Raw genomic sequence first — 72,089 nt, forward strand, 5'->3', positions numbered from 1 at the left:
ATTTTGTCAAATCCATGGATAAAGTCATTCTTTTGAGCTAAGTATGAATGGTCACACTTCAGCTGTAAGACTTTATTATTCTAGAAATGGGATTTTGATTTTGATTTAGTATCTGGATATTTGAGCATTATAACAACAACTATTAGAAAATGTGATGATATATTGGGATATAGTCATCACATTAATACTTGTTGTGTTCTATATTAACATGTTTAAGCCATGAATAATATTATTATTCTAAAGGTTCATAGTCGGTTATAATTGTGGGAGTAATTATGAAGTAAGACTAATATGAATTGGGTTGGTTGACTCTCACTAGATGAAAGTAAGGAAGTGGTTGTAACCAAGTTTTATAGGTACTTGTCAGAGAACTAGTGTTGAATTGACTCGCATCAAGATCATCTCATGGATCACTATCGTGAATTATACTTGATTAAAAGGTACTATCTTTGTCTCCTTAATACCTGAGATACATAGTGGGACTTAAGTATAAGGAGTACTATGCTTTGATAATGGTCAAATGTTGTTCCTTAACCGGGCAGTTGTAAAAGCCATTTTCAGTTATGGTGTGAACTATACAAGAGGATTATGTAGTCAAGATGTGATTTGTTCCTCTTATGTGTTGAGAGTTAGACATCTATGGCGCCTTACCAAAAGTTGAACAACTAATGAGATTGATCGTGATCTAAATCTCATGGTCAACATGATGTCTGTAGCAAAGGGATAACTGATAAAATTACCTTATACACCAATTGTAGCTTTGAGCTTTTGGGGAATTGGGCGTTGATAGAATGACACAAATAGTCGTATGGCCTTAGGGGCAGTGAAATGTTGCTAGACGTTCACCACTGTCTATATCAGTCTAATATGCGTTTTGCGCAAGTAGGAGATTGAAAGGCCTAGTATGCTCAAGATTCATATTAAAGTGATATTACTAAATAACATATGATACTAATGGGTCACACTAACAACAACTTGATACAATTGATTATTTATTAGAAATTGATTTTAATAAATATTCAATAAAACTCTTATAATTAAATTGGAAATTATTCATTTCATTGAAATAATAAATCTCATTAGCACGTAACTTAATATATATCATATGGTATGATTTATAAGTCATGTACAAACTTTTGGACTAGTTGAATCCTTTTGTCTTTTTCCTAAAAGACAAGGTTTATATTTTATAAAAGAGTTTATAAAAGTTTGACTTTCTTTCTTCTTCTTTATGCAATTTTTGAGATATGCATAAAAAGAAAAAGTGTATGACTTGTCTAATCATGTTTTAAAGGCATGGGATACATGCTTATGATAATGAGGACAAGTTTGCTTAAAGTGCTAAGGACTAATGGTTAATAACTTCATTTTATGCATATAAATAAGAGAGCTTGCACTTGGATTATTGGCTCATTCATTCTTTGATGCAAAATCCGAATCCTCTCTTCTCTCTCCCTTTCTCTCTAGTTTTGGTTAGAAAACTTGAAGAACACTTGCATCTTCAAGCCCTCTTTAAGTTCATATTGGTTATAAACTTAAAGCTTAAGGGTTTAAGAGTTTTGAACTAGCATCTACATCAAGTTGAGTCATTGTTGGTATCTCAAAGGTTCCACATTTTTCATCACCTTCCAAGTCTCCCGAGAGGACCCAAAGAGCTACAAAGGTTGTTATTTATTCACCTCTTATTTGGTTGGTGTTTTAATCTTTCTATAACTTGCAAGAAGATCATTGGTGGGTATAAAATGTTTATTTTATTTCAAAAAAATTAAAGTCTTCCGTTGTCATATTTTTCTAGTTTATAAAACTATTTTTGAACTAAAACCTAACAGTATTTTGACAGCGGAGTGTTGTTGTGAGGGAGGACTGCTACACTTTAGAGAGGGAGGAGGGAGAGAGAAGGTTATGTATGTATATTTGATGTGTTTAACAATTATTTTTATTTTTTTTAATTATAAATCATTTAAAAAACAAAAAATTCATTAAGGATATATTGGTAGTTTTACATGAACATAACCCTTACTTTTCAAGAGAGTCAAATGGACATCCAATGTAGAGATCATTGATGTGCTAAGTTTTGTTGAAAGAGACCACAGGTGTGCAAAGTTTGCTCCAAAAGGACTATCATTGCAAAAGTAAATAAATAAATAAAAATTTAAAAAAAAAATCAAAAGGACTATATTAGAGAAAATGGAAAAGAATTATGACCTTTGTGAAATTTTGTCATTAAAATATAAAAATAAGAGAAAATTACATAAATTTTCTTTGTGGTTTTCCCCTTGTAGGTATGGTCTAAGTTTTAGGAAATTAATGTCAAATATCCTTATGCTTTCAAAATAAAGCAAATTTGATCCCTATCTAATGATCGACTAACATGCTCCGTTAAAAACCTATCAAAAATAGAGTTTACCCTTGTTTTTTAATTTTATTGTTTTTTATTTTTTAAATTATTAAATAAAATGACCTCCACTACACTACCAATCACCATCCATCACAAATAATAACCTACACCATCACCATCACCATCACCATATTAAGAGAAAGTTATAATCACCCCCACCTAAAACTATCTTGTACCACCAATAAATTTAGGCATCTAACTTAAAATGAAAAGCAATCTCCATTTGCAAATTACCAGTTTCTGTGTGGTTCTCAAATGAGTTTCTTAACAAAGTCACATGGCATAAAATCAGAAATATATGGTTAGGGAATAAACCTATAAAGTAAAATAATACTTTGTAAATTTAATTGTTCACATACAAAAAGTTTTCATACATCATATCGAAAAAGAATCTTGATTGGGAAGTTTGAAGAACATATTCAGGGTTCACAACAAATTGTATATTAAAACCAATACAATATATCTATTCTAAATACTAGGGCTGGCAAAATTGTACCATGAAAAACCAACCAACATGTTACCAACCGAACCAAGAAACTTGGTAGCCAATATATTTGGTAACCAACATGTTTGGTTGGTAGTACCGTACCAATTGATCAATGTTGGTACGGTAATGGTATAAAAATTGGAATACCATGGTAATACCGTACCAACCAATTCAATTGATATATATATATATATATATATATATATATATATATATATATATATATATATTTCAACTTTAAATTGTATTTAGTGTTTACAGTTTTAATAACATTATATTAGTAATTTGGTCGTATTAGTCAATAGTTATTACTACGTTAATGCACAATATTAAAACGTTACTTTAACGTGACTTCAGTAGAATTCTTTTGTAAACTAAAAGAACTACGTAACTAATTTCTATACTACACATCAAAATCCCGATGTCTATGCTTGTCAGTATAAATTGGAGGTGGTCAATATTTCAACATAAATTTAAAATTTTCGTTTGTTGATTTAATAATAATAATAATAAAAAAAAAAAAAAAACTTGCTTTTTTATGTATGTGTCGGTACAAATTTGAGTTCGTCTTATTTTCATGTATGTTTCTTATGTATGTGTTGGGCCAGATACAATACGTTTTTAATTATTTGAACTTTTGTTTGTTAACTTAAAAATTTTACTTATTTATTTTTATGTACATGCATGTAATACAATTTTTATTATATTTGTTTAGTATGGCTTTGACCCTTGACTTTTATGGTTTGCCAATTTAACTCTTACTAAGTTCTATTTAACACGTAGCAACTTATTTTTCTACTACTTTTCAAATAAATTACTATCGCCGCAACGTGCGACGGGTAAAATCCTAGTTCAATACCAATTTCACTTGAACAAAAGAGTAAATTACATGAATGGTCCCTACGGTTTGGGGTAAATTACACGAATGGTCCTTGTGGTTTGGGGTAAATTGCACGTTTGGTCCCTAATTTTTTTTTTAACTCGGAAGGTCTCTGTAATTTGTTTTTATTGCGTGTTTGGTCATGTCTCACCTAAAAAGACTACCATGCCGTTATTGATTTCTTTTTTTAATTAATTTATTATTTATGTATTTATTTTTTAATTTATTATTTTAGATTTATGATTAATCTAAAAAATTATGCATATCCCTTCTCGTCTTCCCCATAGGTTCCTTTCCTGCCCGAGTAAAATGTCACTGAAATAAACTACCACCATCAATCATTGCCTATGCCAACTGAGCAAATAATAACATCTCTACACCAAAAAATAAAAACAACATCAAATACATTCAAAGTTCAAACCATAAACCAAATATATAATCAAAACCAAAATCAAAAGTGGAAATCAAATCCAAAAAGGATATTATATATAAAATCGAAACCACAATCAATTCATTCAAAGGAAACATCCAAACCATCAAACCAGAATCAAAAATCAAAACCAAAATCAAAAGACCTAACCATAAGTCCATCCCCAAATTCTTTGATTTCTTGCTTCAAAGCATTTGCTAGCACACGGAATAGACGTCAACGAACAAGTTGACAAAGGAAACCTAGATCTTGTATCGATTGTTATAGCTTTTCCCCTCTTTCTCTCACTCTCTCTAGTGGTGTATTTTGACGATGAACAAGTGGTTGACAAACCCAGTTGGTTTTCTCCGGTGGCGGCTCCTGTGCTGTCAGAAAAACGATCAGGGCAACACTAAGGCTCTGGGTCAGATCTAGATAGATTTACAAAACCTGATGGGGTTAACCTTTTCACAAATCAACGCCAGGGACATATTTTGTTTTTGGGTTTTGAAATGAAAATGAAACAGAAAATAACTAGCTTCGACAATGGCAACCGACATCAGAGAGACAACCATTGAAAACAAACAAACCATAGCGAGATCTTGAAACAAAACAAAAAGTAGCAAGAATTTTCGGCGAGTGGCGGGTGGCGGAGGATGTAAAACGGGAGAAGAGGTGGTATAGGGTTTTCTTGTTAAAGAAAGAGTGAAAGAGATAATATATTATTTACCGTTTACATTAGCTAGGGCTTAATTTATTTTTCTGTTTCTTTTAGCTAAAAATGATAATAAATAAATAAAATTAAAAAATATAGTAAGGGCACAATAGTCTTTTCAGGTCAGTTAGGGACCAAACGCACAAAAAAAACAAACAATAGGGACCTTCCGAGTTAAAGAAAAGGCTAGGGATCAAATGTGCAAATTGTCCCAAACCACATGGACCATTCGTGTAATTTACTCTAAACAAAATCTTTTTAATCCTTATCTATCAAAGTCAGTAGACGGGAAATTTTGATTGAATCCACAAATGGACACCCATTGGATGGATATTTTCAATAGAACATAAAATAACCATGTTATCCACCAAATACACCACAACCTCAAATTCGTATTCTTCCATCCTAATAATGATTTTTCAAGTAAAACTTGTGATGTGACAATGAATACAATCACTGACTTACAGATTGACACGATTTCTTGTTTAATGTAATAAATCCCACCGCCAAAAGCTCTAAGGAAGGAGGTGATTTAGGGGAAGTGGCATCATGGTGTAGTCGAAATTCTGACGAGTTAGAATTATCATAGACAAAGAAAATGGATCAAGAACCTCAAACCTTCTTAATGTAGCTCGACCAGCAGAGTATCCAGATGTTTGTAAGGTCATGTTTTGCCTAAGATGAAGGTTGAGGTGGAGGAAGTAGGACCGTTAAAGGTTGATTTCGGCTTCAAAAGAGAAAGGTTCGTAGTCTAGGGTCTACCTTCATTTTCATTCTTAGTGCTTGTGGGATAGTTTACACTTTATTATGATTGTTTACCTATTTACTTCCAGCAGGAGCAACTAGTATATGCTTAAAACTTATTTCCTTTATTTGTTTCCATTATTTGTGTATTTATACATGTTATACTTGTGGACCTTTATACCTTTATATGTACAAATATCTTATCCTGTTTGATGGTCGCTTCTTTCACTCCTATTTAACTTTATAATCATCACAAACTAACGATTTCTATGTATATGTATGGATAACTTCAAGTAGGGCATGATTTTTACTTTATATGAATATTTATTTATGCATTTTTAATTTCTTTTTTCGGAGGTCTCCTACGGAAGCAGGCTCTCAACCCTACGTTGGGAGTTGCTGATCAACCTACCTCATCCGTACCTATATGTTTGGGACTATGGTAATGTTGTTGATGATGGTAGGAGTGGCACTTTGGTAGCAGTATAGATATGGTGGCGGCGGAGACCGAAAGAGAAGTGTTTGCTTTCGTACTGGCCTATTGGTTATGGAGATGCTAATGATCGAGTATGCAATCAAGGATGAGAAGTTCCCTAGGTATTTATTTCCAATTTCTTTTTATTTACAAAAATAGTCCATGTACTTTAGAAAGTGACAAAAAACACAAAACATAAAACAAGTGTATATTAGTCTTTTTACACGCCCTTAATAGAAGGAAATGGATAGTAATGGTTGCATGGACCAAAAGTGTTCAATTTGGAAACCGTGGAGATACTTGACATCAATTTTCCAAGATTTAGATTATATGTGAATACTATGGAAAACCATATGGATCATTTATGTAATTTACTCTAAAAATGATAAAAGATCCATTAAGTCTAAATTGTTGTAGACAAACCGTCGTAAATGTTACTTGTGGTTTTTCAAAATAGCAAGTTTAGTCCCTAACTTTTTTCAATTTCATGAAAGGTCCTTGTGGTTTCAATTCCTATCGTAGTTGGTCCATGTCCCACCTAAAAATAAAGTGGGCTTAACCCAAGCATCCACTGCGTAACCTTAGAACACCCCCCTTCTGGACATCTTCTCTCTCTCTCTCTCTCTCTCTCTCTCTCTCTCCTCTCTCTCTCTCTCTCTCAGTAAATAAACAACACTAGAGCAGCAGCTCCACTTCCTCCCTCCTCATCCCTAACAAATCTCCATCGTCGTTTCCTTCAACTAGATCAGACATATTGTCATCGCCGATTGTAACCCTCTTTAATTTCCCCATCTTTATTGGTTTTTACCCTCCCTCATATTCTTCCCTCTTGGCATTGTCACTCATCTCCATTGTTCTCTGCCATTGACACTCTTCCAGAGTATCGTACATCTCCATTGTATTCAAATTTATCACATAGTGGTGGTCTTCTACATTGCCTCTTATCTCCAACGGATGAACCAACACTACTCCCCTCTTGAAATTGATTCAAAATCCATAAGTCACTGGAGAAATCAAGCACGAGACTGTGGTGGATGGTGGTGACCCTAATATCGATAGTTGCTAATGGAAGTGTGGATGATTTCTTGTTTTTAGGAGGTGATAGATGATTGTTAATGGCTAATTGCAGTGTTTGTTGATTGGTTAAGTACGATTTCCATGTGTATGTATGGGGGGTTGGCAAGTGTTCAACGCTGGGGTGGTGGTGGTATAATAGGTGGCCGACAGGGGTTAGATTGGTGGTTGTTGGTGGTGTTTGATAAATGTTGTGGTGGTAGTTTGTCAATGATGAATGTGTTTTTTAGTGGTGGTTTTATGATGCGGTAGTGTTGGAATGGATGGATAAGGGTGATCAATTGTTTTTTGGTAAGGATGGTGGTAGGAAGGTGGTTGATAAAAATAGAATAAGGACGGTGTTTGGTTGTTTGTGTGGTGGGTTGAAGATGCGTCCAAAGAAGCTGAAGAAAGGTGATGAAGATGGTGTTGGTGGTGGCTGGAATGGAGCATAAGGGTAATTTTGTAAGGTTAGTGGTGATAAAGGTTATGGTGGTGGATACAATCTCCAACGGTGCACTACTAGAATATAAGAATTTAATGACACACGATTTATGACACATACTGGCTTATGACACACAAAAGTGTGTGACGTAAATATAATGTCATCTATCCTAAATTTTAAAAGATTTAGGATGCACATTCTTGCATGCCCTAAAATTGAGGTTGTTTTATAAATCTTTTAAGAACGTAAGCGTCTCAACCTTAATATCTAAGAGGGAAATTAAATCCCCAAATTATTTGAAGACCACTCCTTCCTCTACTACACATTATCTCTTCTACATATCCACCTGCTATTCATTCTCTCCCTCCCTTCTCTCTACAAAGCCTAAGTCACTGCCATCAACATCGAACCCTATGATCCGAGAGTTCATAGTATGACTGATGAAATCTGATCACCAGTGACTCCATAATAGTTTTTCTCATGCTCGAACCCTAGCTCTCGCCTCTTACCTTCCTACATCTCCATGGCAACGGAGACTTAGCATAAACTTCCAAAAAAAATATTAAGGTTGGTAGGTGGCTGCTTCCTTGAACTCGGTAGTCAAAGACTGAAAATGACACAACTTTCAACCCTCCCATGGAAAATCCCTCATCGTACCGATACTTTGAATTCTACTCTCCCTCTCACACACACACAAACATACACAAATACACATTGAGTTAGACTCACCAAAACCTTAGTTGAGTTATCATAATCATAACCAGTTACATATCGACCGAATTTTCAAAAACATAATCATCTCCCTCTTCTGCCACCATCACCACCACTTCCTTTCCTTTTTTTCTTCCTTGCACGGAGCTTGCTCCTCCGACGAATTTCACAAGAGATGGGCATACTATACGAAGACGTTGTGATAATCAAGCAAACAGAGAAGGAAGATGAAGTTACTATGATCACAATTACTAGTCTTGATTGTGATCTATGTCACATTCTCCTCTTTTTCAGTTTGAGCATCGTTCGATATTCAAAAAAATTTCAACTTTTTTCTGCTGCTACTTGAATTCTTTGGTATTTATATTTTGGGTGCTTTGATTGTTTTTCGATTTCATCTGAAAGTTCCCAAAACTAAACAAACTTGATTGATGAGTTTTTTTACTTACCTTTGTTTAGTTCTTAGTCCATTAGTCATCGCCGCCACACAGGTTTCAAGTTTCTAGCTTGATTTCGTTGTCGCCGATGCCCTAAGATTCCAGACTGTTAGATTTCTTATTTAATAAATGATAACTAGCAAAGTTTTTGAACTCTAGATTCGTTTTCAACCTTTTATTGTGATTCCATTTTTTATTCCTTTAGTTAAATATTTCTTTTGATCAATATTAAAATATTAGATTATTTAAATATTTTCATCATTTCAATTCGATGAGGATTAGTGTCACACCCGTAAGTTAGGGTTAGATGTTTTAGTCATAGTTATCCGTACGTGTTACAGACTATATAGACCTTTTATCACCAAACGATAAAAAATAGCATTTTTATAAAAGATTATTTAGGATAAATAATCTTGATGAAAGTTGTAGTATATGCAATGATGATTCCGAGGGTATAAATAATGCTCAAATCTTACTTCGCATGAAGAAGTTACGATATTTAGAAGTCTCTAGTTCAACCCTATACGAAAAAGTGTGTTGTAAATATGAATCGGAGATAGGTTGTTTATTAGGCTAAGTAATCTAAATAAAATCCGTATTAATCGTAATTCTAAGAGCGTGAACATAAAGAATGTCTAAATCTGACTTCGTATGAATAAGTTCAAATTTTTTGAAGTTTCTTACAACAGTATGCGACACAGAAATTGAAAGTTCAATTGGTTGGGTGTTAGCCAAAACAATGTAAATGACAGATGAAGATCTCATAAATACCAATCTATCGACATAAAGAACATCGATAATGGAATTCATACGAGGAAGTTAGGAATTTTATACGGTATTTTGTAGTGTAATCTTCATAGATTAGTAAATTTAAAATAGGAATAAATTAGTTGACGGAGTATCAATGAAACTTGAAGTACTCATCGATAGATACGCGTGGATTTAAAGAACATCGAAAATGAAGCTCATATGCGAAATATATGATTTTTAGAAGATTCACGATTTTACCCGGCATAGGCGACGCAGACTAGCCATAATCTGACACGTGTCGACACCTGATTCATCCCTTTCCACCTACACAAAAGAGCGAAGTTCCCATTAGAAAGCACAATGCGCTTTTGGCTCCTGACATCTTATAAATAGCACTCGAACATAACCAATTTCCTCACAACTTTCACTCAATTTCTCTCTAGATCTTCCCACTTCCAAGTCCAAATTTCTTAAGCTTTTGGAGTAATTTAGTGAGGCTCTAGAGCAACAGAGATCCTGAAGAAAAGGAGTATTCAAAGTCAAAGTTCTACGTGCGAACTTTCTAAACTTTTGTTAGAAAACTCAATAAGTTAAGCTACACTTACTACACTTTAAGTATAACTTATATTTATATTCATCGTCGTTATTATGAATTTATAAATAAGATTTATCAGTGATTTCAAGTCATCATACTTGTTGATCTATTTATGGTAGGGATGTCTAGGCTAGATCTAGTGAGGTGTTTAAAATGGAATTTTTAAACAGTATACTCTGTATACCAAACGGATCCTACCTACGATATGATCTTACCTGATTGTTCTTTATTTGATAGATCTTAATGTATTCATTGGAATTGTTGAGGAATCTTGGAATAGTTATAAAACCCGTAAAAATATGAATGAATATTGAAGCATAGTAATATTCGTATTTAGGTTATTTAAAAGAGACAAGCTAATGTGTTAGGCAAGGAGTTGGCCAATCCAAGGACCTACCACCTCAATCAGGTCACTATATAGTTACTTCATGAACATGATTTGATAGAAGTATTATTAAAAAGTATTAAATATGTATTGAAAGTTTATATGTAATTTATATGTTCATTGACTGGATTATGTGTTAGATGTACATTTGATGATATACATCATGTAAACCAGATATGGTTCTAAATGTGTTAAGATGTATATATGATACTATCACATTTTAATAGTAAAAAAGTATTATTACTAAGAAGATAAAATACCTAATACTTTGTACTAAATATATACACTAAAATTAGGATAGGGTTTGCTAAACAGAGTTGGTATTGGAAGTTGATTATAAGTGTTATAGTCTTGCCTAGTGATGAGATAAGACTTATAAATGATGCTTAGTTTTGAGTTATGTTGAAAAGTGTTAGTTATACCCTGCAATGTAAAGATATTACATAGGCAGGAAATTGAGGTTGTGGTATGAGAATCATAAGACCCAGATGAGATGCTTAGTACAATTAAGTTTGGATATTGGTTTGCATCGGAGTAAGTGTATGTGTGAGATGGGAACGAAGAGTAGAACTCTATTTTTGCGATGATATCATGAGCCCTGGGTGGGTTCTGTTGGTGGGTTACACGTTACATCCATGAGTACTATATTAGTATCCACCCTCCTCAATAGCCAATCAGAAATGGAATTCTATATTGGGCAACCGATAGGTGCCTGGATGACCGGTATGTATCATACGAAATTGTGACAAGTCATCTTCCAGAGTAAGATGACGAAGGGTGACCATCGACCATTCTAGACAGTCCGATGAAGCACTAACCAACTCATTACCTGTAGGTGTTGATGAATCATACTATATGGGGTCTTTGGATTGTGAGTTCATCGATGTACTTCATTCCTCGTATTTGTTGTCTTCTTGATCCTCATTAGCTACCAGGGAATCTCCGAAGCAGTATAGTCAACTTTTTGTTTATAGTGATCCATCAGGATAGATCTTAAGATCATTGTATAGGATCATTATGTGAGGATCGGCATGATGGGGTAGATTGTTTTGAGATATATTTATGTTGTTAATAACAGTTGGTTTTGCAGGTTTGAGATATAAGATTTAATATGATTAACTCATTAGGAGACTGAAAACCCTATCTATCTCACCAATTTTCTCAACCTGATCCACTCAGTTTATATTTATCATAAGTAGCAGTGCTAAGAATTTTAAAGGCTTGAATAGGATCTAGAGTGATTGAAGAGAAAACTTGTAATAGTATTCAGTGTCGTTAGGTCTTTATGTTGTAATGCATATTGTGTATCAATTATAACATACTTAAGATTTAACATTTGAGACAATCATTTGTACTCAAAAGATTTTAATATACTGGGATTTTCTACAAATAAAGATATTATGAATTTTAAAGCGTAAAGAAATTTTTTCAGTTATGAAAAATAGTGGATGTCACAATTAGATTATATCATTATAATGCTTCTAAAACATAACTTTGAATAAAATAAATCCTAATTCTAGATTTATGTGTTTGATTATGTTCGGTGTGATGAAAAAATGTATCAACTGATGGAAAATGGTGTTACATAGTGTTTTGGGCGGCCGGAAAACCAAGCACACGGTGGAGTTTATTGAAGAAGATACTAGTTGAAGATTGCCCCTCTTGTTCTTTAGCTAACATTCTCATATATTCTCCACCTGAATTGCTCCCACCAAAGGCTCCAGATGTCTTCCTCCTCAAGTTTTAATGCATGATCGTCAATGCCTCTTACATGGTACTCAATTATCATGAGTTGATCCTTCATGTTTTGTAACATCTCGATGATAAGGTACTTAAAATTTCAACCCTATAGTTTTATTATGTGGCAATTTAGTCCCTAAGTTCAAAAGAGTGTGCAAAGGAGCCCTAATGGCATTGCTATAATTATGGCCTTTGGAGTACACCATGAGTACGTGGTGTATGTTGGGCGTACATCAGTATACGTTAGGCGTACTTGCCAGTTAAGGAAACCATAAATTTTAGGGTGTGTCTCGTAATTAAGCACACATATGGCCTCATTTTACCCACCTAAACTGCCTCTGTCCCACTCATACGTGTTTGTAACCCTAGAACCACCTTGAAAATCCTTTTTAAGCTTAGAAGTGTGTTTTTGGTGCCATAGAAGAAGAAGGTGTTGGGTTTTGAGCATTCTAACACTCCTAAGTGTACATGCAACCCTAAATACCTTGGATCTATGTTTTCTCTATTATACATACAAATATGAACATCCAAGGTATTATCCTAATCTAGCATATAAAATAATGAATATAACAAGATAGAATACATACCTCTTTCATGTAGAAAGTCTTCATGAAGCTTGAGTGCCAAGTGCCCCAAGTGTGACACCTCAAATGGTTCACACAACACCAAATACATTTGGAATAACTTGAGAGAATTCTACACTTCATGAAAATCGGCTAGCCCTCTCTAGATGATACTAGTGGCCGATTTTGTCAAGAATAAGATCTTTATATAGTGTTACAATTAGGGTAAACCCTAATTGTCATGACTTTCCATTTCCTTGGATCCATGGGTTCAAATACACCATGGAGCATCCATGGACCATCCTATGGGTTTTAGCCCAACTTGATTATCCATGGAGCATTAGCCCACTATACAAGTATGGATGATTTACACAATCAACCCATATATTTAATTAGTCTTCTTTTGATCACTTAATTAATCCTAGATTAATTCTTGATCAATACTAATTAAATAATCTTATTATTCTTATTATTAATATACTAGAACTTATAATATATTAATAATCATAAGTGTCTTATTTTTCTCATTATAGTCTATCCAAGTGCATGATGCCATGCAACCCAAATGGACCATGCCGGGTCAGGTCAAGTCTTACCAATTATAGTTATGGACTTAGACATTAATCCAACAGTCTCCCACTTGAATAAGTCTAAAAATAATATTGCGTATGACTTCAGGAACCGACTGGCAATCATAGCTCTCAAAAGCTTCTGTCGAACTCTGACCTTGTCGATGAACTCTGACCTTTGTCAATGACTTGTCCATTAGATAAGGGATCATATATTCCTCCATTCTAGATATCATATGAACTGAGACATGGATTATAATCATTCTCTCTGTCCATTTGTTGTTTCCCGATTTCCGATTTATGATGACTGACTAATTGAACAAATCAAATCAGTCCTGCCCCGGCCGAGCACTTCCATTTGTCATCATCAAATCATCGAGGGGCCCACAGATATCGCTTTTATCCCGAAGGTAAAAGGAATGGATAAACTTTAACTCATATGGCTTGTTCTACTACTTGTTGAATCATACACAAAGACACGTTTTATAGCACCGAGTTACCAAATGCGTTTTCGTGCAATCAATGTACTATCAACTCATAGTAACAACTCATATCTCTAGGTTTGAAGAATATAAGATATTATCGTCTCATGATCACTCGTGATAAAATCCATGAAGTGATTCCAATGATTACGGGTTGAATCCAATACTCAGAACTTATGAGCACTCATGAGTGTTGTAGCCCTTTGTGCAACACCTTAGACCTTTACAAGCCAACCCATGACAGTCTTAATTCATATCTACTTCCAACATATGACCGACTGTGGATGGTTTGAATAACTTAGTCATTCCGGAAGAATAACCTAGTTTATTCTGGAAGTCAAAACATGCAAAGTGAGGCACAATAATAATTGAATCCAATATGGTATTAAAACCTATGAACATAAATAAAACACCTTTTATTTATCACCATATGATTACACATTCTTCATTGTATACTGTTTCAGCTATCAACTTTATTCTTGAATTTAAAACAATAGTCGTCCCATGCTCCAAGCATGTACACTATGTTTTCTAAACACTAGTCATGCCATATACCAAGTATGCATACTATGTTTGTCTATGATCTTCACTTTGTGAACTAGATCAATTGAACATCACTCCAATGATCCTCTTTTCACAGTCCCAAATCCTTACTGCAAATGCAAGAATTCCAAATTCATGTCATTTACTGAAATCTGTTAGATTCTAAACTTATATGCATTGATCTTCTTGTAATGATTATGTACAGAGTCAGAAAGACTTGACAACCGTCATTACAGAGCATTCCAAAGGAGATCAGCTCCTTGGAATCATCCTTCTTGCATTAAGTTTCCTTAATCTTACACAGATTGAAAATTCTAACTTTGAAACATTTCCAGATTCCATTTTTGACTATCACTTCTGAACAAGAGTTGCCTCCTTGCAGATTATGTCAATATGGTCCTTCCAGAATTATCACTATACTTCCAACTATCCTTGAGCAACCAACCTTTGGTAAACCTTAGATTGTCCTCGACAATTGTTTAATCCTTTTAGTCATATCCAGTTCTAAACCTTTTCCCTTCTTAATGCCCCAGGCATTTGGAAAATTTTAGAAAGGATGAATATAGCACATGTAATCGATCCTATATCCGAAGCATTTGGGACACGATTCATGATGTCTCACATAAAGACTAAACCAGTCTTTTGTTATAATATTTCCACTTCTATTTGCCAAGTTCTCATAATTCAGGTTATGAAAAGGGATGCCGTAATCATAATCGAATTTTAGAACGCAAATAATGGACCCATAGACATAATTTCCTTATGTTGAGCCATTCCAACATGAAATTCACATATATATATATATATATATATATATATATATATATATATATATATATATATATATATATATATATATATCCTTGACTAAATGATTAAAACCTCAGGATCTAAGCTTATAGATTTGAGATGAAGTATAATTTCCTCTCCCTTAATTATAGCAAAACAACTTTTTCCCAATTGAAACCTTTTGTTTTCTATAATTAACATTGCTAACTTGCAATACTTATCATAATTATCATGCTCCCACTAACATGATGATTATTAGCATAACACTTATGCTCCCACTAGCTTTGACATGTACTCAGAAATCAGCTGGACTTCTAGAAATCAATACTTCATTGACTTTCTTACCAAAGTTTAGATTTCTGATGCTAGATTGTTTTGATAAAACTTTATCAAAATCATACACCTTCCCTTAGATAGCACACTTGTGTATCTAAACAATTATGAAGAGGGATGCCGTAATCATAATAGTTAGACCTTTTTGCCAATTCTCACAAGTCCAAGTTAGTGTGCCGGTAAACCACACACGCTCCACTAACGACTTTGAGAATTCAAACATCACAATTGCTATCTAGCTAAAATCTACTTAGTGAAAGGGTTTCCTCACCATCATTTTCATGAATCGGAGAGAAACCTTATGACACTTAGATTTAATGGTGTATGTCTTCTTATCCATGTGAATTGTCAAAACCTTATTCACAGGACAAGGGTAATGACAAATCCAATCTCATATGGACTTAACTCAATCTTAACTTCTTGCCACCTGGCAGCTTAAGGGCCTGCCATTGCTTCCAAGTTGTTGTGCAAAAAATTGAGAACTCTAAGAACTCATATGCAAAGCCAACTTTAACTGGAATGGGCACATAATATGTCAACACGAAAGGTTATAAACCTCAAGTCGTGTGCTAGTGAAGAACTTCAGGTTTTACTCTTGATTAGTTCTTTAGACTTTCAAGACCTTTAAGACTCCCACTGTCCTCTTGACCTATAATACTCCCTTGTCAAACATCCAAGAGATAGTGTGGATTCTAACCAAGACAAACACTTCACACAATTGGCCTAAGTTGATCTTTGTTTTATCCAAAACATCACAACTTACCAATTTCAACTGTACAAGAGTAGAAAACTTTTACTCTTACATTTGACAAGTGTTTTAAACCTTCTTTAAGACATGTCACTCAAGTTACAATCTTGGAATATGACTCTAAGACTTGTATTGGAACGAAGTATGACTCATCTTCTTGATTTAACCACTTCAACAATTCAAGTTCCTCTTCTTAGTCATAAGAATGCACTAAGATTTCCTTAGAGAACTAATTGTGCTATGGTTTCTTAATCATTAAGATGATCACAAAACTGATACTAAAGTACTCTCCCATCTTTTCAGATTTGAGAAACTTTTATCCTTCTGCCTAATTTGATTCTTCTTATTCGCTCTGTCATACAATGGAACCTTTTTCCAATGTCTTAGAGTTACACTTAAGCTTGTAAGTATAATCATATTTACTAAGCTTTTGTAAACTATGACGAATAGTTTTATCAATCTTTTGTGGTGGACTTGACCAGTGCACAAGAATGTGTATTTGATCCCTTAGTCGTTTACTTGAATCACACATCCATGTGACCGAGTAATTAGTCTTAATTTTTCCAATACTTGAAAGTTCTCATTCATCATGCGATACAACTTGCATGATTCCAAGTTCCGGTCCAATTGAAACTTGGGTGACGAGAATCTTTCCTTATTTGGTAAATTTAGACATTACCACAAATGAAAGAATCAATTTCATACTTCCACTCTTGCTATTAATGGAATCATATAAGCAACAATTTTTCCTCAAATGCCATTGTAAGGATATTTTAAAATAAATAAAATCTAAAATTTTCTTTTATTTTAAAACTTTGCGGAAAAACTTATCCTTACAATCCATATGAAAACTTGTTGTTATCTATTCCTAATAAATATCTCATAACTCCTAAGAACTAGCTCAAGAATCCGATCTTCAAACTACGCGATAGAAATCCATCTACGCGATCAGATTCAACATATTCTTTTTTTAAGTTCCTTTACTTTTTCTTCGATTCTTAAAAGATCAACATGTGACCCAGTCACATCATGTAATAAGAATCTCAGAATAGAAACTTAGCAGAGTTAGATAGTGGACTTCACCTGGAGTAGAGTCAAACTTATTGACTTTAACACCCTTAGGTAAATTGGCAGCTTCGCAACCAATGCCCCTTCCTTTGGCAATTCAACATATGGACGCTTTGGTAATGGAACATGGGACTATCACAGACCTAGCTTTTCTCTTTACCATTTGGTCAACCCAATTGACTATGGCCGATACCTTTCCACTGGGAAGAGAGAGCTTTACTAGATATCCAATGTCATCATTGTCAATGTCCATAAAGTTTTAGGAAGTTGATCTTATCAAATAGATAAGATCATTAAGGGTCTTTTCATAGTCTGTTTCATAGGTGTTCCAAAAGAACTCACTATGTGACTTAGAAAGTAGTTGAACCACCAACTTTCTCAAGACTTTGACACCCAACTCTCCCGGCTTGTCAATATGTGACTACATCTCCAAGATGTGACCACACCTAGACCTTGCCTTGCCAATGGGGCCTGAGTGACCTTAAACTTTTCAAGAACTTGTGGGTTAGGGAGAATAATTTGAAGAGGTGAAGAAGTATGTTATCCATGGGACATCATCTTCATTAGGAAATCTTGTTTCAAGAGATTTGGGAAGATCATAAATGTCTAAACCAGACATCTTTTGGGAGATATTCAAGATAGTTGATCTTAAAGTCCTTAATATGACACCCAATATGAAATATTAAGGCTAGGACCCAACAAACTATTTTATAACTTAGAAGAGGGATGTCGTAATCCAAGCTATAAAATATTTGAAGGTAGGTGAATGACGATTCACCAATTTCCACCAAGATAAACGAAATGTATTATTAGGTTTTAGTTGGTTTTGAAACTCCTAGATCTTTTGAGATTCATTGAACTGTTCAATGGCATGTTTCAATCTCGAGTGTGCCCTTCAGGTTTTGTGACTGGGATGCCGAGGATCACAAAACAAGGTGTGAAGTAACCATGAAAATTACTTGGTACCCTTAAGTGTTTACCCCTCAATCGATGTGTCGGTTAACCACACACGCTCCATCGATACTATGATAAACATTAAGTTACCCTTTACCTACCTTGTTAAATACGAGTTAGTGTGCCGGTTAACCACACACGCTCCACTAACCGACTTAAACAAAGTGCAAAGTGTAATTTCATGGATTAGCACCTTATTCACATTTTCCTAAGTAACTAAGATTGTGTATTATTAAGAGTTTAGTTACTTAGTATTTATCATTAATACTTTTAATGAAGGGAGAATTCTAGTCCTGTCAAACCCATTCGGCTAACGACCCTCCACCAGTCAACCAAGCGGTGGGTGAGAGTGGACACCCATTAAGTTGCCATTTTATAGGCAACAACCTTATACCCACCTTATAGACCGGCTTCGTGAATGAGGCGTAGTAGCGGTAAGACTGACTTTACTCTTATACATATATATATATATATATATATATTATTAACTTATAATATTATAAAGTATAAGGGTTGAATTTTAACTCTTTAAAATTCTAAGGGCTAACTTGGAATTAAAGTATTCATAAGTGAAAACTTTTCAAATTCCAAAACTTGAGGGCAAGTTTTGAAACAATTCAAAACTAATTAATTCCATGACTTATGTGTTTAAAGTAGTTTTAATCCAAAAACTCTTCAATTTCCATAACTTGAGGACAAGTTATGGAAGACTTTAAACTAATAAAAGAATTAACTTTTCTTTATTTTATAACTTATGGAATTAATTAAGGTTACACACTTTTTATTATTATTATTTAATGAAGAGACTCTTGGTCCTCCATAACTTGAGGACAAGTTATGGAGTCATAAAACCATTTAATTAGAACTAGACTCTTCATTTTTGTAACCTTTGCCAACTATTATGAGTTTTATGAAACTTAAATGTGACTTTTCATATAACTTGAGGACAAGTTACAAAAACACATTTTAGAACCAACTCTTAGATTAATTTGGATTGAAAACAACTATTTCACTCAACTTTCTATTAATCTAAGCAACTCATAAGAACAAGATAATTCAAATCAAACTTTTTCATGTAATTAGTCTAAACCTTAAACTAATACAAAACATGAATCTATTGACAATTATCTTTGAAATTGTATTAGCATGAACATTACCACATCAAAAATAAGTTTATAAGTCAAAAAAACATATTAAGGGTAATGTTCCTAGTCCAATTCCAGCCAAAAAAGTCGAATTTATGGTGTCTGGGGTTCCAACTCGTCGAGTGCACGAACCAACTCGACGAGTTGGATGCTTTTTGCCTTGGACTCGGCGAGTCTGCTGGGCAGAAAGCATCAAAACTCGATTTTCCAGCTTCTTTTGCAAGTATAACAAGAAAACAAGCCTAGGCTCTGATACCACTGTTGCGTTTTGAGCATTCTAACACTCCTAAGTGTACATGCAACCCTAAATACCTTGGATCTATGTTTTCTCTATTATACATACAAATATGAACATCCAAGGTATTATCCTAATCTAGCATATAAAATAATGGATATAACAAGATAGAATACATACCTCTTTCATGTAGAAAGTCTTCATGAAGCTTGAGTGCCAAGTGCCCCAAGTGTGACACCTCAAATGGTTTACACAACACCAAATACAATTGGAATAACTTGAGAGAATTCTACACTTCATGAAAATCGGCTAGCCCTCTCTAGATGATACTAGTGGCCGATTTTGTCTAGAATAAGATCTTTATATAGTGTTACAATTAGGGTAAACCCTAATTGTCATGACTTTCCATTTCCTTGGATCCATGGGTTCAAATACACCATGGAGCATCCATGGACCATCCTATGGATTTTAGCCCAACTTGATTATCCATGGAGCATTAGCCCACTATACAAGTATGGATGATTTACACAATCAACCCATATATTTAATTAGTCTACTTTTGATCACTTAATTAATCCTAGATTAATTCTTGATCAATACTAATTAAATAATCTTATTATTCTTATTATTAATATACTAGAACTTATAATATATTAATAACCATAAGTGTCTTATTTTTCTCATTATAGTCTATCCAAGTGCATGATGCCATGCAACCCAAATGGACCATGTTGGGTCGGGTCAAGTCTTACCAATTATAGTTATGGACTTAGACATTAATCCAACAGAAGGAAGGAAGCCAAGCTCATCTTGAAGGAGTGGAACACTTGGATTTGGATTTCTACTTCATTTGCAACCATTCTAAGGTAAAAAGCTTGCAACTTTATCCCTCTAGCTCATAGATCTAGTTTTTGGTGTATTTATGGAGCTTTTTGGTCCCAAAATGTTAGATTTTGAATATGGCATGTTCTTGATCTTTGAGTTGTCCTTTCAGACCCTAGGAGGGTTCTTAAGTCATAAAAATGGGTTCCAAGTGGTTAGTTTTGTTCGATTAATGTCTAAGTCCAAAACTATAATTGATAAGACTTGACCCGACCCGGCATGGTCCATTTGGGTTGCATGGCATCATGCATTTGGATAGACTATAATGAGAGAAATAACACTTAAGGTTTATTAATATATTATAAGTTCTAATATATTAATAAGATTATTTAATTAGTATTGATCAAGACTTAATCTAGGATTAATTAAGTGATCAAAAGAAGACTAATTAAATATATGGGTTGATTGTGTAAATCATCCATACTTGTATAGTGGGCTAAGACTCCATGGATTATCAAGTTGGGCTAAAACCCATAAGATGCTCCATGGATGCTCCATGGTGTATTTGAACTCATGGATCCAAGGAAATGGAAAGCCATGAAAATTAGGGTTTACCCTAATTGTCACTAACTATATAAGCATCTTATTGTTGACAAAATCGACCACTATGTGTGATAGAAAGGGCTAGCCGATTTTCATGAAGTGTGATTTTCTCTCAAGTCATTCCATGTGTATTTGGTGTTGTGTGAACCATTTGAGGTGTCACAATTGGAGCACTAGGCACTCAAGCTTCATGAAGACATTCTACATCAAAGAGCTATGTTATTCTAACTTGATATATTCATATGAATCAATGTTATTATGCTAGTTAGGATGAATACCTTGGAAAGTTCATTTTTGCATGTATAACAGAGAAAACATAGATCCAAGGTATTTAGGGTTGCATGTACACTTAGGAGTGTTAGAATGCTCAAAACCCATCAGTGGTATCAGAGCCTAGGCTTGTTTTCTTATTATACTTGCAAAATTGGCTTAAAAATCGAATTTTGATGTTGTCTGCTCAGCAGACTCGCCGAGTCCACTGATGGACTCATCGAGTCCAAGGAAAAAAACATCCAACTCGCCGAGTTGGTTCGTGCACTCGACGAGTTGGACCCCCAGACAGCATATATTTGATTGTTTTGGCTAGAATTGGACTAGGAACATTACCTTAAGATGTTTTTGGACTTATAAACTTGTTTTTGATGTGGTAATGTTCATGCTAATCCAATTTCAAAGATAATTGTCAATAGATTCATGCTTTGTATTAGTTTAAGGTTTAGACTAATTACATGAAAAAGTTTGATTTGAATTATCTTGTTCTTATGAGTTGGATAGATTAATAGAAAAGTTAATTGATTATGTGTTTTCAATCCATTTTAATCTAAGTGTTGATTCTAAAATGTGTTTTTGTAACTTGTCCTCAAGTTATATGAAAAGTCACATTTAAGTTTCATAAAACTCATAAAAGTTGGAAATGGTTACAAAAATTGAAGAGTCTTGTCCTCAAGTTATGGAGGTTCAAGAGTCACGTCATTAGGTAATAAAATGTGTAACCTTAATTAATTCCATAAGTTACAAAATAAAGAAAAGTTACATTCTTTTATTAGTTTAAAGTCTTACATAACTTGTCCTCAAGTTTTGGAACTTGAAGAGTCTTTTAATTAAAACTACTTTAAACACATAAGTTATGGAATTAATTAGTTTTGAAGAGTTTCAAAACTTGCCCTCAAGTTTTGGAATTTGAAAAGTGTTCACTTATGAATACTTTAATTCCAAGTTAGCCCTTAGAATTTTAAAAGCTAAAATTCAACCCTTATACTTTATAATATTATAAGTTAATAATATTTATATATATGTATAAGAGTAAAGTCAGTCTTACCGTTAGTTGGCCTCATTCACGAAGCCCGTCTATAAGGGGGTATAAGGTTACTGCCTATAAAATGGTAGTTTAATGGGTGTCCACTCTCACCCACCGCTTCCTTGACTGGTGGAGGGTCGTTAGCCGAACAGGTATGACAAGGACTAGAATTCTCCCTTCATAAAAATTATTAATGATAAATACTAAGTAATTAAACCTTTTATAAATACCCAATCTTAGTTACTTATGAAAATGTGAATAAGGTACTAATCCATGAAATTACACTTTGTACTTTGTTTAAGTCGTTAGTGGAGCGTGTGTGGTTAACCGGCACACTAACCTGGACTTAACAAGGTAGGCAAAGGATAACTTAATGTTTATCATAGTATCGATCGAGCGTGTGTGGTTAACCGGCACATCGATTGAGGGGTAAACACTTAAGGGTACCAAGTATATTTGCATGGTTATTCACACCTTGTTTTGTGATCCTCGGCATCCCAGTCACAAAACCTGAAGGGCACACTCGAGATTGAAACATGCCATTGAACAGTTCAATGAATCTTAAAAGAATATAAGAGTTTCAAAACCAATTAAAACCTAATAATACATTTCGTTTATCTTGGTGGAAATTGGTGAATCGTCATTCACCTACCTTCAAATATTTTATAGCTTGGATTACGGCATCCCTCTTCCAAGTTATAAAAGTATTGTGTTGGGTCCTAGCCTTAATATTTCATATTGGGTGTTATATTAAGGACTTTAAATCAACTATATTGAATATCTCCCAAAAGATGATCTTCCCAAATCTCTTGAAACAAGTTTTCCTAAAATGAAGATGATGTCCCATGGAAATCATACTTCTTTCACCTCCTCCAATTATTCTCCCTAACCCACAAGTTCTTGAAAAGTTTAAGGTCACTCAACCCCTATTGGCAAACAGAGGTCTATGTGTGATCACGTCTTGGAGATGTAGTCACGTATTGACAAGCCGTGAGAGTTGGGTGTCAAAGTCTTGAGAAAGTTGGTGGCTTAACTACTTTCTAACTCACGTAGTGAGTTCCTTTGGGACTCCTATGAAACAAACTATGACAAGACCCTTAATGATCTTATCTATTTGCTAAGATCAACTTCCTAAAACTTTATGGACATTGACAATGATGACATTGGATATCCAGTAAAGCTCTCTATTCCCAATGGAAAGGGATCGGCCATAGTCAACTTGGTTGACCAAATGGTAATGAGAGAGGCTAAGTCTGAGATAGTCCCATTATCAAGGGTCCATTGCCAAAGAAAGGGGCATTGGTTGTGAAGCTGCCAAATTTATCTAAGGATGTTAAAGTCAATAAGTTTGACTCTACTTCAGGTAAAGTCCACTATCTAACTCCGCTAAGTTTCTATTCTGAGATTTTTGATATATGATGTGACTGGGTCAAATCTTGATGTTTTAAGAATCAAATAAAAAGTGAAGAAACTTAAAGAAAGAATATGTTGAATCTGATGGCGTAGATGGATTTCTAGTGCATAGTTTGAAGATCGGATTCTTGAGCTACTTCTTAGGAGTTATGATATTTTGCTTAGGAATAGATAACACCAAGTTTTCATATGGATTGTAAGGATGAGTTTTTCCTCAAAGTTTTAAAATAAAAGGTAAATCTTTTGATTTTATTTATTTTAAAATATCCTTACAATGGCATTTGTGAAAAACTGTGTTGCTTATAAGATTCCATTAAGAGCAAGAGTGGAAATATGAATTTGATTCTTTCATTTGTGGTAGTGTCTAAATTTACCAAATAAGGAAAGATTCTCATCACGCAAGTTTCAATTGGACCGAAACTTGGAATCATGTAATTTGTATAGCATGATGAATGAGAACCTTCAAGAATTGGAAAAATTAAGACTAACTACTTGTTCATATGGATGTGTGACTCTAGTAACGGACTAAGGGATCGAGTACACATTCTTGTGCACTGAGTAAGTCCACCACAAAAGATCGATAAGACTATTTGTCATGATTTACTAAAGTTTAGTAAATATGGTTATACTTACAGGCTTAAGTATAATTCTGAAGCATTGGAAAAAAATTTCAGTGTATGGCAGAACGAATGAGAAGAATCAAATTAGGCAGAAGGATAAAAGTTTCTCAAATCTAAAAAGATGGGAGAGTACTTTAGTATCATGTTATATAATCATCTTAATGATTTAGAGACCTTATCACAATTCATCCTCTATGTGCATTCTGGTAGCTAAGAAGAGGAGTTATGAATTGTTGAAGTGGTTAAATCAAGAAGATGAGTCATATTTCATTCCAAAACAATTCTTAGAATCATACTCCAAGATTGTAACTTGATTGACATGTCTTAAAGAAGGTTTAAAAACACTTGTCAAATGTAAAAGTAAAAGTTTTCTACTCTTGTACATTTGAAATTGGTAAGTTGTGATGTTTTGGATAAAACAAAGACCAACTAAGGCCAATTGTGTGAAGTGTTTGTCTTGATTAGAATCCACACTATCTCTTGAATATTTGACAAGAGAGTCTTATATATCAAGAGGACAGTGGGAGTCTTAAAGATCTTGAAAGTCTCAAGAACTAATCAAGAATAAAACCTGAAGTTCTTCACTAGCACACGACTTGAGGTTTATAACCTATCGTGTTGACATATTATGTGCCCATTCCAATTAAAGTTGGCTTTGCATATGAGTTCTTAGAGTTCTCAATTGGTTGCACAACAACTTGGAAGCAATGGCAGGCCCTTGAGCTGCCAGATGGCAAGAAATTAAGATTAAGTTCAGTCCATATGAGTTTGGATTTGTCATTATCCTTGTCTTGTGACTATGGTTTTGACAATTCACATGGATAAGAACACATACACCATTAAATTTAAGTGTCATAAGGTTTCTCTCCGATTCATGAAAATGATGGTGAGGAAACACTTTCACTAAGTAGATTTTAGCTAGGTAGCAAGTGTGATATTTGCATTCTCAAAGTCGTTAGTGGAGCATGTGTGGTTAACCGGCACACTAACATGGACTTGTGATAAGTGGTAAAGGTCTAAACATTCGAGACTATGATTACGGCATCCCTTTTCATAGTTCTTAAAATTGTTTAGACACACCTGTGAGCTATCTAAGATAAGGTGTATGATATTGATAAAGTTTTATCAAAGCAATCTAGTATCAGAAATCTGAACTTTGGTAAGAAAAGTCAATAAAGTATTGTTTTTCTAGAAGTTCAGTTGATTTCTGAGTACATGTCAAAGCTAGTGGGAGCATAAGTGTTATGCTAATAATCATCATGTTAGTGGGAGCATGATAATTATGATAAAGGTTGCAAGTTAGCAATGTTAATTATAGAAAACAAAAGGCTTCAAATGGGAAAATGTTGTTTTGCCATAATTAAGGGAGAGGAAATTATACTTCATTTCAATTCTAAAAGCTTAAATTGAGATTTTAATCAAATTTAGTCAAGAATATATATGAATTTCATGTTGGAATGGTTCAACATAAGGAAATTCTATATATGGGTCCATTATTTGCGTTCTAAAATTCGATTATGATTACGGCATCCCTTTTCATAATATGAATTATGAGAACTTGGCAAATTGAAATAGAAATATTATAGCAAAAGACTGGTTTAGTCTTTATGTGAGACATCATGAATCGTGTCCCATATGCTTCGGATATAGGATCGATTACATGTGCTATCTTCATCTTTTCTAAAATTTTCCAAATGCATGGGGCATTAAGAAGGGAAAAGGTCTAGAATTGGAAAAGACTAAAAGGATTAAGCAATTGTTGAGGACAATCTAAGGTTTACCAAAGATTGGTTGCTCAGGGATAGTTGGAAGTATAGTGTTAATGGTTGGAAGGACCATATTGATATATTCTGAAAAGAGGCAACTCTGTTTCAGAAGTGATAGTCAAAAGGGGAATTTGGAAATGTTTCAAAGTTAGAAATTGTTCAATTTGTGTAAGATTAGAAAAACTTAATGCAAGAAGGATGTTTCCAAGGAGTTGATATACTTTGGAATTCTCTGTAATGTTTTTTTGTCAAGTCCTTGTGACTTTGTGCATAATCATTACAAGAGGATCAATGCATATAAGTTTAGAATCTAACAGATTTCGGTAAATGATAGGATTTGGAATTCTAACATTTTCGATAAGGATTTGGGAGTGTGAAAAAAGAATCGTTGAAGTTATGTTCAGTCAATCTAGTTCACAAAGTAAAGATCATAGACAAACATAGTATGCATACTTGGTGTATGGCATGACTAGTGTTTAGAAAACATAGTGTACATGCTTGGGGCATGGGATAACTATTGTTTTAATTCAAGAATAAAGTTGATAGCTAAAACAGTATACAATGAATAATGTGTAATCATATGGTGATAAATAAAAGGTGTTTTATTTATATTCATAAGTTCTGAGAACATATTGGATTCAATTATTCTTGTATTTCATTTTGCATGTTTTGACTTCCAGAATAACTAGGCCGTTCTTCCTGAATAACTAAGTTATTCAAACCATCCACAGTCGGTCATATGTTGGAAGTAGATATGAATCAAGATTGTCATGGGTTGGGCTTGTAGAGGTCTAAGATGTTGGACAAGGTGGTGCTACAACACTCATGACTACTCATAAGTTATGAGTATTGGATTCAACCCGCGCTCATTGGAATCACTTCATGGATTTTATCACGAGTGATCATGAGATGATAATATCTTATATTCTTCAAACCTAGAGATATGAGTTGTTACTATGAGTTGGTTATACATTGATTGCACGAAAACACATTGGTAACTCGATGTTATAAAGTGTGCCTTTGTGTATGATTCAACAAGTAGTAGAACAAGCCATATGAGTCGAAGTTTATCCATTGATGATTTGGTTATGGAAACTGTAAGTGCTCGGCCGGGCCTAGACTGATTTGATTTGTTCAATTAGTCAGTCATCATAAATCGGAAATCGGGAAACAACAAATGGACAGAGAGAATGATTATAATCCAAGTCTCAGTCTGTATGATATCTAGAATGGAGGAATGTATGATCCCTTATCTAATGGACAAGTCATTCACAAAGGCCATAGATCATCGGCAAGGTCAAAGTTCGACAGAAACTTTTGAGAGCTAGGATTGCCAGTTGGTTCTTGAAGTCATACTTGCAATAATAGTTTTAGACTTATCAAAGTGGGAGACTGTTGGATTAATGTCTAAGTCCAAAACTATAATTGGTAAGACTTGACCCAACCCGGCATGGTCCATTTGGGTTGCATGGCATCATGCATTTGGATAGACTATAATGAGAGAAATAACACTTAAGGTTTATTAATATATTATAAGTTCTGATATATTAATAAGATTATTTAATTAGAATTGATCAAGAATTAATCTAGGATTAATTAAGTGATCAAAAGAAGACTAATTAAATATATGGGTTGATTGTGTAAATCATCCATACTTGTATAGTGGGCTAAGACTCCATGGATTATCAAGTTGGGCTAAAACCCATAAGATGCTCCATGGATGCTCCATGGTGTATTTGAACCCATAGATCCAAGGAAATGGAAATCCATGACAATTAGGGTTTACACTAATTGTCACTAACTATATAAGCATCTTATTGTTGACAAAATCGGTCACTATGTGTGATAGAAAGGGCTAACCGATTTTCATGAAGTGTGATTTTCTCTCAAGTCATTCCATGTGTATTTGGTGTTGTGTGAACCATTTGAGGTGTCACACTTGGGGCACTAGGCACTCAAGCTTCATGAAGACATTCTGCATCAAAGAGGTATGTAATTCTAACCTGATATATTCATATGAATCAATGTTATTATTCTAGTTAGGATGAATACCTTGGAAAGTTCTTTTTTGCATGTATAATAGAGAAAACATAGATCCAAGGTATTTAGGGTTGCATGTACACTTAGGAGTGTTAGAATGCTCAAAACCCATCAAGTTTTGCTTCATGCATCTTGTAGAATGTCTTAATGGAATAAGACCTTGTGTTAAGCACTTATTGGACATGCTAGGTCATAAAGTTTGAGACTTTATGACTCATGAGAGTATTTTAGCCATGGATATGAAGTTTAGACATACGAGCTTAAGCCATTAAGCTCTTAATGGAATTTTTGCAGTTGCAAGGGCACAACCCGCATACTCAGAGTACGCCCTGCATTCAAGGTCAATCACCCCGATGGTGGTCAACCTGCGAGGCTTCATGTACGCCAGTGTACCTCTGGAGTATGCCCCACGTACACACCCTCAGTTGTCACGGTCGAGTTGAATCGGTTGGGTTGACTCGGTTAGGCTAACTCAGTTGACCTAATTGGTTTGTCCAAGTTTGACCTTGAGGGTATTTTGGGTATTTTGGGATTTTGATGGAAATTGGTCATCTGTTGGGAATAGGTGTCAGTTAGAGAGCTGAGATTCGGAGTCAAGACAGCATCAAGCTTTTGTTCAGTTTGCGAGGTGAGTTTTCCTCACTGTACTTTTGGGTCGAAAACGCCAAGGTCGGCCTATTGGGTTGTTATCCTGGTTTATTGCATGTTGGTATGATGTAGTGATGTGTTAGATCTGTATGTATCCTAGTATATAGTATGTTTCTATGCTTAGTTGTCTATAAGATCTGTCTAATTGTCTGTTGACTGGTTATATGTTATGTATATGTCAACATGGTTTATGTGTGGTTGGATTGAGGCGGACCAGTGTAGACTGAAGGCCAAGAGACCCAGGACGTCCTGGATAGACTGCAGGCCCGAGAGGAGTACTATGAAGGTCGAAGGCCCACAGAACATTCCAGATAGGCTGAAGGCCCAGTGAGTCGTACCAGTCATGCTAAAGGTTATGTGAGTTGTGACAACCCAAGTTGTTCCGTTACATTTCCCCGTTACTGTTAACGGAATATTCCACTATATAAAAGTTCCGTTAATTAGAGGGCATCAATTTAATAAACATTCCATTTGATTACCTTTAGCATGCCGTTAAGTCGTGATGAAAGGAGATAAAAACACAGGACACACATTTCCATTTATTGGGAAAATGTCAAGTTTTATTATTACGACCACTAAATCGGGTGCGACCAAAAGCACCGTTTAACGGCAGTATCGGGTAAAATTCCACTGAGCCCCGACTGTGAAACCTATATAAGGGTGAGTGGAGTCCATTGGAGACTTTTTACACTCTCTCTCTCTAAACTCTCTCTCTAGACCCGTTTTCGCCCCGAATTCGTAACCAAACGCTTCCAAATTGTAAGTCCACTTACCCTAGCGTATTCTAAACGTATTGATTTATGTTTATAGCCCAAAAATCATCCAAGAAGGCATGGTATCAGGAGTTTATGGCCCAGGAACATTCTAGGGCCGTAAACCCCTAAAATGGTGCCAAACATGCCTCTAAACTTGTCCATAAGCTTGGAAATAATTAGGGGATATATCCTAGGGGTGTTTAAACACTAAAATGCATGGATTTAGGACACAAACAAGAGTTTACGGCCCAAGCACAAGCTTAGGCCGTAAACTCCTCAAAAATCATGTCAAAATGTCCCAAAAACACTCCCAAACTCATCCTAGGGCTCATCACATAATTTAGGGACTTATTCTCTTGAGTTTAAACCATTGGAACTCTCCAAAATGATTTAAAGAAAGGAGTTTACGGCCCAGACAATGGTCAAGGCCGTAAACACCCTAAATCATGCCCAAAAGTTAGTTTTTGCCCCCCAAATGACCATAGGCTATTTCTATAAAATGCTAGGAAGGATTTAAGGGCTTAAACACAAGGAAAATGAGGGATTTCTTGGAGTTTACGACCCAAGCATTATCTAGGCCGTAAACTCCCCAAAACCCCCTCAAATGTTGGTTTTAATCACCCAAAATAGCATCAAACTTCATAAGGAAATTCTAGGAAGGCAATAGGGGCTTAAAACTTCACTAAACTCAAATATTGAGAGTTTACGGCCGTAAACTCCTATAAAGTACCCTTAGAGGCCTCAATTCCACTCATGCCTTTTGGGAAAAGTGCTTAGAATAAATCAAGGAACAAGCTAGAAGCATCAAACACCAAGGATTATGACCTTGGGAGTTTACGGCCGTAAACTCCCTTAGGTTGGGCCGTAAACTCCAATATTGGTCCATGTTAATGCTTTAAATCCATTTACACACTTGATATTCGAGTTTAGCAAAGTTCCACAACTGATAAGAGACCCTTAGCACCCTTAAACGCTACCCGGGACCCCAAACACTCAACCAAAAGTGTTTTCCACTCCTTTGAATGGGTATAATTGTTTAATTAGTATATTATATGCTAATTGTATGTGAAAATATGTTATCATATGTTAAAATAGGTCCTTGTGTGTGTTCAAGTCCTTGCGTGACCCCCGAACGCCCAAACGGCACTTCCGTCGGACCTACTTACACCAGGTGAGTTCATACCCCTGAATGAACCTTTTAAATGCTTTTAAATGTTTTATAGGGGGGATTACAAGTTAGACATGCCAGTTATCATATCAATCACATGTGATTGATAACCCGCATGCACAAGATTTTCCCACTGTACACTGTTTTACCGAGTAGGACACTGTAAATGGCTTTCAAAAAGGGTTTTTAAATTGTTCAAGTTCTTACTTTTATAGCTTATCAAAGATTCATTTTCAAACTGATTTATAAAAGATTCCCAAAGATTTCTAAAGGTTTTCACACCTATTTTATCAAAGAATACAAATGCGATTTTCCTGAGTAATAAAGTTTTCAAAGGTTTTCATGAATACTTTTAATTGTTAATTACTGCTGCTTCGCTTATACTTATTTTATACTCCTACTCTGTAATGCTTTCGCTTATACCTGAAGTCACTTATACCTAATGACGCTTATACTTATTCACACTCTTACTTAGTAATACGAGTCTACTTCGCTTATACTTGAGATCGACTTTACTTCACTTATACTTGATACGCTCTTACTTCACTTGTGGTCATCTCCACTTCGCGATGCGCTTATACTTATCCGACACTTATACTTCACTTGCGACCGCTCTTACTTCACTTGTTAGACACTCCTACTTCACGAGAATCACTTTTACTTGATACCCACTCAAGCATAGTTAGATGTATGTCTGTGCTGGTGTAGATGCATATAAATAATGGTTGAAGGACTTAGGAAGGTTTGTCCGCCCTATTTCCTTTTCTTCATTGAGATGTGGTCTGGTGGGATCGGATGTCCATCCGAAGGTCGTTTGATTCATTAGTTATATACTATGTATACAAGCTTAGACATACGGGTTATTTCGGTCAATTCAGTTAAGAGTCTCTTCCTCTATTTTATACTTTCATTAGAAACCCACTACTGGGAAGTCTCTACCTCTAGTTCAGTACTTTCATTAGAAACCCACTATTTGGGATGCATCTTCAGGACACGGCCTTCTCTGTCGTCTTGTTGGTAACCAGAGTCTCCTGTAGGGAGAGTGGACATTGTGTGTATAGATCTATACGGGATTGACACCCCCGCACCCTGACTGCTAGCTACAGTCCACGGCGCACCAAGCCAAGGGGTGACAAATGTCACATTATATAGATGCTTGTAGGGCGTCTGGAACTCTAGTCAGTATGGTTACGAGTATCCTGGGTTACCTTATAATTCATGGCTTTAAGGTAACGGTATTTCGTCAGCAATTTATACTGTATGCTGATGTCACTTTTCAGAGTCACACTGTTTTGACCTTGCTAGCTGTATCTTTCATTTGATATTGTTTGGGGTCTATAGTCTCTGTTTCGACCTTGCTAGTTGTATCTTTCATTTGATACTGTCTAGGGTCTATAGTCTCTATTTCGACCTTGCTAGCTGTATCTTTCATTTGATACTGTATGGGGTCTATAGTCTCTGTTTCGACCTTGCTAGCTGTATCTTTCATTTGATAATGTCTGGGGTCTGTAGTCTTTGTTTTGACCTTGCGAGAGATACTTTTCATTTGGTATCGTCTTCGGTCTATATTCACTGTTTTAGACCTTACCAACTGTATCTTTCATTTGGTACCTTCTGGGGTCTATGTCTCCCCTTTGTTAGACTGAACCAGGCGTGTCGTCAGTTCCATACCCTCCTAGAGTCTATGATTCTTTGCCTTAGTCAGCAGTCCTCACTGCTGAGGCATATGTTATTCCCTGATGTCTCTTGCTTTCTTTAATAATCAAATTCAGTATTTTAATAATAACAGCAATTAGGGGAAAACTACCTTTGACCACATTACACTGAACAGTCTTGGTAGAAGGCTGCTTTATTTAAAGAAAATATAGGATTTTCTGGAAAGAACACTGATGCACTGAAAACACTTAAACTACTACTTATTAAAGTTATTTGACTAAATGACACTAAATACTTATGAACTCACCAGCATTTGTAAAAATGCTGATACTCGCTTTTCAAATAACTTGTAATCTCAGGTCAGCAATTAGACAGGTACATCCGCTGGAGCTGCTGATGAAGATGGCTTAAGTACCTTGCTACACTTTATATATTTTTCTTGTATTACTTTGATATTATGTAATGTAACCATGTAAAATTATTACTATTAATGCAATGTTTTGTTGTACTTTGATTACTATATGCATGTGTTGTGATACTTGACATGACGTCATCCACCCCAGAACGTTTCCGTCGTTCCGGTTTTGGGGTGTGACATGAGCGTACCAGATAAATTGTAGACAGGTGGGGCGTTCCAGTCAGGTTGAAGGCTCTGTATGCATGTTGTCTCTATTATGCTTATGTTATGTGTTGGTACTTTGGGGGATCTCACTAAGCGTTGGCTTACAATTTTGCGTTATGTTTCAGGTACTTCAGATGATCCTGGGAAGGCGAAGGCATGACCGTACACATCCTCATGTTTTTTGACTTATGATTTTTTGAGACTCTGATGTTGAACTTGTTTTGAAAACTTTGATTGTAAACAATTTGCGAAATTGGTTGGTTTTAAAAAGTTTAAATTTATCATGATTTTTATGGATGTTACATGTTTGTTGATAATTTTGGTTGTTATATGAAATAAATATTTGAAATAAATGTAACACACATTGTTTGTGATCATGAATTGAGCATTCAAAGAATTACAGTATCCACCGCCCTAGATAGGATGGTGATGGACTTGTTCTTCATCAATGATACAAGGTTCATAACATTTTAATCTTTTCCACTTTAAAGCAAGTTAAATTAAATAAATTACCCCTTTTTGTTGTGATATCAGGGGAGTTGTGCATACATCAAAGAGAAAAGAGGATACATATGATCATTTAAAAGTTGTGGTAGGGGAAAAGATGGTGAGATGTGATATAGAAATGGTGGGCCCCAAAATCACTATGTGTTTCATTAAACATGGATAACTCTCTAAGGCCTGCTCGTACACTAATCCTAATTGTTTTTCGTGATTACAAAGGTATGATTCTAAATCATATCTTTGTATCACTTCTTATATATTTTACAATTCTAGAATTACCAAAATCAAATGTCGGGTTGAAAAAACAAAGATTATGGGTATGACTTGATTCAGATGTGTGATGCGGTGGCAGTGGCAGGGCCACCGAATAGTGCACTTATCATTCTAATGATTCATTTAAATGGTATATGGTGCAATTCTAGGTAGCTTATTATTATTTTATTAACATTATGTTAAATTAACACAATGGAAGGTGAATGAGGAAATGCAAGGTCAAAACTTTTGATTTTTGAGATCAAATCTTGAATGATCAAACCATAACATAAGGACTATATGTTTTCTTCTTTGTGTACAGAATGGTGAGTTTCATGAAGATGGTGGAGTTACTCCAAGAGCTGTTGAGAAAAATTTTGACATGGTTGGGTCCAAAAATATAGAACAAGCTGTGTAAACTGGATTTGAAGCCAAAATGCAAGTAATTTTGTCTGAACTACAAAACCACTAAAAATTTGATTCATCTTACTTGCATTGCAAATAGCAAAGACTAATCAATGTAATACAACATTGAAGAGAGTGGTAGAGTCTATTTTCAATGGTGATTCTCATGTACCTTTCAGAGATAGCAAGTTAACCATGCTTTTGCAGGTAAATGTTAACACTTTACATATATCTTAAGTTATTAGCTATCTATATATTATATGTATGTAATATGAACTTATTTCTAAAAAAGATGTGCATATAACTATAAAAGGATATGCAATTTCATGAGATGGATGCATCTTCAAGTGGTGAAGTTGCAAGGCTTAAAGCTGTCATGGAGACTATGAAATGAGAACTTACTCACATATTCCTTTTAATGTTGTGTTTTGTTTTTCTATAATAAATTTTAGGCAATACTAGCAATTCATTAAATTTATTTACTGCTGGAATGATCATTTGTATTTGACATTATATTTTGTGCAATGAATTACTTTTATTGTGTATGGTATTTTATTTTATATTATAATGTTTTAGTGTTTTATTTAATTTGAAAATTCGTAAATCTATTAAAAATATATATTTTGTTATAACACTTAAAATTATGACAAGCAAAAATGTGTTTCAACTTTTTTCTTTATAACATGGGATTTATTGATACGCAATGTGTGTCTTAGACGCATGTCGTACATGCAGGTCGTAAGCTTATGTCACGCAAATGTGTGTCGTCTTCCTTTATGATAGGGGCTTCAATGACACGCATTTGTGTGTCATCTGTACCCTTTTATGACACACATTGCATGTCATGAAAGGTAGTTTTTCTATTAGTGGTGATTGTAATTTCCAACGGTGGTTGTAATTTTTGATGGTGCTCCGATAACAATGGAGGTCTGGTGGTGGCGGCATTGATCGGTGGTGGTATCTTGAAGATAAATATTTTAAGAGAGATGGGAGGGGTAGTATTTATTTTTCATTTTTCTAATTGTTGCAATAAAAAGAAAATAAAAAGGGTAAATAAGTCATTTTATATGGACCAAGAACCAATTACGATAGAAATTGAAACCATATGGATGTGTACGTTTCCTCTCTCTCTCTCTCTCTCTCTATATATATATATATATATATATATATATATATATATATATATATAAGTCGGATCACATATAATAACTTTTGTTATTAACTTGAAAGAAAAAAAATTATTTTTATGTATGTATCGATATAAATTCACGGTGGTCAACGCTTCAACATATTCAATGTAAACTTAATATTTTCCTTCATAAAACTAAGCTCGAAAACAAACAAATATATATATATATATATATATATATATATATATATATATATATATATATATATATATATATATATATATATATACATAAACAAACTTGAATTTATACCCACACATACATAAAAAAAACAAGTAAATTTTTTTTATTTAATGAACAAAAGTTATATATTTACGTCGAATACGTCGAAACCTTGACCGCCTTAAGTTTATATCAACACATACATAAAAATAAACACGTAAAACATTTTTTGAAGTTAACTAACGAAAATTATTATATGTGACCCGACTCATACGTAAGAAACGTACATAAAATTAAGCATAAAAACGTAAAAACAATTAGTTACGTCGAAAATAGACAAACTTGAATATAATTCGTTTTTTTAAGTTAACGAAGAAAGTTATTATATGTGACATAACTCATTAATAGGAAACATACATAAAAGTTAACCACAAAAACGTAAAAAAAATTACATCGAAATGTAGACAAACTCGAATTTAAACCGATACGTTTATAAAAGAGCAATTAAGATTTTTTTTTAAATTAACGAAATAATTAAAGTTCTAAATTTACTTCGAAACATTGATCATTTTGAACTTATACAGACACATACGTAAATATAAACCCGTAAAATATTAGTTATTTTTAGATTAACGAACGAAAGTTATTAAAGAAAATCAAATTATACATATAAGCACGGTAGTTTAGAAAATGAGGGGTGAAAATAACATTTTATAAAGTTCAAAATAAAGAAATCAAAGTGACATCCTCTAAAAAGTAAAAGGGTGGAAAAATTTTAAGCTCATAAACATTAAATATAGACAAAATTACATAAATGGTCTCTATGGTTTACCCTTTCTCACAAACTTAGTCTCTTTTACCTAAAATACCAAATTACCCAAATACTAAAGGACAAAAAGTAACGATATGAGCAAAAAGGAGAATTCACGCAAGTTTTGGAAATCACATGGTCCATGTCGTCAAAACAAATTAGCAAGGACTGAGTTTCCGACTTTTGCTAAACCACAAGGACCATTTATGTAATTTTGTTTTATTTTTATCAAGCGGCTATTATACAATCTAAGCTTAAAAAATCATCAAACATCCTCATTTTCAACAAAACAGACTAATTTTTTTTTAATATACAACCAAATTTTGGCATGACCTCTACATAAGTACAACATAACCTTCGGAGAACCTATTAACAATTCCATCAACAATTCAAAACTAAAAAATTGATTATATTTAAGTTACTATTATATAATACAACTTGAAACCTTTATGGGCGACGAAGCTACTTAGTTCTAACCGATGACTATGTGTTATAGGGTGTTACAATCTCAAATCTTCCAATGACCTTAATTGCTCATCTAACCACTTAAGTATAACCTTCGAAGTATCCACTAATCTGTTATTTGTACTTGAACTTGTAATATATGTCATCACACTACTACAAAAAAGAGCATCACCGACGGCCAAAACCGTCGGTAATCCGTCGCTAATGCTCTTTACCGATGGAATTGTAACACACCAAAATCCGTCGCTATATTCTTGTCGCTAATTGTTTGTAACGGATTTCTGACGGCAATGGCTAATTTTTAGTAACGGATTTTTCCGTCGGAAATAGTAACGGATTACCAACAGAATATACTTTGCAACGGATTACCGACGGAATTTTTTTGCAACGGATTACCGACGGAAAAATTTACTAACGGATTACCAACGGAATTTGAAATAACTTACTAACGGATTACCGACGGAATTTGGAATAACTTACTAACAGATTACCGACGGAATCCCAAAATGACTACAAATTTTTTTTTTGTAACAGATTAGCAACGGATTTTGGCATTAGAAAAAAATTTACAAATTAATGAAGAATTAAAAACTATAAATAATTACATATTCTACACAAATTTTTTAAACATATATTAAATTTATATTTTAAAACCAACAAATATAAAAGTAAATCCATAAATTTCAATCATTTGACATACATTAAATCTATAAGTTTCAATCCATATTGTCAAATATCATAAATCTCAATCCATATTGTCAACAACCAATAGAGAATTCTTTCTTGATTAGCTTGTTGATTCCACACCTATCTCAAATTGAGAGTTGTTAGCTAGAGAGATATTTATATATTTCCAAATACCATAAATGCCCTCAAATATTACCTTTTATCTTCCGGTGAATTGCTTCAAAAGATCATTCATTTTTCCAAGAAGACGACTTTCCATGTCCTCTCATAACTTCACATGATTATCAAAATTGGCTTCTATTTCCTCCCGATTCTTCACTTCTCGTTCCAACATGCTCTAATTCATTTATCTAAAATATGGTCCAACAAATATATAATTAGTATAAAAAAGAGAAGGAAATAGCAACATACTTTACTATTTTTATCATAATATAGACACATACCTTCTTTTGAGATAAGGCATAATCATGGGATGATGAGCCACACTCGTAAGGTGTCCCCGTAAACTCGCCCCTTCTTTCTCCCGCCAACACAATGCTCCCATATTTCAACATCACCCAACGATTTCCCACACATTGCCTTCTCATATTTTTCTACAATTTACCAAAACATAAAATTGTTACTACTCTAAACAATTAAAAAAATAATTAAATACATCAAATCTTAAATCTAAAAAGAATATAGATAACTTACAAATACGGTCCAAGACTTCTCATTGACCCAGTGTTGAGGTTGGCTCCCAGTCAACTCTCCAGATGTCAACCTACTTTCATGTATCAGTAAGAAATAAAGGGACTTGTTCTAGTATGAAATAGCAACCTACTTTCATGTATTAATAATAAATAAAGGGACTTGTATTTTCTTTTTGGTGTAATTTATTTTTATTTTAGTTTTTTTCCTTTATTTAAATGTTTGGCTGGAAAGGGGTAAGATTTTGTAAGAAATGCCTTTTTTTCCTTCTTTAATATTTGATTTTGGTTGTCACTGTGATAGCATCCAACTTTTGTTTAGAAATTACAACATCATATTTTGAAATCCTACTTGGCATGGAAATATGGAACATAGTTATAGTTATGATTCAATGGATATTATAAAATATAAATGAAACAGTAATATAAATGAATGGATATAGTGTTGTTAAGCGAATATTTAAGATCATATAACATTTCAATAATTATAATTATGCAAGGTTATAAAAAAACACTGATGAAATTGAACACGTTTGTATTTTTTTTTTTTTTGTAAACTATTAAAAACCGACTCTAATTATCTTTTAAAGACATTTGAACTTACCGCACAAAAAATAAAAATAAAAAATCCATGAATACCACTAGGTCAAAGCCACATGTTTACTGAGTTTCTATGTTATTTATGTGTTTCTTGACTTGCATGAGTTTAAGTATGCTACTTATGCGTTTTCAGGACTTAAATGGCCTAAAGCGAGCTAACAGGATACGTTAATAGGCATGTTATACATTGGTCATATGTAAATAAACACTAGACATTCCTAAAAAGAAAATTAGTTAATCCAAAAAAATTAAAATATTATCTTAAAAATTAAAATATTATCTTAAAGACACATGACAAACGATAAAAAAAAAATTATTTATTTACATGCTTGAAGTAATTTGTCTGAATTCATAATGAACAGGTGTTTCATTAAATCTTTTTTAACATCTCCTGTAGCTTTACTACTTCAAACCATTAAATCTTTTTAAAGCTTCAACAATTTTAAACTCATTGTTTTACTTTCCCCTGTTTTATACTTCTTTCAATGTGATTGACCTCATCATAGATAAGTTAAAATTTTACCTTCGGGAATATCCGCTGCAATGACTGCAATCTCAGCAAGCAACCATAGGCAATACTTCACAAATATTGGGTATTCAGCCTTGCATACTTCTGATAGATGCTTCCCTAAAGAAAAAATCTCAGTAATTTCTTGACATATAATATCTCAATAAGAAAATAAATTCATAGAATGAATTATTAGACTTACCTGTGCATACTCCTAAAGTTGCAGCAAGAGATTGAATCACAAGTGCAAAGATTAACCCAATTAAAATCACCCAAAGTAGCTGAAAACATAAAAGCATTCAATGATCAAACTGAAGGGCGTTTCTCTATACTATAGCAATTGGTGTTCCTACTTCCTAGCATTAACATTTACCTTGTATCTGTGATTTGCTCCTGCTTGTAAATCGACTTCCACTGCATACAAAATATAAACAAAAACAAGTAAATCATGATGAAGAACAAGTTTGTATGGATGATGAAGATGAAGATTTGTAGATCAATCTAAATGTACTTATTTTGTCTCTTTCATGTTAGATGTTGTTAGTGAGACTACAAATGCATAAACAGAAGAATCTTCATCACCAAAGGATAAAGTCTTTTTAATGGATTCACAAGAGTTTTCTGCTGACATGTGTAATGACAACAAAACCAATTTGGATCATGGGAAAAATACTGTAACATCCCAAAATTCAAGACCAAAAATTTCTTTTTAATAAAACATTACTTTAACCAAAGACATCATCCCAAAACATAATCTGAGTATAAGTTTTCCAAACACATGTTTATTATCAGAGTAAACATTCCTAGGCTGACTAATCTATGGTGTGTGTCATGCGATCACCCCGAGCTCCTCCCTCCGCTACCGGAAGTACCTGAAAACAAAACTGAAAACCGTAAGCACGAAGCTTAGTGAGTTCCCCACCCTACCACATACCATGCGCATAACTGCGCACTGCACATACTGGGCCACGCCCTCTAACTAGCTGCAACTACCACATACTGCAAATACTGGGCCACGCCCGCTATCCTGGGCCCCACCCTCTACCTCGGGCCTCGCCCGCTACAACGGCCCCGCCGCTCCAGGCCCCGCCTGGCTTCGAGCCCCGCTCGGATACAGATTTGTTTCACTTAGGCCTCGCCTGTCACAGGGCCTCGCCCTACTAACATATAATAGCACATAAACATATCACAGAACATCACATAAGCTAAACATATACTAACAGCTCTTGCTCTAAGGCCTCGCCTATCTCTGGGCCCCGCCCCTGACCTGCTACTGATGAGTCACGGAACCCCGTCCGTGCTCCTACTTGTAGTGAGATACGGGCCCAGCCCACACTCACTCCTTTCCTGACTTGGGCCTCGCCCTTTCTCTGCTGCTACTGAGATGTGGAACACCATCCACACTCTGCTATTGGTGAGATACGGGACCTCGCCCACACTCACCTCCCTACCAGGCACATACAAGTATCACACAGACAACAAGTGTAAACTATCACATAAACCATTCCTTGGGCACCCGCCCGCTAACACTGGACCTCGTCCTAAACAACATACTAGCATACGATGCCTAGGGCTAACCCCCGGGTCTTCTACTCATGTCTACATGGGCCGACATTGTGGTCGTAGACCCATTCATACAAAGGGAAACTCACCTGATACTGCTGAACTGCTGCTACTAATCCCTTTGACTGCTACCTGACCACTGACTCCGAACTGCTGCTCCACTAGCTCCCCGAGCTACCAATATCAATACAACACTGAGTCAAACTGACCCCTGACAGACAACCAAATCAACTATGGTCAAGGTCAACGTCCTGGTCAAAGTCAACCTTCCAGGTCAACCCTACTCGTCGAGTCACCCTACTAACTCGCCGAGTTCATAATTCTAGAGTCCTTCCACTCGCGACTCTACTCGCCGAGTCAGCCCCTGACTCGCCGAGTCTACTGATTCCCGATTCTTGTCCTGTCCAACTCACTGAGTCCTGGCTCGACTTGCAGACTCGAGACTTAACTCGAAGGGTTTGGGACCACGCGACCTGACTCGCCGAGTCTAAGAACAGACTCGCCGAGCACACGGCAATCTTCATCCAACTCGCCGAGTTGTTCATCCAACTCGCCGAGTTCATGCTTATCATCATCCGACTCGACGAGCTGTTCATCCCACTCGTCGGGTTCCTCCTCATCTTCAAGCTACTCGCCGAGTCCACTCGAAGGACTCGCCGAGTCCAATAAGATCCACTTACATGCAGAGAACTTCCGAGTCATGCATGAACTCCAAACTGTAGATCTACCCTTCCCAAGCCTATTCCCCACGTAAAGTTGCAAACTTTATGTGTAGAGAGGGAGATCTAGGCAAAATGCACTAATAACTAGGGTTTAAGACCAAGAGGCTCCAAAATCCACCCAATGGCTGATACTTTACGGGATTCTAAACCAAAACAAGCATGGATCTGAGGTAGCAACCTCAGATCTGGACCTCAAGCCCAAGATTGATCTTAGGCATGGCTTAAAAGCCCCAAAACTCATAACCAAAGAAGATCTAAAGGAGGGAAACGAATTGATACCTTCAAATGCTCTAAAATGTTCCCCAAACTTCAGATCCAAAGCCACTCCTTGATGCTTCAAAGATTCCCACTTCTTCTTCTTCTTCTAAATCACTCAAAAAAATGGCCAAAAGCATGAATCATCACAATGGAGGCTTAGGGTGCGGCGTTCTGGGTGTGAGGGGCAGTAAAGGAGCCCTAGGAAGAAGATTGAGACGTTTAAATAGGCTCCAATCCCCGGATTTAGGGTTTTCCTCGCACAAACCAGACTCGCCGAGTCCACTTGGCCGAATCGCCGAGTTGGTCACTTACTCCTCGACCTGGATCCCGCTCCGACTCGCCGAGTCCTTCCTTGGACTCGCTGAGTCCCTCCTAAATTTAGGGTTTCCTTTACTTTCTTGGCTTTCAAAATCTTTGGTGTTACAACTCTCCCCCACTTAAACTGAACTTCGTCCTCGAAGTTTACCATGGCCCACCGCCTGCGATCTGCCTCCAATACCCAACACCAGCCGCCTACCTGCGCTGGTCTTCCCCCTGGTCATTCTGACTAACATCAACCTCGCTGGTAAACCTCGGGTCAAACCTGACCCTGAACAACTTAGAAACAGAACTTACTCAACCGATAATCCTTCTGGTACTCACCGAGTACTGCACTGAAGCCGCAGAGGTTCTCCACTACTTTCCTTGCGCAATTTCCTTGCCTTCCCAAGGCAAAGCCTCATAACCGACTTTTCCTCTGACACTGTGAAGGTCCTATCCTTCACTAAATCCATCACCTCCCCGCTATTCCCAGAACGGGTCATCACCGTCAGTACTCACTGACACTCCTTTCTGCCAACACTTGGTGTCGAGCACCCCTCGACTCAACTAACTGAATTCCACCATCCGCTGCATACTCGCACTGCCACCGACTGGCAATTCTGCTATTCCTCGTCTGACTCCCTGATGAACTGAGACCACCCTTGTCCCTACCAACCTATCAATGACTGGATTACCAGCTCTCACCGGTAGCTAGTCCCAACACCATCACTGGTCGCTCTCAGCGACTTCCAAAGAAACCTCGACCACCTATAATTGCTCAATCAATCCTGCCATTCCGACACTACAAACCGGGGATCCCCGATCCCCTAACTTGACACTAAGGTCCCTACCAGGTCCCACCTGCGCTGCTAGAACTCACGGGCCTCACCCACGGGTCCCACCCGCCTCTATCCTTCTAGTCTCACTAGTCTAGTCACTCTCGCTCGGGCCTCGCCCACGGGTCTCACCCAACCATACTACTAAGCAACCCTGCTCCCATGTCTCACCTGCACTGCTAATCTCATACGGGCCTCGCCCACGGGTCTCACCCAACTATATCCTGGAGCGGCCTCTCCCAAGGTCTCACCTCTCTAGAGTTATACAGACAACTCCCTATCATTCTCATCCACTTACCCAATCTTGATCCCTACCTGATCACTAGGAGATAAGGGCCTCGCCCCAACTCCACTAATGGAGCTACTAAGGAATGCTACGGCTTACCCATAGGCTTACATCACCATCCATTGCTGACCCCTAGTGAATGCTACAGCTGCCCTGTAGTCTTACAACACTTCCACTACTGACTGCTAATACGAAGGCACCCACGTGCCATCAGCTGCTCAAGATCCTTATTCTGACTCCCGCGAGTCCTTCGGGCGATCCACAACCTGAATTCTCACCCATAACTAACCATTACCATCTCAAGCACTAGCTGGTGTGGAGTTTCTCAAACTCCCAACCCAGAAATCCTCAAACCATCAAACGCTGAACTACTTCTCTTCCCTCTCGGAAGTCACGTACTCATTCTGGGTCTGCGTGCTCCTCTCTGGGCACACCCGGAGGATTCTCCCCCACTTCGATCCTGCTTACCCCTTGCTGCTCATTACTCAAAGAGATCCCGATCTTTGCTACCATTCCATAACCCATCTACTGAGGAACCCAAGCCCGCCATAGCTAGGGATTTAGCCAATCCATCACAATCACTGCACCACTCCGAACTAGCGAAACATACCAAATCCCTCCCAAGCATGCTACAGTTACTGCATCCTTCGAAACCTTGTTCAATAGAGCACATCCCCTAACTACCATACAAATATCCAAGATATGCAGATGGTATATAACTCGATCACAATCAACCAATCAAAATAAAATACTTTTACCGCTAATGATGCAGAACCATAACAATGAAATCATGCACAAATAAAAGAACTGAAAAATAGGAAATTGCATACCTGCAACGTCCGGTGTTGCTCGCGTCTCCAAGGTCGTCATCTGAAAAGCCCTGCTCCCTGCTGCAGGTGCCTCTACCCGGCCCTGACGGCCATCTGCGATCCTCAAAGTTGCAAGGGCGGGTGCCATCACCCGTCCATCCGAAGACAAACTGGGGCACTGGGCCTTCTTGTGGCCCCGCTGGTTGCAATGAAAACATATCATGTCTGATCCCTGCACGGCGGTAACAGTACAATCCCTGCTGAAATGACCAGTCTGACCGCACTTGAAGCAGCCAGACTCACCACCGTTACCACTCCTACACGCACCCCCGTGCGCCCTGCCACACTTTCCGCACCGACTGCGGTCCTGATGATCCCTCGATCTCGAATCCGATCCCTTGGGCCTTTTGCCCGAACCCATAGCTACCTGAACCTCATCCGTCTTCCTCTTCCGGATCTGCTCCAAATCAATTTCCCTCTCTCTAGCCCGACAAATCATATCTTCCAGCGTCTTACAGCTGGACCTGCTCACGAACTCCCTGATGTCGGCTCTTAACATCTCATGGTACCGAGCCTTCTTCATCTCCTCATCCGCGACATACTGCGGTACCAGAAGAGCCCTCTCCCTGAACTTGGCGGTGATCTCCGCCACAGTCTCCGTAGTCTGCGTCAAATCCTGAAACTCTCGTGCCAGCTGCTGCACCTCAATAATCGGCGAAAACTCCGCCTTGAACCTGGCCGAGAAATCGCTCCAAGTCATCGCGTCCAACGCGGCATCATCTCCCAAAGCATGACCAATCTTCTCCCACCAATCCCTCGCTTTGTCCTTCAGAAGACAGGAAGCGAGTCTAACCTTGTCCCCCTCGGGACACCTGCTCGTACAAAAAGCGTTGGCTACATCCGCCAACCATCTGCTGCTAGCAATGGGGTCCCGAGCCCCATGATAATCTGGTGCCCCGCAGGCTCTGAACTCTCGAAACGTCAAGGTACGCGCTCCCATCAATGCCATCATCTTAGTACGGAAGGCTCCCAGCCTCTCCTCCAAGATCTCCAGTATACCCTCCTTGACCGTGCCAAAGATCACAGGAGTCTGAGCTAGAATACTGCGCGTAACCTCAGCTGATATCAACTCTCTCATCCGCTCCTCGAGCTGCTCGGTCCCTGAACCCGAGCCTAATCCCTCTCCGGCGCCTGATCCGCCCGCTGGTCTCTCTCGCAATGTCACCATGTTAAAAATATACCACAACCACTATCAGAATACTCATCACTGATACGAGACCAAACACACCCCTTACTAGGTTCCCGGTCTTGTCTTGGCCCTTCCCGAATCAAGTACGGATCCTCTGCTTTCAGTAATATGGGCCCATACTACCTTCCACATCTATCCGTACTTTCCTCAGGAATTGCTTTGACTCCACCAGGTCCCTTATCTACTACTACTGCTCCCAACACTATCTCATCCTAGGCTTACCCTAGGGAAACCTCTGACTCAACTCAAACCATTCCTCAGCTGTTGAAGGTCTCCTTGTGATGCCAATTAGCCACCACCTGGATACCATCACATGCGACGAGGCTCAGATAATCCTTCAAGTAAAAGACTCGTCCCTACAACAGTTGGACTCAGACGAGAGCTGCGCAATAGGGCCAAATCCAGCACTCTGAGATTATTCAACCCTGATCACCTGTGACATGACGTATCCACCTAATGGCTAACTCCCATCACTCAGAATCCCACAATGCACAAAGCAAGCAGCATTCGGACAAGGGGAAAATCTAACCACCACATACTCAAGCAATCATATCCAAACAGCAAGAATCTGAACTAGCATGCATCACAAACTCATAAACTCAGGCATAACCTAAACATGCTATCCTACTACTGTCTAATCAGCACTATCATGCAGCTCAAAAGCACAAATAACAGGCACATAAGGCATCATCCCTAGATCCTTAGTCCTATTCTAGCATGCTGTTCTATCAACTGATAATCATAACATAAACTTGTATGGGTATTTGGGGTACTTACTTGAGCTCGGTTGATTGCATGAACCACATCTCTTTTCTCTTTTCAAAGTTCTTTTCTTTCTGAATTCTTTTTGCTTTTCTAAAACTGTTTTTCGTTCTCAAAATTCTTTTTACCAAAACTGACTTTTCATTTGAAAACTTTTATACCAATTCCTTAGTTTGAGTTCAGACACTGTAACGCCCGCAAATCTGGGCTAGTCAAATTAGAGGCAATAGGGGTCGAAAATGACTTTTCGACAAAAGATTATTTAGAATAAATAATCTTAACCAAGTTATAGAGTATGTTACAAGGTTTTCGTACATATAAAGAACGCCGAAAACCGAGTTATAACGAAGAAGTTATGACCCGTTGAAGTTTCGCGACGGAACCGGCACGATACCGGGAAGCGTAAATAGTGAGTTTATGATAGAGCGAGATTTAGCCTTAGCGATCTAAACGAAAGTCGTAGAATATGTTAAACTAAGAACATCGATAAAAAGAACGCCCAAATCTGACTTCGTATGAGGAAGTTATGATTTTTCTAAGATTTAGCATAGTAGTGCACAGCTCGAAATCTGAATTTTAGATTGGTCGATTTTTAGCTGACGGGATCTAAATGAAAGTTGTAGTACTCGTAAATACCAACGCGTGGATATAAAGAACGTCGATAATAGAGCTCGTATGCAAAAGTTATGGACGAAGCTTAGTCCCTACTTTTCGAGCGCGGCGAATTCGATACAGTTTTGTAAATACGAGATAGAATGAGAATTAGCCAACGAGGTCTAAATGAGAGTTGAAGATCTCATTAATAGGAACTCAACGGTAAAAAGACAGACAAAAACGGAACTCGTATGCGAAAGTTATGGACGAAGCTTAGTCTCTACTTTTCGAGCGCGGCGAATTCGATACAGTTTCGTAAATCCGAGATAGAATGAGAATTAGCCAACGAGGTCTAAATGAGAGTTGAAGATCTCATTAATAGGAACTCAACGGTAAAAAGACAGACAAAAATGGAGCTCGTATGCGAAAGTTATGGACGAAGCTTAGTCCCTACTTTTCGAGCGCGGCGAATTCGATACAGTTTTGTAAATCCGAGATAGAATTGAATTAGCCAACGAGGTCTAAATGAAATTTGAAGATCTCATTAATAGGAACTCAACGGTAAAAAGAGAGACAAAAACGGAGCTCGTATGCAAAAGTTACGGACGAAGCTTAGAGACTACTTTACTATAAAACTCCTATAAATACAAGGGTGAACTCCTCATATTTTCTTCACACCATAAGCCTCTCTTTCTCTCTCTAACTTCTCTCTAGCCTCCGTAAACCCCTCCCAAGTCTACGGAACCTCCCTAGCACGAGAAGAAAGCCCCGGAGCGCCCGACGGCTCCGAGAAGAAAAGCTTTCGGCTTGGAAACGCTGCTCCAACGAAGCCCGGTTTTTAATAAAAACTCGCTGTAAGTTAGCTACGCCTATACTATATTTAATATAGATTTTATTTAATTATAGTAACATTATTAGGACCTTAAAATAATTATTTGGGCTATTATTATGATTTATATTGAGTGTTATTTAACGCTTATATAATAGTAATAATAGCTAGACTATTAATTAGTCGTGGTTAACGTTAAAAACTAAACCCTAGTGGTATTGATACTAGGTTTTGTCGAGGAAAATTGTTTTGAGATAACGAAGTGCTGTCTGAGTTCGGAATCACCACCTAATCAGGTGAGTGCATGGTCTCTTTCATCTTACACATAGATATGAAGTATTTTAATATAAATTACGTGTTATGTGTGCATATTGTCTGAATACTTGTTGTCTATGCTGGTGAAAGATTTTTATACATGTTTTAAATGATGTAAACTGTATAAAGTATTTTATATCTACAAAATATGTTGGGTAAAACATGGGTAGATGAATGATGATGGATAAAAGCTGAAATAGAGGAACATTAGTAGTACGGACCTAGTGCCCTATAGCTATACATTGGCAGCAGTGGACCTAGTACCCTATAGATGAGCACTGGCAGCTGCGCCACAACCCGTAGATGATTTAGATCTACGGTAAACATCCTAGCAGCTGCGCTCTAAGGATAGTATCGGCAGCTGCGCCTAATAGGGAGCCTTATGACCATGACAGTAGTGTTAAAAGGTCAATACCGACAGAAGCGCCTCATAGAAAATGTCCTAATTCTGGCAGCTGAGCCTAAGTGACAATATTAGCAGCTGCGCTTGACCAATGTGTCATTGGCAACAATGGACTTCATGTTGTTTCCTTAGGATGATCCTTAGGAATGAATGAATGAGAAATAGCTGATTCGTAAGAATAAAGAAGATAATGGGGATGGGTAATTGGGTTGATTGTTTGATTGTTTAAACATAATAATTATATTATTGTGGGTTGAAAACCCTATGTACTCACCAGGTTTCCCAACCTGACCCACTCAGTTTATTTATATCACAGGTGTTGATATGAAGTGACATTACACTGAGAGATTTAAAGAGATGTAGATCACTAGTGTAAATAATTGTAAGTTCTGTTTATGCTTATGTTTCTGTATTAACGATGACATCCCAAACGTTTTAAAATGAAATAAATATGTTTCTTCGAAAATGTTTTAATAACGTATTTACCATGTTTTTCTGGGAACAAATTCCGCAACATTTATAAAATGAAGTACTCTGATTTTTATAAAGCATAAACAACATCGGTCTTTTCTGGCCGTGAAAATGGGGATGTCACAGTTGGTATCAGAGTATTAGTTTAAGCGAACTAGGAATATGGATTTTATTTCTAGACTTAAACTTAGAATGTTAAGCGATGATTGTGAGGTGTGAGCACTAGATTATTTTAGGAATTGTGCCTAAAATGCTTTTATGTGCTAAATGCTTGTGCCTGATATGCTGTTATTTGTTTGGATCTATGGTCTGTTGCCGACCGGATCTGGAAACCTTATGTGTTTAGGATTCTAAGCGTTTAACTACGATATTAGAACTAGCATATAAACGTTTCGGAGTGATAAGAATGATTTAAACGTCAATCCTAAGTAAAGGTCTAGATTCACCTCATTCGGTGTATAGATCAAGATGGCAAGAACCCGTAGCGGAAACGTGAATGCAAATGGGAACCGAGATCTACCCCCAGCGATTGAGCAAATACCGGTTGTGGTAGCCGCTGCTGAGCCAATAACGATGGCAGGAGTGCAAGCGATGATCCAAGCGATGTTGGATCGTCAAATGGAGGAAACCAGACGTTTTCTCCAGCAAAATCGAGAGGAAGTGACTATTCAGATCGAACAGCCCAAGTTGAACGAAGGGCAGACTGAGGAAGGAAACTACAGTGGGACTGTTGGTCAAGTCAACCCACCAATAGTTCGACAAAACAACCAAGATGACGAAGTCGAGAGGAATGGATGCAAGTACAAGGATTTTCTGACTTGCAAGCCATCGACTTTCACTGGAAAGGAGGATCCGATCGGGGTCATGGATTGGATCTCGGAGATGGAATTAGCTTTCATGACGTGCGGTTGCAAGGGAAAACAACAAATCACGTTTGCAGTGCGTCAGTTTCGAGGAGGCGTTGTACGATGGTGGAATACCTTGGGAAAGACGCTGAGCCCCAATGAGCCCCTGCAACTGACATGGGCAGAATTTCTGGTGCATTTCAAACGTAGGTACTGCTCCGCCCAAAATCTGCTCGAGCTAGAAAACCAATTCCTTACCTTAAAGAAAGGAAGCATGTCTATTGATGAATACACCAACAACTTCACAGAGAAGATGGAGTTCGTCTTACGTCTTGTTCCGGATGAGCTGAAAAAAATTGACAAGTACGCAAAAGGACTTCCATGGGAATATGCAGTGCCAGTGCGTCAGGCGCCTACTTTGGAGGCAGCTATCTGGGCTGCCAAGTCGGTTGAGGAGATGATCAAGGGAAGAGCCGCCAACAAGACCGAGGTTGGCGAAAAGAGGAAGTTTGAGGGGTCTGCGAAGCCCGATGAGAGAAGCAAATCAAGTACCAGGAAGTTTAGAGGAGGAGGGAGTGAAGAAAGATGGTGCGAGAAGTGCAAAAAGAAACACTCTGGAAAATGCAGTGAGGAAGTAACTTGTTTCAAGTGTGGGAAGCATGGGCATTATGACAACGAGTGTAAATTCAATAAAAGGGTGTGTTACGAATGTAATGAGGAAGGGCACTTCAAGCAAGATTGCCCAAAGAGAGAGGGGGCTACAAAGCCAAATGTGCCGCCAAAGCCAAAGGCGAGAACATTTCAAATGATCCTTGACGAAGCAGATGACAATGCAAGGATTCAGGAGTGACAGCTTGACATCCAAAGATCGAGTTATGAAGTAGCCATAGAATCGTATGATGTAGCCTGTTAGAGGCATAGTCTAGGGTGAACTTGAACACCTATGTAATAGTTTCAAGGAATAATAAAAACCTTCGTTTTGATATTTGATGTGTTAAGCTGTTATATGATTTTATTGTGCGGTGACTTGGAAAACTGCGGGACAATACCTGAGACGAGTATGAGTAGGTGTGAATGGTAGTAGAGGCCTATACTACCGAAAGCACAGGACTCACACTTGGATCAGGGAAAGTCACAAGGTTACCAAGAAGCTAATAATTGATTTCGTTTTATTGAAGTGTGTTGTTACCATCGTTTCGGTAATGACTAAGAAGATTGTTGATATTCCGACCCTAGTGGTCATATCGAATCGAGTCCGACTACGATGAGTATGTTGTGTGGTTCAGAGAACCAAGTTTGATGTAGCGTCTGACTTAAACCAAACGGTTGAAATCAAAGCGATCAATAGAAGTATCGCACTCGTTGTTAAAGAAGTTGGTGGCTAGAAATTCCTAATGTTAAAGTGTGATTATATCACATTACAACATGAAGGAAGGCATAGTCTGTTTTAGAATTTAACTCTAAGAGACCTAAGTCTAAGTGTTGCAACATACGATGATAGGTCATTAGAATATGACACATCGATCTATAGTAGTAATAAAAGAACTTATCTCAAGTCCGTATCCAGCAAGGATCGAGATTGTGACTTGAAGGTCATAATTTGGAGTCTAACCTGAGGTAGAGAGCAGGTGCACGATCGAGTACTCTTACAGTCAATGAGTTTAAGAGATAGAATCGAAGGAATGTAGAAGTTATAATTATTACCTAGGATGAAGAGATGACGTATGGAGTCATTATACGACCCTGTTTCGTTGATGATTCCGGGACGTAATCATCCTAAGGGGGAGATAATTGTAACGCCCGCAAATCTGGGCTAGTCAAATTAGAGGCAATAGGGGTCGAAAACGACTTTTCGACAAAAGATTATTTAGAATAAATAATCTTAACCAAGTTATAGAGTATGTTACAAGGTTTTCGTACATATAAAGAACGCCGAAAACCGAGTTATAACGAAGAAGTTATGACCCGTTGAAGTTTCGCGACGGAACGGACACGATACCGGGAAGCGTAAATAGTGAGTTTATGATAGAGCGAGATTTAGCCTTAGCGATCTAAACGAAAGTCGTAGAATATGTTAAACTAAGAACATCGATAAAAAGAACGCCCAAATCTGACTTCGTATGAGGAAGTTATGATTTTTCTAAGATTTAGCATAGTAGTGCACAGCTCGAAATCTGAATTTTAGATCGGTCGATTTTTAGCTGACGGGATCTAAATGAAAGTTGTAGTACTCGTAAATACCAACGCGTGGATATAAAGAACGTCGATAATAGAGCTTGTATGCAAAAGTTATGGACGAAGCTTAGTCCCTACTTTTCGAGCGCGGCGAATTCGATACAGTTTTGTAAATACGAGATAGAATGAGAATTAGCCAACGAGGTCTAAATGAGAGTTGAAGATCTCATTAATAGGAACTCAACGGTAAAAAGACAGACAAAAACGGAACTCGTATGCGAAAGTTATGGACGAAGCTTAGTCTCTACTTTTCGAGCGCGGCGAATTCGATACAGTTTCGTAAATCCGAGATAGAATGAGAATTAGCCAACGAGGTCTAAATGAGAGTTGAAGATCTCATTAATAGGAACTCAATGGTAAAAAGACAGACAAAAATGGAGCTCGTATGCGAAAGTTATGGACGAAGCTTAGTCCCTACTTTTCGAGCGCGGCGAATTCGATACAGTTTTGTAAATCCGAGATAGAATTGAATTAGCCAACGAGGTCTAAATGAAATTTGAAGATCTCATTAATAGGAACTCAACGGTAAAAAGACAGACAAAAACGGAGCTCGTATGCAAAAGTTACGGACGAAGCTTAGAGACTACTTTACTATAAAACTCCTATAAATACAAGGGTGAACTCCTCATATTTTCTTCACACCATAAGCCTCTCTTTCTCTCTCTAACTTCTCTCTAGCCTCCGTAAACCCCTCCCAAGTCTACGGAACCTCCCTAGCACGAGAAGAAAGCCCCGGAGCGCCCGACGGCTCCGAGAAGAAAAGCTTTCGGCTTGGAAACGCTGCTCCAACGAAGCCCGGTTTTTAATAAAAACTCGCTGTAAGTTAGCTACGCCTATACTATATTTAATATAGATTTTATTTAATTATAGTAACATTATTAGGACCTTAAAATAATTATTTGGGCTATTATTATGATTTATATTGAGTGTTATTTAACGCTTATATAATAGTAATAATAGCTAGACTATTAATTAGTCGTGGTTAACGTTAAAAACTAAACCCTAGTGGTATTGATACTAGGTTTTGTCGAGGAAAATTGTTTTGAGATAACGAAGTGCTGTCTGAGTTCGGAATCACCACCTAATCAGGTGAGTGCATGGTCTCTTTCATCTTACACATAGATATGAAGTATTTTAATATAAATTACGTGTTATGTGTGCATATTGTCTGAATACTTGTTGTCTATGCTGGTGAAAGATTTTTATACATGTTTTAAATGATGTAAACTGTATAAAGTATTTTATATCTACAAAATATGTTGGGTAAAACATGGGTAGATGAATGATGATGGATAAAAGCTGAAATAGAGGAACATTAGTAGTACGGACCTAGTGCCCTATAGCTATACATTGGCAGCAGTGGACCTAGTACCCTATAGATGAGCACTGGCAGCTGCGCCACAACCCGTAGATGATTTAGATCTACGGTAAACATCCTAGCAGCTGCGCTCTAAGGATAGTATCGGCAGCTGCGCCTAATAGGGAGCCTTATGACCATGACAGTAGTGTTAAAAGGTCAATACCGACAGAAGCGCCTCATAGAAAATGTCCTAATTCTGGCAGCTGAGCCTAAGTGACAATATTAGCAGCTGCGCTTGACCAATGTGTCATTGGCAACAATGGACTTCATGTTGTTTCCTTAGGATGATCCTTAGGAATGAATGAATGAGAAATAGCTGATTCGTAAGAATAAAGAAGATAATGGGGATGGGTAATTGGGTTGATTGTTTGATTGTTTAAACATAATAATTATATTATTGTGGGTTGAAAACCCTATGTACTCACCAGGTTTCCCAACCTGACCCACTCAGTTTATTTATATCACAGGTGTTGATATGAAGTGACATTACACTGAGAGATTTAAAGAGATGTAGATCACTAGTGTAAATAATTGTAAGTTCTGTTTATGCTTATGTTTCTGTATTAACGATGACATCCCAAACGTTTTAAAATGAAATAAATATGTTTCTTCGAAAATGTTTTAATAACGTATTTACCATGTTTTTCTGGGAACAAATTCCGCAACATTTATAAAATGAAGTACTCTGATTTTTATAAAGCATAAACAACATCGGTCTTTTCTGGCCGTGAAAATGGGGATGTCACAGACACACCCGAGAGCATGTCCGGATCCCTCAAACCAAGGCTCTGATACCAACTTGTAACATCCCAAAATTCAAGACCAAAAATTTCTTTTTAATAAAACATTACTTTAACCAAAGACATCATCCCAAAACATAATCTGAGTATAAGTTTTCAAAACACATGTTTATTATCAGAGTAAACATTCCCAGGCTGACTAATCTATGGTGTGTGTCATGCGATCACCCCGAGCTCCTCCCTCCGCTACCGGAAGTACCTGAAAAGAAAACTGAAAACCGTAAGCACGAAGCTTAGTGAGTTCCCCACCCTACCACATACCATGCGCATAACTGCGCACTGCACATACTGGGTCACGCCCTCTAACTAGCTGCAACTAACACATACTACAAATACTGGGCCACGCCCGCTATACTAGGCCCCGCCCTCTACCTCGGGCCTCGCCCGCTACAATGGCCCCGCCGCTCCAGGCCCCACCTGGCTTCGAGCCCCGCTCGGATACAGATCTGTTTCACTTAGGCCTCGCCTGTCACAGGGCCTCGCCCTACTAACATATAATAGCACATAAACATATCACAGAACATCACATAAGCTAAACATATACTAACAGCTCTTGCTCTAAGGCCTCACCTATCTCTGGGCCCCGCCCCTGACCTGCTACTGATGAGTCACGGAACCCCGTCCATGCTCCTACTTGTAGTGAGATACGGGCCCAGCCCACACTCACTCCTTTCCTGACTTGGGCCTCGCCCCTACTCTGCTGCTACTGAGATGTGGAACACCATCCACACTCTGCTATTGGTGAGATACGAGACCTCGCCCACACTCACCTCCCTACCAGGCACATACAAGTATCACACAGACAAAAAGTATAAACTATCACATAAACCATTCCTTGGGCACCCACCCGCTAACACTGGACCTCGTCCTGAACAACATACTAGCATACGATGCCTAGGGCTAACCCCCGGGTCTTCTACTCATGTCTACATGGGCCGACATTGTGGCCGTAGACCCATTCATACAAAGGGAAACTCACCTGATACTGCTGAACTGCTGCTACTAATCCCTTTGACCGCTACCTGACCACTGACTCCGAACTGCTGCTCCACTAGTTCCCCGAGCTACCAATATCAATACAACACTGAGTCAAACTGACCCCTGACAGACAACCAAATCAACTCTGGTCAAGGTCAACGTCCTGGTCAAAGTCAACCTTCCAGGTCAACCCTACTCGTCGAGTCACCCTACTAACTCGCCGAGTTCATAATTCTAGAGTCCTTCCACTCGCGACTCTACTCGCCGAGTCAGCCCCTGACTCGCCGAGTCTACTGATTCCCGATTCCTGCCCTGTCCAACTCACTGAGTCCTGGCTCGACTTGCTGACTCGAGACTTAACTCGAAGGGTTTGGGACCACGCGACCTGACTCGCCGAGTCTAAGAACAGACTCGCCGAGCACACGGCAATCTTCATCCAACTCGCCGAGTTGTTCATCCAACTCGCCGAGTTCAGGCCTATCATCATCCGACTCGACGAGCTGTTCATCCCACTCGTCGGGTTCCTCCTCATCTTCAAGCTACTCGCCGAGTCCACTCGAAGGACTCGCCGAGTCCAATAAGATCCACTTACATGCAGAGAACTTTCGAGTCATGCATGAACTCCAAACTGTAGATCTACCCTTCCCAAGCCTATTCCCCACGTAAAGTTGCAAACTTTATGTGTAGAGAGGGAGATCTAGGCAAAATGCACTAATAACTAGGGTTTAAGACCAAGAGGCTCCAAAATCCACCCAATGGCTGATACTTTACGGGATTCTAAACCAAAACAAGCATGGATCTGAGGTAGCAACCTCAGATCTGGACCTCAAGCCCAAGATTGATCTTAGGCATGGCTTAAAAGCCCCAAAACTCATAACCAAAGAAGATCTAAAGGAGGGAAACGAATTGATACCTTCAAATGCTCTAAAATGTTCCCCAAACTTCAGATCCAAAGCCACTCCTTGATGCTTCAAAATTCCCACTTCTTCTTCTTCTTCTAAATCACTCAAAAAAATGGCCAAAAGCATGAATCATCACAATGGAGGCTTAGGGTGCGGCGTTCTGGGTGTGAGGGGCAGTAAAGGAGCCCTAGGAAGAAGATTGAGACGTTTAAATAGGCTCCAAGCCCCGGATTTAGGGTTTTCCTCGCACAGACCAGACTCGCCGAGTCCACTTGGCCGACTCGCCGAGTTGGTCACTTACTCCTCGACCCGGATCCCGCTCCGACTCGCCGAGTCCTTCCTTGGACTCGCCGAGTCCCTCCTAAATTTAGGGTTTCCTTTACTTTCTTGGCTTTCAAAATCTTGGGTGTTACAAATACTTCACAATCACAACAAAATAGATATCAGGTCCAGAAGGGAAAAACCTGACTCCTTTGAGTCAATCAGGCTTTAGGGATCCTGCAAGTATTGGTGCAGGACAACAGTTGACTATGTTTAACATTGAGGTTCTCTTGATTTCTCTTTCATATTATTGTTCTTGTTGATATATGAGACTAATGCAACACTTCTTGACAGGTTCAAGCTGAATCTAGGGGAGACTTGAGACCTTCCTCTGATGATGAATCATGGTTGATAAATTAGTTTATGGGCACTAAGCAAAATAAGGCCATCATGAAGGGCAAAAGGCACCCTAAAGCTTATGCCAGTGGATTGGTATCATATGGCAGTGATAACTCATCAACCTTTTTACCTTTAATATATGGGCACTAAGCAAAATCTTTATACATTTGATGGACTGTAAGAATGATGAATATATAAAAAACAGTTTAATTTCATTTTTTTTTCCTTTAATAGATGAAGGAGAATAGACTCAGTTAACCATGTTGATTTTTTTAAGGCATTTTGAGAGCAAATTCATGGGTTGGATGACTTGGATAAATACAAGCATCCAGGGTATATAATAGCTGGACACACCACACAAAATGGAGCCTGCTTCAGAAAACAAGAGAATGCTTCACAAGATTTTATTGAATACCCTTGAATTTGGTCATCTACTGCCCTTTCTAGTCCCAAAAATGACAATTCAGGCCATGACTTGCAGATATCGTTGGAAAAACTCCTTTCAAGAAAACACATGGAATATAGGATAGCAAAAGGGATCTGTGGCTTTACTTAACATACAATCCAGGAAAGGTATGCAACAAAGCTCAATCAATCAAATAAGTTTGTGAAAAGGAGTGACTAAAACAAACAAACCTTTCATCATGTTGCTACTTAAGATAGGAAAAGATACTTATGGAACAATGAACCTAACTACACAAAATAATCTCGTAATAAACTGAGTATTTCAATTCATCATACGCAGAAGATTGAAATTCCCCAAAACTGAAGCAAGTAACTGAAATTAAGCAATAATCAAAACTCGAAAATCGATCAACAACTAGACGCATATATGTGCTATGGTAATTGAAGATAGAGATGATACTTGATATGACGAGAAGAGAAGAAAAAAGGACGATCGCCAATTGCAGAAAGGTTATTCAATAAAGAGCAAACATCGGAAGTGGTTTGCGTTTCGAAATTTTTCCAAAAACTAAATTAGGGTTTCTTACAAAAAGACGGAGAAGTAAGCTCAAATCCGCTCCAAGGGTGAGGTCGAGCAACGGCGACACCTTACGACACCTTTGAGGGCGGCGGCTGTGTCAAGAGAACCGGAGTAGCAGCAGGCGGTGATGCCGATGGTTCTTGCGTGTCGGTCGTCGTTCACATAGAGAAAGGGAGCTCAGAGTGATCTTTTAGTTCCGCCTCACCACGTTTGACTAATTAAGGCTCACCCTTTACGTATTTACCAAATTGCCCCAAATATTGAAAAAAAAAATCATAATTTTACCAACAGATTACCGACGGGCATACAAATTTGTTGATTTCCGTTGCTAAGCCGTTGGTACATTGTAACGGAATGCCGACGGAAAGTATCATGTTGCTAAACCGTCGCAAAACCGTCACTAAAATCATGATACTTAGATTTTCTTAATCGGTCGGAAATCCGTCGGTATTCCGTCTCTGTTACCGACGGATTTTTCCGTCGCTAAAATTCTGTCGGTAATACCCATTTTTGTAGTAGTGTCAAAAACAAACGGGTAAGCTTAATACATGTGTCATTGGAAGGTTATACTAGATTTTCATAATATAATGTTTAGTGAGTAATGATATAATAATTCATAATATAATACCAAAATTACTTAACTACGTAATTTAAAAACAAAATCTAGATTTTCCACAATATAATGATTCATAACGTGAATGCAATGCAATACATATGTCACTACACAACACGAAACAACCGGTTCAAACTGAGATCCCCAAACCGTCTTCGTTTAATTCCGGAATAATTTACATGATACCACGTGTGATACCAGTAAAGGAGAATAGTTCTCAAACTAATACAACATCTCAACCACATTTATACAACATCAACATAATAAACGAAAAGACAAATCTAACCACAGCAGTATAAATTAAGACAACACTAACCACATAAGTATAAAAAACTGCCGAACATACTTGAAATAAGGGAACACTTTCATTGCAACGACCACATCTACTTTTGTGTACAACACCAAAACACAACAATCATGACACTACTAAGCATATATAGGGATGTATAACACACTTAAGGCATATATAATAACCATATCCCGTTACTCACCTTAATGGCCTTAGTCGATGCTTCCAAGATTCGAGCATTCCTTCGTGATTTCCCGCACCAAATGAATGTCCTAACATGTTTCATATTAACATGTATTATATGTATTACTTATTCTAGTTTATATATCTCTTGCTAGCCATATATACAAGCCTACTGCACATTTTTAGGCTTCATACCACCATACCTACTACATGTCAAGTTTCCAACCATATACACATACATGACTTATAACACCTATTTAGTTGCTAAACATTTTTATTTTCATTAAATATAGGGTTTACAACATCATTATCCTATTTTAACACACTTGCTTTTTAATTTTAACATAAACGATTTAAAAATTACCTATTATAGCATATTATGTATCTCGTAATATGCTTTGTACCTCATACCAACACTTAAATTTGTTGGATTTGATGTCTAAACTCATAACTATAATTGGTATATAATTGAATTGATAGTAGTACATTCCTTTTGGGTTGCCTTCAAACCTAGCAATTGAATATGATAGTTTTGAGAGAGAGAGAGAGACTGATTTATTAATTTATTATGAGATTAATAAATTAATTAGAAATCAAATTAAATAGTTTGTTAATATATTATGATAATAATATATTAATTGGAAATAACATTATTTAATTAATAATTAATCAGAAATTAATCGGAGTTAATTTTGGGATTAATTGTATTAATTAAAAGTGAAGCGTATGTTCGATTATTTATTAAAAGTTGAGGAATGGAGCCCATGGACCTTATTGGATGAGCTGAACGAAAACCTCTTGGGCAAGCACAAGGAATTTCGTCTAAGCCCCTTGAAAGAGGGGAATAGGTTGCTTAGTCACCAAGCAAAGGGATTAGGGTTTCCTCCTTAAACCCTAGATTTGCCACCAAGCTACCTCGGATATATAAAAACCTTTAGCCTTAGAATTTTGGCCATGACATTCTTTTAGAGGCTTAGGGCCAAAATTCTCACATCTCTCCTCTCTCTCTCTCTCTCTCTCTCTCTCTCTCTTCAAGCTCCTTGGTTTCTAGGGTTTGGGTGTGAACCATTAGAGGCACGACACTTGTGGTGCTTGCTTCCAAGAGTCTTTCAAGGAGGAATACAAGATTGTTTATAACAATTTTCAAGGTAAGTTTCTTATTCTTATGAATTAATTTTTTTCATAGGAAAGTTTTGTAGGATGGTGACTCATAGTACGTTGCCTATATGTGAAGGACATAGATCATATTAGGTTGCATGTGCCCTGATCATTTGAATTGTTTAAATGTTTCCGCTTAGTGCATTGTATTTGTAACCCTAATAACACATCAGTGGTATAAGAGCCTACGACTTTCTTTCATGTATTTTCACGTTGGTGAATCGATCAAAAGATAAAAAGAAACTTGTTTTCACAATTGTCGCAATTCACGATGTGAGCGATGAGGCTCACGACATGAGCTCAATCCATATCCGAAAATCTGGATATTTTCTGCCTAATCTGCTTTTGTTTGATAATCACTTGCTATACTTATCCTCTAAATCCGATTTTGGTGTATCTATGATGATAAAATAAAAGCCTAGAAGTTAGGAGATAATTATTTGGCTAGATTATTTGTTTTGTTGATTAATATGATTGATCATTTTAAGTGTATAAATAATAAATCTAGATATTAATTGAACTTAGTAATTAATGTCAAATAATATTTGGTATTTTGAAAAGTTTAAAATACATCCTTATGAATCTTATTATTAATTTAATTAAGTGATTAATTAAAAGATAATTAATAAATCCATAAAATGGTTTAAATTTAATTAAATTAAACGTTTAATTTATTAAAAGATTAAACCTTTGTTATTTTAAAATGTTTTAAAATGCCCCTTATATTATGTCTATAATTAAAAGTTTAATATATATTATATGTATAAGAAAAGTCAGTCAAACCGCTAATACGTCTCATTCGCGAAACCATACTATAAGGTGAGTTTAAGGAAGTGACATATAAAATAACCACCATTGGGTATCCATTCTTACCCACCGCTCTCTTGTATGGTGGAGGTTCGTTAGTCGAACGAGTTTGATAGGACAATTAATTTCAATAATAAGTATAATGATATAAAGTAACTAAACTATTTTCTAAAATCCCACTTAGTTACTTTAGAAAAATGTGAATTTGTATCTTAATCCATGAAATTGCACACTACATTTTATAAGTCGTTAGTGGAGTGTGTGTGGTTAATCGGTACACTAATGGGTGACTAATAAAGGGTGGTAATAGGTGTCTCGAAAATTATCGTTGATTAATGGAGCTTGTGTGTCTAACCGGCGCATTACTAGCTTCTTGGTAACCTTGTGACTTTCCCTGATTCAAGCGTGAGTCATGTGCTTCCGGTAGTATAGGCCTCTACTACCTTTCACACATACTCATACTCTTCCCAAGTATTGTCTCGCAGTTTTCCAAGTTACTATCACAAAAACAATTTTAACACATACAAATGCGTCCAAACAATCATAAAATTTTCCCTAGACTCTACTAGGACCTCTTCCATGCGTATCTTCAATCATCAATTATGTTTCAACTTGGTTGGTGGTGGAAACGTCATACGATGGGACAACTTCAAAAATTACACCAATCGTTCCATCATCCTGCCAATCGAAGGTGTACTTCGGACGTACCGTACTCCTCTAAACGTACTATTATTTTACCTAACGTATTCTAAAGGCAAGATACCACTCTGACGATATATTCCGATAGGTGTCTTTCACTATCAAAAGCCTTTTCATTTCCTCCACTTACTTAATTCTCTACGAGCCTTCACCATGACATTACATTCACAAAAGCATGCGTTCAGCGCATCGAGACGAGAATATAGATAGAGAAGATTTAGACGTGTAATACCCCTTAATACTTTGAAAAGTTACATGCCAGTTCTAATATCGTATTTAAACGTTTAGAAACCTGAACACATAAAATTTCCAGATCCAGTCGGCAACAGACCATAGATCCGATCATATAATGCATATCATAAATCATTTAGAACATAAAAGCATGTTAGGCATTTTCCTAAATAAGCTAGTGCTTATGTCTATTTAGGTGTACTACAAAAAATATATTAGGTGCACTTCTCACAGTCACCGCTTAGCATTCTAAGTTTAAGTCTAGAAATAAATCCTTATTCCTAGTTCGCTTAAACTAATGCTCTGATACCAACTATGACATCCCCATTTTCACGGCCAGAAAAAGACCGATTTTGTTTATGCTTAATAAAAATAAGAGTACCTCTTTTAATAAAAATGTTGCAGAATTTGTTCCCAGTAAAACATGATAAATACGTTATCAAATCATTCCCGAAGAAAAATATTTTTATTCATTTTAAAAAAATTCGGGATGTCATCGTCAATACAGAAACATAAGCATAAATAGAACTTACATTCATTATCACTAGTGATTTATATCTCCTTAATGTCTCAGTGTAATGTGACTTCATATCAATACTTGTGATATAAATAAACTGAGTGGTTCAGGCTGGGAAACCTGGTGAGTACATATGGTTTTCAACCCACAATAAATAAGTTTATTAACTTTATGAAACCAAACAAACCGATTACCCGTTCCCGTTATCCTCACTTTATTTCCCTAAAACATCTAACACAAGGGACCAAGTCTAAGGACTTCCATCAGGGTGACAACACATGCTTCGGGGGTTCCTCAGCAATTCATGTCCAATAAGGCAACCATGTGGGGGATGGAGTACTGCTGATGAGCACACAGTTCAAATAAACACCTACAGGTTACGAGCCTGCTAGCATTCCACTGGACTGTCTAGAATAGTCTGTGGTCGTCATCTATACTCCGTCAGATGACTGGATCATCAATAACATCTATATCGAGGCCTCTCATTATTTTATTTTTTCACACAGCGACTATTACATCTACCCATGTTTTACCCAACAAATTTTGTAGATATAAAATACGTATACAGTTTAAATCATTTAAAACGTGTATAAAAATATTTCACCCAACATAGACAACAAGTATTCAGACAATATGCACACATAGCACGTAATTTATATTAAATATTCCATATCTATGTGTAAGATGAAAGGGACCATGCACTCACTTGAAAAGGTGGTGATTCCGAACTCAGACAACGCTTCGTTTCTTAAAAATAATTTCCTTCGACTAAACCTAGTATTATTACCACTAGAGTTTAGTCTATTATTCGTCGAGACTAATTAATAGTCTAGCTATTATTACTATTATATAAGCGCTAAACAATACTTATATAACACATAATAATAGCCCAAGTACTTATTATAAGTTCCTAATAACGTTACTATAATTAAATAAAAGATATATTAAAAATAGTGTAGGCGTAGCTCACTTACAACGGGTTTTATAGAAAACCGGGCTTTGCTTGGAGCAGCGTTCCTGAGCCAAAAAGTTCTTCTTCTCGGAGCCGTCGAGCACTCCGTGGCTTCCACCTCGTGCTAGGGAGGTTCCCTAGGCTTTTCGGTGGGTTTCGGGGCTAGAGAGAGGTTCTAGAGAGAGAGAGTAAGAAAAAATGGGAAATGTGTGAAGAAAATGAGGGTAGGAGAGGTTCTATTTATAGGGTGAAAATGGCTGAGCTCGGTGCCACATATCACCATCTAGTGGCAAGACTTGGGGAGAAAGCAATGGTCAAGATTGTGCCACATCACCCATTTTCGCACAACACACTTCCGACTTCTAAAATCCGTAACTTTCACATACAACCTCCGTTTTTGACGTTATTTATATCCACGCGTAGGTAAAAATAAGATATACAACTTTCATTTTGACTCTGTCGGCTAATTCTCGACCGATCTTAAATTTAACAGTACGGGGAGATTATACTGTTAAATGTCCGCGTAAAATTCATAACTTCTACATACGGACTCTGTTTTCATCTGTCTTTTTACCGTTCAGTTCCTATTAATGAGATCTTCAATTCTCATTTAGGTCGCGTAGGCCAAAAACCGCTCGATCTAAAATTCGAGTTTTGGGTTGTGCACTGCTAAGCTAAATCTTAGAAAATTCATAACTTCCTCATACGAAGTCAGATTTGGGCATTCTTTTTTTTTTATGTTCTCAATTTAACATATGCTACAACTTTTGTTTAGATTTCTAAGTCTAAAAAGTCCTTCATCGTAAATACACTATTTACGTCTCCCGGTGTCGTGTCGGTTTTGCCGTAAAACTTCGACGGACCATAACTTCTTCATTATAACTCAGATTTCAACGTTCTTTATATGTACGGAACCCTTGAGACGTATTATACAACTCGGTTAAGATTATTTATTCTAAATAATCTTTTGTCAAAAATTCATTTTCGACCCCTATTATATCTAAATTGACTAGCCCAGATCTACGGGCGTTACATGTGCGCATGTTTTGAAAATGAAATCGTTCATTGAAAAATTGGATAGATTGGGTGTCGTTTTCCCAAGGGAGAAAGACATTGATTTGGTTCTACTTTTGCTTCCTAATTCATATAGTCAGTTCATTGAGAAGTTTTATATGCGGAACCTCGACGTGACCCTAATGGATCTGACAGATATGTAGATTGCCGTTGAAGTAGAAATGCTTAAGAGCATAAGTGAAGCAAAAGTGTTTGAAGGATCTAATTCCAAAGTTTCCATGAATATGGACAATGGTGGTCCATAAAAAATTTCTCTTCTGGACGGAAAGGGATCGGCCATGGTCAAACTGTTTGATCGTATGGTTAAGAGAAAGGCTAGTTTTGAGATATTTCTATGCGCTAACCCTAAAAATTCCATATGTTTCTAGTGCTAATTGAAGGGACACTGGTTGCGAAACTGCCATGACTACCTAAAAAATCTTAGAGATGGTAAAATCATGTTGTGTGACTCTACTTCAGGTACATCCATTATCTAACTCCATTATCTTAACAAGTTCCTATTAATAGACTCTTAATACATGATGTGATGATCACATTTTGATGGTATTGTGGGATCTAAGAGGAAGAAGGAAGCTTAAGAAAAGTGAGCTAATTATCATCGTGAAAGATGGATTTCGGTCACATGGTTTGATGATTAGAATTTAGAAGCTACTACTTATGTGTTATGATAGTTTAATAGATTGGTTAGGAAATATCTAGAAACATAGTTTTCATATTAGGCATTGTAAGGACAAGTTCCAAATTTTTCGTTATTGTAAGGTCAAACCTTGAAATATGATGATGTTTGAAATTAGTCTATCAGCGTCAGCGCATGACTCAGCATCAGCATCAACATCAGCATCTCAGTTCATCAGTATATATCTTTATTCAGCACGTTGTAACAGTTTTTGTATTTATCTTGTTTCCATAGTTAGCGTAAATTAGTTAGCTGGCATATCCCTGATTTATAGGGATTGTCTAGAATAGTAGTATATAATCTTTTGTATCAGTTTGTAATATGCAACGCGTTTTTATAAACCCTAATAGCCGCTTTGTGCATACGATAATCTCTTTGTGAGATTATCATTCTTAGTGAAAAGTTTTTCTTTGTGAATCTTTATTGTTCTTATTTTCTGTCATTGTTTGATAAGTTGTTTGATCTTTGGTTCGTTCAATTGGTATCAGAGCAGTGTTTCTTATCAAACAAATGGCTTCATCATCATCTTCTATAAACTCTTCAAATCATTCTTCTACTAAAATTCCTCCATTTGATGAAAACAATTTTGCTATGTGGAAAATCAAAGCTTTGTATGCTTTAGAATCTGTAGATGAAGACATGTTGGACATTGTCAATAATGGTCCATATGTTCCGATGTATCAACCTCTGAAAAACAATGCTCCTAATGGTGTCATGAAGAAAACACCTAAAGAAAACTGGACATCTGATGACAAAAGAAAGAATGGGCTTGATGTTCGTGCTCGGGCAGCAATCAGCTATGCTTTGCCATACAATATCTTTGGGCTGGTTCAAAACTGCATATCAGCAAAAGAAATGATGGACACACTGACTGTGTCTTTTGAAGGTACTGAGGAAGTCAAGGCTACCCAGATAAATGATCTAAACAGAAGGTATGAACATTTTTTTGCTAAGAAAGGTGAAACCCTGATTCAAACCTTTAACAGATTTAATACTCTTGTTAATGATTTGCGAAGACTAGATCAGTTAAAGCATCGAACTGTTCTAGTGCAGAAGTTTTTGGATTCTTTGGGTGCAGGTTGGGAAAATCATGTTGATGTGCTGAAAAATAGTGAGAAAATCAGCACAATGGATTTACAAAGTCTTTATGGAAATCTTCGATACTATGAGGAATCAAAGCTCCAAAGAAAGGAGCTGATGAAAGATGCTCAGTGTGAGTCATCAGTGGCACTGTTTTCAACCAAAAGGCAAGAATCCAAGTCAGACACTGAATCCTTTTCAGACACTGAATCCTTTTCAGACACTGAATCCTTTTCAGACACTGATTCTACTAAAAGTGATACTGATAGTCTGGAAAAGGTTGTTGCTAGTGCGGCGTTCATTGTGAAGACTTTTGAGAAATCAGGCCGTAATTTCTCAAAGTTTCAGAAGAAGATGAAAGGGAAATCCTTCAAAAGGTCTGATGCTGACAAGAAACCTGCTACTGAAAAGAAAGGGAAAGCTCAGTGCTTTAACTGTGGTAGCACTGACCATTTTGCAAAAGAATGCAAGCAAAGAACTCAAAGCTCGGACGAATACTGGAAGCAGAAGTACAACAAATTGGTTGAAAAGCTGAAACCAGAGAACTTGGAACATAAAGTTCTTGTTGCTGAAGAAGAAAAATGAAGGACTGATGAGGAGTCATCAGATGATGAAGTTAAATGTCTGATGCCTAAAACAGAAGATGCTGATGAATGTGAAGACAACACAAGTTCATTTGATGTTGATATGTCTGATGCGGTTGAAAATTCCAGGAAGCACAAAACTGATTCTCCTTCAATGTATCAGGTTAAAAACTTTGTTTCCTATTCAATGAATGAAAAAATCAAAATGTTTGAGTATTTGGGTGTTCTTAATTCTAAGAAGAATCAAACAATAAGGGATTTGCAAAATCAAATTGATCTTCTTAAAACTGAATTATCCATGAAAAATAACATTATTGATTCTACTCAGGAAAATCTTAGAATCACTAGTTTGTCAAACTCATCTTTGTCTGCTGAAATTGATAATGTTAAAGATCTCTTGAACAAAGAACAAACTGTGCTACAAATTTGGGCTAAATCTCACAAAAATGCTAATTATATTATTTCTGCTCAAATACCACACTCTTGTGAGAAAATTCTTGGGAGTAATTTTGCAGAAGCTGAAAAGGTTTTTAAATCTCAAGAAAAAGAATCTGAATTTTATTCCATGAATGAGTTGAAAAATAATTTCAAAAACAAGTTTATCAGTAACACTTTTATTAATCAGAGTCTAATTGATGAATACTGTGTTACTGATTCTAATGGTGTCACTAAGTGTGATATTGAAATTACCAGAATTGATCCTACTTCTTACCCTGCACATCTTGTGAGACCAACTCCTCTCACTGAGAATATTATTGCCTTCCCTATCTCAAATGGAGTGTTTCACGTTGTTCATGAACAACTTAAGCATTTTCCTGATTGTAATGCTTCTGTGAATAAGTCAAAATCAGATACTGATGTCAGCTCCTCATTTATCACTAATCATAATTTATCTGACACTGAATTCAGTCATAATTCAATGACAAACAAAAGGACTCAAAGTTCACTTGGTGGATCTTACAAATCTAAATGTGTTAACTCTAGAAATATGCTCACCAAGAAGAACTTTGGTACTAGAGTTTGTTACAGATGTGGTGATACCTCTCATAAGATCAGTGAATGCTCATTTGATAAAACATCTTTAAGAGCTGATAACATCAAAGTTAGAAATGAAAAATGGACGCTTAAGTCAAATTCTTTAAACTGTCTTCCTAAAGAGTGTTATAATTTATTATCGAATAACTTTGTGAATGACCCATTTTACAATGGGTCAGTGTGTTCTAACTAGTTTCTCAGCACTGCAGGGTCAAGAACATCTTTGGTACTTAGACAGTGGTTGCTCAAGACATATGACAGGATCCAAGTCTCTCCTGGAAGACTATGTCAAGAAAAGTGGTCCTGCAGTTACATACGGAGATAATGGAAGGGGGTTCACTAAAGGATATGGGCACATCAAATGCAACAATGTGGTGTTTCAGAATGTTTCATATGTAAAGGGGCTCAAACATAACCTTATCCCAATCAGTCAATTGTGTTATGCTGATTATGAAGTTCATTTTACAAAGAAGGAAGGTAGAGTCATCAACACTGACAAGAACATCGTACTCTCAGCAAACAGAAAGGATGATATATATGTTCTCGACATGTTCTCAAGTGACAAGGCACTGATGCAATGCTTCTTTACCAAATCTCAAACCAATCTCAGCTGGATTTGGCACAAAAGGTTCTCATATTTGAATTTTAAAAATCTGTCTAAGATATCCAATCAAGATATGGTCAGAGGTCTTCCAAAATTCAGTTTTGTCAAAGATAAAGTCTGTTCAGCGTGTGAACAAGGAAAGCAAACAAAGTCTTTGTTCAAACCCAATTCATGTTCGAGCATATCCGTTCATCTTCATTTACTTCACATGGACTTGTTTGGTCCTATTCATGTTCGTTCCCTAGGAGGAAATAAGTATACTCTGGTGGTTGTAGATGAGTTTACTCGATTTACATGGGTGGTTTTCTTGAAAAAGAAAGGTCATGCTGCATAGGAAATTATCTCACTGATTCGTCAAAATGAGACACTGACTGGTCTCAAAGTTAAGCAGCTAAGGAGTGATCATGGTACTGAGTTCCGAAATTCAATTCTTGAAGACTTTTATGATTTTAAAGGCATTGGGCAGAACTTCTCAGCTCCTCGCACTCCTCAATAAACGGAGTTGCTGAACGAAGAAATCGAACTCTGATTGAAGCAGGAAGAACCTTGATGATACATGCTGGTCTTCCTATGTCTTTTTGGGCTGAAGCTGTTAATACAGCATGTTATACTCAGAATCGCTCTCTAATTCACAGAGTTCACAAGAAGACACCATATGAGATGCTGAAAGGTCGAATGCCAGACGTATCCTTCTTTCACGTGTTTGGATGTGTTTGCTATATTCTCAATCAGCGCGATTCTAGATCTAAATTTGAGCCTAAGGCTGACAATGGTATTTTTGTTGGATACTCATCTATTTCAAAGGCTTTTCGTGTTTTTCATGTGAACAGGCAGTGCATTGAGGAATCCATTCATGTAAAGTTTGATGAAGAATCATTCACTGATGAAAAGGTAGCTTATTCCTCTTCTATCTTTCATGAGATGTTCTCTTGCCCATATGATGAAGTTTCTCACCCTGAAGAAGAAGCTATTATTCATGATCCCATTGTTCCAGTCCAAAGTTCTGTAAATCAAGGTACTATGGTCAGCTCAACAACTCATTTGTCTGATGTTGATGAAACCCTTGAAGTTGAAGGGTCTACTGCAACTGATGACCCTCTCAGTAACAACACTTCAACGTCAAATCCATTGGAATCAGTATCAGCTCCTGAACATCGAGATCACCCTGTTGATCAAATTATTTGGAATCTTCATGATGGTGTCCGAACCAGATCTCGTGTATCTAATAATTTTTGCATGTATGTTAATTTTGTTTCAATGATCTTACCTACCAAGATACACTCAGCTCTTCAAGACGCTGACTGGATTAAAGCCATGCAAGACAAGCTGAATGAGTTCGAAAGGCACAAGGTTTGGACTCTTGTTCCCAGACCATCAGGAAAGACCATCACTGGAACACGCTGGGTCTATCGCAACAAGGTTGATAACAATGGTATTATTACTCGCAACAAAGCAAGACTTGTTGCTCTGGGGTTCACTCAAATTGAATCTATTGACTACGGGGAAACTTTTGCTCTAGTTGCCTGTATTGAAGCAATCAGACTGTTTCTCGCATATGCATCCTACATGAATTTCATTGTCTATCAGATGGATGTCAAAACAGCATTTCTTCATGGTGTGTTAGAAGAAGAAGTATTTCTCAGTCAGCCACCAGGATTTGTAGACAAAGATCATCCGGATTATGTGTACCGACTAGACAAAGCTGTTTATGGACTGAAGCAAGCTCCCAGGGCTTGGTATGAGACGCTGACTTCGTATCTTCTTGAAATTGGATACAGACGAGGAGCAATCGATAACACTCTTTTCATCAAAAACAAAGGCTCAGACATGATACTTGTTCAAATCTATGTCGATGACATCATCTTTGGCTCTCCAAGTGAGAAACTGAGCAAGGAATTCGCTGAGATCATGTCTCAAAGGTTTGAAATGAGCATGATGGGGAAGATGACCTTTTTCTTAGGTCTTGAAGTTCAGCAACAAAAATCAGGTATTTCAATTTGTCAAAGTAAATATATTACTGACCTGCTTGCTAAGTACTCTCTCAGTGACTGCAAACCGGCCTCCACTCCGGTGTCCAAGACTGATAAGCTACACGCTGACCCCACTGGCGTTGATGTAAATCACTCTCTTTATCGAGGAATGATTGGATCTCTTCTGTATCTCACTGCAAGTCATCCTGATATCATGTTTGGAACTATTCTCTGTGCTCGATTGCAAGCTAATCCCAAGGAGTCTCATCTCATGGCAGTCAAGCGCATTTTTCGATACTTGAAGGGCACTCAGAACTTGGCACTATGGTATCCTCGTGGTTCAGCATTTGAACTTTTTGGATACACTGATTCAGACTATGCAGGATGCAACTTAGACAAGAAGAGTACATTAGGTGGATGTCATTTCCTTGGAAATCGTCTTATCAGCTGGTCTAGCAAGAAGCAAACATCAGTAGCTATTTCGACTGCAGAAGCTGAGTATGTTGCATCTGCAAGATGTTGTGCTCAACTCTTATGGATTCAGAATCAGCTTCTAGACTATGGGCTCAAATTCACTAAGACTCCCATATACAGTGATAACACCAGTGCCATTCAAATCACACAGAACCCTGTTCAGCACTCAAAGACAAATCATATCGAGATCAGACATCACTTCATCAGGGATAATGTTGAGAAGGCCAAGGTTGTTCTTGAACATGTCAAGACTTCAGATCAACTAGCTGATATTTTCACCAAGGCCCTGGACACTCAAACAACTACTCACATTATTGGAGAACTTGGAATGATTACTTTGTAATTAATTTTTCTAATGTTTGCTATTGTCTTATAAGCTGATGTATATTTTGCTGATGATGATATACTGATGATATTCTCATGCTGAGTACTTGGTTTGATCTCTTATCTCTATCTCTTCTACAAATCTTCTAAACTAAAGTTGAATGATTCACTGTATTAAACCATACACTGATAACAACTTGAAACTCTTTGCCGATGGTTAGACTAAAGCACCAAGGTCTATCACACGCAACTATCCTTTCCTACCAATCTTACACTGATTCTGTGATTCAGTGTGACAAAACACACACTGATGAGAGTCTAACAGTCTTTGCCGATGGTTAGACCAAAACACCAAGGTCTATCACAGGCAACAATCCTCTCTTCACCTTCTTCTCACTCAGTGTCTAATGATTCAATAAGACGAACCACTCACTGATAAAGACACAACACTTTGTGCCGATGGTTAGATAATCAAACTAGTATCTATCACACGCACCAACCACCTTGCTAACCTTAAACAAGCAAGTTGTACCTTGAATTGACGGTAAACCGTCTTTCAGCATGAAACTTTCGTAACACTGATCTCAACGCTTCCGCAGACACTGATTGTCGTTTCATCTTCAGTTTAACGACTCTTTTTACCCAACGGCTATTTTTCTGATTTGACAGTTTGTTACGATACGTAGTTATTTTTAAAGAAGATAATCATTACCTTTTAAAACCCGTTTTGTCCCATATTTAAACCTCTTTCCCTTCTCTTTCAAACCTTCCTTCCATTATCCAAATTTCCTTCGTTTCTTTTCAAAACCCTAGAATCCAAACCTTCTTCAATGGCGGCAACCCTATTTACCTTCTCATCCACTTCACGAAGAGTAATCCCTGCTCCAAACTCTCCTCCTCTTCCCATATACATCAAAGTCACTAATGTCGTTTTCAACCCTGATATACCAGATGTTCATCGAGGTCTTGGACTCGAAGATTTTGTTAACTTTCTAGTTTCTTGCAGACTTCGATATGCTATCAATGAGGTTCCATCAGAGTTCTTTCCAGAAAAAATATGCGAGTTCTACTACTCTACATCAGTCAATAACGACAACAACGCTATCTTCGGCACTGTTGGGCGTGGCCGTCACTCAGTATTCATCACTGTTGATCTTCTCAGTGCTGCTCTCAGGTTGCCAATCTTTGAACCTTTCTCTGAGCTCCCGTCCATTGAACGCTGTCGACGCCTTTTCGATCAATTGGGATACGATCACTCCAAAGTTGGTACTCGATCAAATCTCATTATGCGTCAGTGTATGACTCCGGGATGGAAGTTCTT

The 72,089-nt window shown here is 37.0% G+C and overlaps 1 protein-coding gene and 1 pseudogene across 2 annotated transcripts; one reads left to right on the top strand and one right to left on the bottom strand.

The window, feature by feature from the left end:
- The first annotated feature begins 8,492 nt into the window (after positions 1-8,492).
- Positions 8,493-34,618, top strand: LOC145095360 (ACT domain-containing protein ACR10-like; annotated as a pseudogene).
- Positions 34,619-37,604: 2,986 nt separating this feature from the next.
- LOC145092565 (metal transporter Nramp7.2-like) lies at positions 37,605-57,721 on the bottom strand. 2 transcript variants are annotated; one of them, XR_013702575.1, is made up of 7 exons: positions 39,710-40,003; positions 39,539-39,617; positions 39,352-39,456; positions 38,233-38,302; positions 37,983-38,132; positions 37,736-37,889; positions 37,605-37,659 (listed from the first exon to the last, which is right to left on the bottom strand). XR_013702575.1 is itself a non-coding variant. In XM_079030511.1 (5 exons), coding segments are annotated over exons 1-5 (231 nt in total). In that variant the 5' UTR covers positions 57,380-57,721; the 3' UTR covers positions 38,233-38,297. The 2 variants fall into 2 exon arrangements, 1 of the variants encoding a protein (XP_078886637.1); XM_079030511.1 differs by lacking the exons at positions 37,605-37,659; positions 37,736-37,889; positions 37,983-38,132 and adding an exon at positions 57,379-57,721 and having other exon boundaries at positions 39,710-39,750.
- Positions 57,722-72,089: the final 14,368 nt, after the last annotated feature.

Source organism: Lactuca serriola, chromosome 3, assembly GCF_051521515.1.
Source record: "Lactuca serriola cultivar US96UC23 chromosome 3, Lser_US96UC23_V15, whole genome shotgun sequence".
NCBI lineage: Eukaryota > Viridiplantae > Streptophyta > Magnoliopsida > Asterales > Asteraceae > Lactuca > Lactuca serriola.

Excerpts from the sequence above, each read along its gene's own strand:
- LOC145092565 (XM_079030511.1), bottom strand. Across the intron at positions 39,618-39,709 it reads GAGCAAATCACAGATACAAG|CTACTTTGGGTGATTTTAAT; the intron begins GTAAATGTTAAT and ends TTATGTTTTCAG. Across the intron at positions 39,457-39,538 it reads AACTTTAGGAGTATGCACAG|GGAAGCATCTATCAGAAGTA; the intron begins GTAAGTCTAATA and ends TTTTTTCTTTAG.